Raw genomic sequence first — 72,089 nt, forward strand, 5'->3', positions numbered from 1 at the left:
CCGACAGAGTTGCGAGAGTTGAAGGTGCAGTTGAATGACTTACTAGATAAGGGCTTCATTAGGCCTAGCACTTCACCTTGGGGTGCACCAGTCCTATTCGTGCGGAAGAAAGACGGGTCGTTACGGATGTGTATCGACTATCGATAGTTGAATAAGTTTACTATAAAGAACAAGTATCCACTTCCAAGAATTGACGACCTGTTTGACAAACTCCAGGATGCCAAGTATTTCTCCAAGATTGATTTACATTCAGGGTATCATCAGGTGAGGGTTAAGTAGAAGGATATTCCAAAGACGGTCTTCCGGACAAGATATCTGCACTTTGAGTTCTTGGTGATGTCGTTCGGGTAACAAATGCCCCAGCAGATTTTATGGATCTTATGAATACTGTATTTAGGCCCTATCTTGATATGTTTGTGATTGTATTCATTGATGGCATTCTAGTGTATTCTCGTTCGGAGGCGAAACATGCGGGCCACTTGCGGATAGTATTACAGACGCTTCAGGATCGTAAGTTATATGCTAAGCTCTCCAAATGTGAATTTTGGCTGAACTCAGTAATGTTCCTTGGCCATGTGATATCTGACGAGGGTATTAGTGTCGACACTCAGAAGATCGATGTAGTAAAGAATTGGCTGAGACCTACAACCATCAGAAGTCCGCAGCTTCCTGGGGCTAGTAGGATATTATAGGCGGTTTGTAGAAGGGTTTTCCTCTATATCAGCACCATTGACTAAGTTAACACAGAAAGCTATCAAGTTCTAGTGGTCTGACACTTGTGAACGTAGTTTTTAGGAGCTGAAGAATCGATTGACATCCGCACCAGTGCTCACTCTCCCTGAAGGAACAAAAGGTTATGTGATATATTGTGATGCCTTAGGTATAGGTTTGGGGTGTGTATTGATGCAGCGTGGGAAGGTGATTGCTTATGCATCAAGACAATTGAAGAAGCATGAAAAGAATTATCCAACCCATGATTTGGAATTGGCTGCAGTAATATATGCTTTGAAGATATGGCGGCACTACTTATACGGCATCCATGTTGACATCTACACAGATCACAAGAGTTTACAATACATCTTCAAGCAGAAAGAGTTGAATTTGAGGCAGCGTAGGTGGCTTGAATTATTGAAAGACTACGACGTCGAGATATTGTATCATCCCGGTAAAGCCAATGTTGTGGCAGACGCTCTCAGCCGTAAATCAATGGGAAGCTTAGTACATATTGAGGCAGGTAGATGGGGGTTGACTAAAGAGCTTCATCAGCTAGCCAATATGAGAATCAGATTGTTAGACTCTGATGACGGAGGTGTTACTGTACAGAATACATCAGAATCATCTTTGGTAGCCGAGGTAAAAGCACGGCAATATGAAGATCCTATCTTAGTACGATTAAGAGAGAGCATTCAATAGTGTAAAAGTACGGCTTTTGAGATCGGAAGAGATGGGGCACTGAGATACCAGGGCCGATTATGTGTGCCTAATATGGCAGGGTTGCGAGAGAAGATTATGAATGAGATTAATCAATCCCGATATTCCATCCATCCCGGCTCAATAAAGATGTATCATGATGTCAAAGAGCAGTATTGGTGGGATAACATGAAAAAGTCTATTGCAAAATTTGTAGCTCAGTGTCCCAATTGTCAACAAATAAAGATAGAATATCAGAAACCCGGTGGATTGCTTCAGAATATAGAGATTCCGACCTGGAAGTGGGAGGTGATTAATATGGACTTCATTATTGTATTACCTCGCTCTTATCATAAGTTTGACTCCATCTGGGTGATAATTGATCGACTTACAAAATGTGCCCATTTTATGCCAGTTAAGACAACTTACACGGCTGAAGATTATGTGAAGTTGTATATCAAGGAGATTGTTAGGCTTCATGGTATGCCAGTATCTATTATATCAGACCGAGGAGCTCAATTTACGACTAACTTTTGGAGGTCTTTTCAAAAGGGTTTAGGCACACAAGTGAATCTCAGCAGTGCATTTCATCCACAGACTGACGGACAGGCTGAACGTACCATTCAGATACTGGAAGATATGCTACGAGCATGTGTTCTAGATTTTAAAAGGAATTGGGATGATCATCTTCCACTCATAGAATTCGCCTACAATAATAGCTACCATTCCAGTATTAAAATGGCCCCATACGAGGCACTATATGGGAGGAGATGTAGATCACCAGTTGGATGGTTCGAAGTGGGTGAAACAGAATTATATGGGCCTGATTTGATTCACCAAGCTATTGAGAAGGTGAAAGTGATACAGGAGCGATTGAGGACGGCACAAAGCAGGCAAAAATCTTATTCTAATGTCCGACGTCATGATCTGGAGTTTGAGGTTGGTGATTGGGTTTTCATGAGGATCTCACCAATGAAGGGTGTTATGTGTTTTGGGAAGAAAGGTAACTGAGTTCAAGGTATATCAGGCCGTATAAAATTCGTCGACGAATTGGACAGGTTGCTTATGAGTTAGAATTGCCATCCGAATTGGAATTTGTCCACCCGGTATTCCATGTATCTATGTTGAGGAAATGTATTGGAGACCCTTCTCAAGTCTTCCCTATCAAAGATGTCCAAGATACAAATGACCTATCATATAAAGAAGTGTCAGTGGCTATATTAGATTGACAAGTCCGCAAGCTGAGAACAAAAGATGTAGCTTCCGTCAAAGTATTGTGAAGGAACAAGAATATGGAAGAAATGACATGGGAAGCAGAAGAGGAGATGAAGTCTAAATACTCGTACCTATTCCAGAATGAAGATAACAAGGATGCTGGTGGAACACATGATATATTGGAAGGTGAAATGGCTATATAAGGTAAGCAATAACTTGAGAATACTCTTCCTTAATACAAAATGGTGATATGCAGATAATGTAAATATCCATAATGCTTTGTGTATCCTTGTGAGGCCATATGTTGGGCTTAATTGCTTGCAAGTTTTGCTAATGACCATTTTATAGGGAAAAATTAATCGGAAATTTCCGTTGGAATCCACGATGATTTGGACTCCCCATAGACCCTTACATTCGAGGACGAATGCTCCTAAGGGGGGGGGGGGTGTTACAACCCATATTCACGTATGTTAGCTCATGACATAAGGTAGTCAACGTAAATCCATGAATAGATTATCTTTAAGATGATAAGAAGTTAATCCTATTGGTATTAAATTATACAAAGGTGTATAAGGGTGGTTAACAAGTATTAGAAGTTAAACGAATCAAGGATGTTGTCAGCCTTATTTTCGGATAAACCTAGAGGTGCTTAATACACTCAAGAGGTAGTATTTTAAGGTATTTGAATCATATAATATTCGTACTATAAGTCTTGAAGTCAAACGAGTTATGAGACAAAAGTCGACAAAAGTTGTCACAACTTAGGTTCATAATTTTACTTAAACATTAGGTCAAATGTTACTAAGCTTTTCTCCCAATTTACTTAGAATTATGGGGTAAACTACCCACAAAATTGAAGATCTATGAGTCTAGTTTTCAATGCATTAAACCGTTTCGCGGAGTAGAGAGATATTCGCGTTTTCGTGAGACTGCGCCAAGCACCTCTCTATGGGGCCCACTTAGGCGGTTTAAGACATTTGGGTATATATATGATGCCTCCAACCCGTTTTAATCATTTTTTCACGATATTCAGACCTTAGAACCCTAGGAACACCCTCTCAATGTTCTCTCAAGATTCAAGACCCAAAAAAAGGGCAAACAACACAAATCAAGTGTCGGGAATCCCGTGGCGCTAGTAAGTTTCTTTTTCTTCTTGTTGTTGCTCATTTTTGTGTTGTTCCAGCTCATGTGGGAGGTTATTTTAAAAGGTTTATGTTCTGTAAATACTCCCTCAAGTTCTTAATATCAACCCTAGGAGATTTCAAGCCTTCTAAAGTGATTTTATTGCCGAAAAATACTAATTGATTGCTAGTTTCACTTTCTTGTTGTTGTGGCAGCATTGGAGGGATATTTCATGGAAAATTAAGGTCAAATTGGAGTTGTTCTTTCTGTATAAAGGTAAGGAACCTCTTAATCTATATGTATTTAAGATTATCCAAGTTGCGGCTAAGTCATTGAAGCTAGAACTTGTGGAATATATATCGAAAGGCTTGGTGGTAATGTTATCGGTTGGTGGACTGTTTTGGGAGGTTCAATATGCTTAACATTGATGTTGTTTGGGCTGTTTGGTGATTGTTTTCACTTGTGGAAGTCATATAAATAGGGGAGGTGCTGTCCGTTTCATCATAAAATAGGTTGTGGTTGGTACATAATAGTTACGACGCTTAAACGTTAACGATAGTGTCATTTCTCCTATTGTAGACTAAGGAGTCTTGACATTTTCATAGCTTGAGGTTGGGCAGTATTTACAAGGTATGTGAGGCTATCCCTTTCCTTCTTTTGCACCTCTCCGATTATACATAATGTAATGAACGAGCTTCCAAAGATACTCTACTCTTAGAAGCTAGCAGTACTTACATTATTTCCCCTCTTATGGAACGATTAATGTTGATGTTGCTTCTCTTATTCTTATATTATCAATGTTGTTGGTACTTCCTAATTCTTATAAGGTTCATAGTGAAGAGTTAGTCCTAATAACGTATACAGAGGATACCGACCTTACGTCACTCCGAAAGGTTTAGAACGTGATTCCATGAGTCGAGCATGCAGTATTATATATGTATCTATTTTACTCTACCGAGCCGCGCTATAGTCGGCCGGGTACGGCACCTATTGTGCAACCACTGATCAGTTGGGTTTTACCGAGCTCCACGTGGCCGGGTACGATTCTACCGAGCCTTATGATGGCCGGGTACGTTTTTATCGAGCCTATTACGGCCGGGTATGATATGATGATGATGATGCCCACAGAGGTGTATGTTTTAAAAGTTTATGCATATATACATATGTATCATGCATTGCATGTCATGCATTGATATATCAATCCCTAAAATAACCCCGACCATGTGTTCCTAGCGCTTATGTTCTTATATATATATACATGAAGCGCTAGTAACACAGGGTCGGGTTATTTTAGGGATTTATATACTTGTAAATTGATTCATCGACTTATAACCTACTCAGATGCATCATTGAATATTAAAAACAAAACGTCTCGATTTATCTCTCTCTCTCTCTCTCTCTCTATATATATATATATATATAACACGCTTCATTGTATAATTTTAACTACATATATAGCATGTAGAGTATATTTTAGTGTATTCATCTCTTGTATTACAAAAGTGTTAACGGATTACATTTATATTATTTAGATAGTAAATATAAAAGTGATTTTTAATTTTGACCAATGTTGACCTGAAAAGAGACCAACTTTGGTCACTAATTATCCAGAAATTAAAATTAGCGACCAAAGTTGGTCGCTAAATTTAAATCATATTTATTTATATTTTATAAAATATTTAAAATAATAATATAATTGTTAAACGTTAGAATTGGGTCCCAGATTAGCGACCAAAATTGGTCTCTATCTGCTTCCCCTTTCGTAAGTGACCAACTTTGGTCGCTAATTTTAAATTATATTTATTTATATTTTATTATTTTTTTAAAATAATAATATAATTATTAAAATTTTATAACTGGGTCCCACTTTAGCGACCAAAGTTGATCGCTAATTTCAATATTTCTTTGACCAAACAAGTCTGACCAGTTCGGTCAACATTTTGACCATATTATCGACCAAAAAGCGACCAAGGTGTATTTAGAATAATTATTTAATAATTTTCTCCAATTTGGCGACCAACTTTGGTCGCTTTTCTTGACATACCAATTTTGGTCGCAAATTGTTGGCCGCTTTTTTCTGGATTTCTAGTAGTGTTAGTATCATTTTCAATCCTTACAATATATATATATATATATATATATATATATATATATATATATATATATATATATATATATATATATATATCCACACGATCTCCAAATAAAGTACAACATATGGACATCTACTCTCTCCGTAAGCGTTTAAAAGTACGTGATGATTATAGCTACTTCCATTACTGAAATACTTACTCCACAACTGAAATACTTACTCCACAACTGAAATACATGCACTTCCAATAAAGAGTACTGGATGAACGTCGTAGATCTCTTTGTTTTAGCATTTCATCAACCTTTACAAAGTTATCAGTTAGTACAAGATGCAAAGAGAAATAGTATCTAAATAGACAAGAGATGCAATAATTAAATATGATGTATAGCAAACTCTAATGAAACCTTTTTATTGCTAACTTGCTGAAGTATATATACATCAGTGATGAGGGTCATCAGATTTTTTATTTTTCCCACCCCTTGATAATGAAGATGATAATAATTCATTGATGTTATGACCAGACCACCATCACCGTTCATTATCTTAACCAGATAAGCAATATCAATTGCTATCAAAAGTAAGACAATATCATGTGGCATAGACACAGTGCACACAGAAAATTTTTGTGAAACACATAACTATAGATACTTGTGAGCCAAAAAGTATGTCTAAAGATTCTGTAGAAATTCAAAAGTCACGTTGGATGATGATGATGATGATGATTTGAGTTTAAGTTATATATGATATTAGTATAAATTTTTTGTTACATTATCAAGTCATTCAAATAATATCAAGATGAATTACTTGCTATAATAATAGTTAGGTGACTTGATAGTAAAAAAAAATCTTAATAGTATATATATAACTTAAAACTCATCTTATTTTCACCACATTATAGCGACTTTCTGTTATTATATGATAATGAACAGAAATTTTAAAATATGGAACAAAAACTAAAATATCAAAAACAAGAAAAAGTAACGTGAAATTATAGATTGTCATCTGAAATAAATACTATCTACTATCTGACGTATTTCAAATTCTACATTGTAAACATCTTTCCTCATCTTGTCTTCCTAATACCCAGCAAAGGAGAAAGAGAAAGGCATTAGAGGGGAAGGGTTTAATATATTTGTTAGCTCTAGTTCTTTTTTGTTTTTTGCTGTATAAAATTTATAAGTCGGTCCTTTTATCATCAATAAGCCTAACCAAAAATCTATATTTTTATGAAAACAGAAACTAAGCCCCGTTTGGCCATAGATTTTGCCAAGTTTTTTTCAAAAAAAATTTGGCAAAACATGTTTGTTTATAAATTTTATCCATGTTCTCGCAAATTTTGAAAACGAAATTTCCAAATCCAAAAACTAGCTCTAGACATGTTTTTGGCCCAAAATATTACTGTTTGATCTTTTAACAATTTTAAAATTACCCCAAACTTTTGTATTTAAGAAAAAACTCACCACCTACTATGACCCAACTAATTTACCAGCTAATTAATGGCATTTTTTTTGGACAGATGTAACTTGTAATATTATTGCAGTTTGACGAATTATTGTGGCTAGTAATTGTGTTATTAGCTATTTTTATTAAAATATCAGGTTATGATTTTAGGATAGTGTATTATGTAATTCATTATAAAAATAACAATTTTGTGCCAAACTTATCTATGTTGAGGACTATGGTTTGTAATGATAATGAATGGCATCGATGAAGGTTCTGCATATAGAGGATTAGCAAGTTTGTTTGTTTGGTATTGTTGGGGTATTTTTTAATAATTTTTAGATCTTATCGGTAAGTCACCTTTCATTTTTTTTTTAAAAAAAAAAAAGTGAAATATGTTTTGAAAAATTATGTCCAAACAGATTTTTATCTTCAAACCTAACTTCCCCAAATCAAGTCTTTTAAAACAAATTTGAAAATCTATGGCCGAACGCTAGCTAAAAATCAGTTCGCTAGTTCAATTCAATATGTTCTGCCAGTTTTAGGAGTTCTTTTGACACCCCTAGAGAAGAGTATTGAAGTATATAAGGACGATAAATACTTATTCGGACCGAATGTTTATACTAAGTCAATGAGTGTAACATATGTTTTGCATAAAAACTTTCAAATACTTAACCATGATTCTTAAGGTTAATTTAGTTAGGTGCAAATATCTTTGGATTAGCTTTTGAATTTTGGGTTGTCTTATCTATTTCAAACAATAAACTCTTCAACCATTCTTGCTCGTGCTAGCCCCTAGAAATTTTTGGATTTCTTGAAATATGAGATTAAATGCCAAACTTTTATTTGTATTTTATTTTATATTGGTGTTGTTAGGAAATCTGCACCGCTGATGCTATGGAGGCCTTACTTCTAGTATGAGCTTTAATTCATATAGCTACTATGATAACAATTGGCTTCTCATGATAGCAAGGTCCTCGCCTTTATTATGAATATCCACATATGGTTTTGATTGCTATGATATTATTCTTTCAGGCAACCACCAGAATATTACATAATGATTTAAGGAGGGTCATAGATTATTCGACTTGTAGTCATCAATTAGGCTATATGATCTCTACTTGCGACATCTCTAACGGTTCAGTGGGGATAAGTATTTACTAATGCAGAGCGGTGTTTGCAACTACGCCATACAATATAATCTAACTGAAGGAGTGAAGAAAGTACTCATGAATATTGAGATTAGGGGTGTACAAAGGAAACCGACAAACCACACCAACCCGATAATCCGAGTTAAACCGGAAAAAAAAACCCGACTATGTTTTGGTTTGATTTGGTTTGGTGTTGGAAAAAAAACCGACCTTAATTGGTTTGGTTTGGTTTTAACTAAAGAAAGTCAAACCGAAACCAAACCAACCCGACATTACATATATGGAAATTTAAGATATATTTAACATATATAAATATACTTATTGTGATGTAATTTATAAATGTTTCTTAAAAAATTTCATAACTTTATCTTTTAAGGTATTATTTCAAGGTTGGACTTACAACTTTTGTATGCTCCAATAAGTTTTATAGCCATTAATATTAGTAAATTAAATAACGCCTAACAAAAATCCAAAACAAAACCAAATCAATACTAATGCTAACAAAAGACATTCAATTCAACATTACGAACGGGAATGTATTGAATATCTATTTTTTGTTTTGCAATAATTTAGATAAAAATGCATAACCTATTTTTATTTTTCTTTAGCATTTAGTCATGTAATTAATACTCCCTTATTAGTCTATTTAATTTATTTTAGCATGATTTAGTACTTTTAGATTATATTTAATTTTATTATGGCTTTTTAATTAGCAATATTTATATTATATAATTTTATTGTCTTTATTGTTGAATATTTTAGGATAATGCCATGATACATCTCATATTTTGTATTATTTTATTGGAAAATACTTTATATAGCTGTATCTTACTAGGATTAAAGAAATATTTTGAGCATACATTATATGTTTTGTTATACGAAGATTTTATCGGAAAAAAAATTCGAAAAAATCCGAATAACACGAAAGCCCGAGATTGAAAAACCCGAATTTATTGGTTTGGTTTGGACTTTAGATTTAATAACCCGACATAATTGATTTGGTTTGGTAATTGTAAAATCCGAACCAACCCGACCTATGTACACCCCTAATTGAGACAATGAGATCCCATATGTTTGGCTTATGCTTAAGTAAATTTGGTATACTAGTCTTTGGGATTCAGAATCCTCCGTTAATTATCCAAAGATGTACACAGTAAGATATTACTACTAGTTAAGCAAAAACAATTACTGCTAAAAGAAAGCACAGATTGCTGGAGTTAGCAGTGCAACAACAACAACCTAGTGAAATCCCACAAGTGAGGTCTGGAGAGGGTAGTGTATAAGCAGACCTTACTCCTACTCCGGAGGAGCAGAGAGGCTGTTTCCGAAGAGTTAAGCAATGCGAGGATGTTATATTTCGAGAACAGTAAGGCGCATAATAGTTGTCACCACATATGTCCTACTAAATTCTGCTCCCTTTGCAAATCACGAATTACGATCAGCATAATCCACAACAGTTCACAAACACTTTTCTAGCATAGTTTGGCTAAAGCTATCTTTCAAATTCAGGCAGTAAAACTAGCATGATGGCTATTCTGAAGCTGGATTTTAGACATCCACCCTAGAATGATAGTCTGTATACTACAGAACCAGATACCATTCCAATAACATATTACATTTCTCTGATGACTCAATGAAATTTTTGAAAAAATATGGCCAACTTATTTATGAGCTATCACACACCACAAAAGATCGAGTATCCAACGTGTAGTTGATGATCACATTTTCAACTCTTGAGTTGAATCTGAGACTTCCCAAAAATGCAGAGAAAAGGTTCCCTCTAAGAGAAGCTTATTTTTTTTCTTTGCATGCCTTTGACAGAAAGCAGTTAGTCTCTTGAGGCCATCTTCTAGAGTTGATAGTTCGCATGCAAAAGTTATCCTGAGCCAATTCTTGAGTCCTACAGTAACACCTGCGCCAAGCCTTATTGTCATATATCTATACAACAAAGAACAAAGAATCGAGTACATGCAGTAAATTCATAGCGCAAAAATTTGACATTCATATAACACGGTTACATTTATGGAGTCTAAATCAAATTTGACAAATGCCTGCCATTAATACGATTATACGAAATCTTTGATAGAGTTTGATGCTTTATAAGAGAGTTACTTGTTCATTTACCTGGTAAAATTATTAAAGACTCCTCCTTAGCAAGCTTGACACAGAAGTCCAGGTCATCTTCAATGTCTTCTAGAAGGTTCAAATGAAGTTTGACCTGCAAAGGGAAAGACCTTCATTAGATATTTCATTATTCCTTCTAATCCTAAGCTAACAGCTAATTAAGCTTCCATTTTTCTCTTACCATCACAGACATAGATCCTTCAGGTTTACTTGGGCAAGTGATGCAAGGTATATCCTTGATTTTGTCATAACAAATGTCTGCAGCTTGTCTTAGTATATTTACTATTTTAGAGAAGAAATCATCTTTTGTTTTCTGAAGGATCATAGGTATTGCTCCCTGTCAAAAAGAAACCAGATACCTCAGTAAAAGATATCGAAAATACATCTAAACTAATTAGTTCTTAAACAACTACGCCATTAGACCAAATGTGTGGCTAGAAGCAGAGGCGGAACCAGGATTTAAAGCTTATAGGTTCGGTTCTAAACTAACAACTGTTACATATTCAATGATTTTTTTGAAATAAATATAGGGTTTGAACCAAAACTATTGGGTTCGACTGAACCCATATGCAACATGTTGGCTCCGCCCATGGCTAGAAGGAATAACATGCATTAGATTTTTAAATGAAGGCAAGCAGAACAGAGTATTATAAACCTGAATAAGGGTTGCGGGGTCAGAAATTAGATTGAGATACCCCATAATAGAATCTATGACCTGCAAATAAGAAAACACTAAGTGAGAATATGCAGACATATGTGAAAATAGTACAGAATGACCATCTTTCAAAGAAGAGTAAGTACCCCATATTCTTTTAGTATGCCATTTGGATCATTTGTAACAAGCCAACCAAGTCGCCAACCAGGGACAATCCACCTCTTTGATATGGATCCAAGTGTAATAACAGGCGCAATCGATCCAAAGATTCCCATAGGTACAAATGGTTTACTTCCAAAAGTAAGATGATCATAAACTTCATCAGCAATAACTAAAATTCCAAGCTTCCTTGCCATCTCCGCCACCTGATAGAAATTAAACCACTTTGTTACATTCACAATGCTCAGAGTATCAATATATTACCAAATAAAAGTGATATGCATATATATACCTCCTTCAAGTGTTGGTATGTGTAGACATTGCCACAAGGATTTCCAGGATTAATAATGACCATAGCAACAGTATTTTCATCTGCCAAAGACTCAACTGCATTAAGGTCCACCTCCCACTTCTTTTCGGGGAGAAGATTAAAGTGACGCATTTCAAGATGATTATATGCAGCTCGCGCTTCATAATAAGGAAATCCAGGCCTTGGAAGTAGAATATTTGCATTCGGGCGAGCAAGAACATTCAAAATTATCTCAATTGCTTGAGTACATCCAATTGTCAGGTAAACATCATCAGGGGACAGCTTGTATGGAAGATCTTGAGATAAGTGTTCTGCTACAGCCCTTTTCAGAGAAAAAAGATTGATGAATAATTCTGAATTTGAAGAAAATTAATGATGTTTACAAGAATCTGTTAGTTATGTTCCTTTAGTTTGTTCACACAATGCTGATAGTTTTCTTGCCTAGGGGGGAGTTCTTAAGTGGACTAGCTCCATACTTGCCTCATAGCTTTGTGTGCCCAACAATGATAGAACATCCAATATGTTTCGCAAAACTTTTAAAATCAGCTTATTTTGAAAAATGTTTTTCTCAAATTTGTTTTTCAAAAAACCCCTTTTAGTAAAAAGCAGTTTGTGTCTGGTTAATCAATTCGAAAAATATTTTTGAGCAACAATTAGTATTTGGGCAATCTTTTAAAACATCTTTCTAAGTGTATTTTCTCAAAATTGCTTTTAAATAGATAATTTTTGGGGGGAAAACTACTTATTTCAACTTCTCAAAAACAGCTTTTGCTTCTAGTTAAAAGCACTTTTTTTCCTTCTAAATATTTGCCCAAACATATTAACTTTGAAAACAGTACTTTTAGCCGAAAAACAAAGCTTGGTCAAACAAGCTATTAGTAAGATGAATGGCTACAATCAATACATAGGGACTAGGGTGCTACAAAAGTCGATGACTCTCTCTCAAAAAGGAAGAAATTTAAAAATAGTCAGATTTACAAGTGGTCATTCAAAAATAGCAACACTTTCAAAAATAATTGAAATTTAGCCATTTTTCACGTAAAGACAAATCTGAACGAAAATACTGTTCAAAATCCGGAAAATACTCCAACATAATATATTGGAATTTCAGTATAATATACTGAAACTCCAATATAATATACTGGAGTTCCAGTATATTTATGCTAGAACTCCAGTATAATATACCGGTCCAACACAATATGCTGGAATTTCATACACAGTTGCTCCAATCTCCAGTATATTATGCTGGAACTTTCCGAATTTGGCTCCACAGGGACCAGCAGAATATAATGGACCACTGTATTCAGTGAAGGAATTAAAAGTATGTATAAACCGTAAGTAGTGTAACAATTAAAGCACAACTTTTTACTTAGAATGATTGTTTTTTTCTTTTTCTCATATACTTCGAACAGTGGCGAAGCCAGGAAATTCAATAAGAATGTTTAAATTTTAAACACCGTAGCTATGCAAGGGTGTTCAAAATCTGTTTCGAATGATTGCGTCAATGAGGAAAATGACAGTGTTGATGGATCAACTTCTTCGACACTCGCACGTGAACTAAAGCCTTCCGATAGTTTCTTAACCTTCAGTAACTATACGACGTCTTTTGCCCATTTTGCCAAACTTTAAGGAAGTTTTTTTGTTTACATAGATACTTAAAAGATTAAAATTAAGTTTGAATATAGTTAAGGGATTTTTTTGGGCCAAAATCTCATTAAAACGACTAGCACTACTAAAATAAGACATATACTCCCTTTGTTTCAATTTATATGAACTTATTTGATTGTTCGAAAAATTTAAGAAGGAAATGAATATTTTTAAAACTTACGGTCTTAATTATAATATTTTATGTGACTATATTGTTTTAAAATTTGTGGTCTTAAAATATCATAATATTTGTGTGCCTATAAAAAATTATCAATAAAAAATAAATAAAATTAATTAAACTATACTCCCTCCGGTTCAAAATAAGTGATTTTTTGGCTGTTTTCACACAGATTAAGAAATTCACCTTATAACATTAATTAGCAATGAAATTGACCATATTAACCTTTACTATCTTTTCACATAAAGACTCCTAACACATACTCTAACACTATTTACTCCAAGGATAATGTAGGAAAAAATAATTAATTCATTCTTAAAATTTGAGAAAAAATTACTTATTTTGGACCACAAAAAAAAAATAGATCACTTATTTTGGACCGGAGAAAGTATTGAAATAGAGAGTCATTATCTTATTGAACTAAAATAGATTCACATAAACAAAACTATAAGGTAATAAAAGTTACACTCAGTTATTGTGAATTTGTGACCATTAGCTAAAATAAGTAGTACTACAACCAGCTAGCGCCTGCATGGTGCAATGCCAAAAATACAAAAGTCTAACATGTAAAAGCAAACATGTAATTCAAGAAAAGTAAAAAACACCCCTACCTCTCTATAATAACAGTCTTTATCATTTATTATAAAAGTCAAATTTTCTCAAAATCGATATTTTATATTATATTATAATATATATCCTCTATAACAACACTTCACGGTAGTATCCAAAAAATATCGAAACAAATACAGTTATTATAGAAGGTTTTGACCGTACTCCGAAATGAGAAGTAGAATGTAGAAGGTACGTACCTTCTAGCAGAAAGGATGCCGACGGAGGACGAATAACCGTTGAACTTAGCAGAGCGAACGGAATCAAAAATAGCATCTTCAGCGACGGGAGTTGTTCGAAAGCAGGAGAAGGAAGAAGGGTCGCCGTGGGAGAGAGGGATAACGGGTCGGGTATCTGACGGGTCGACGCTCTGCATCAATGTATTACGAACCACTCTTATGGAGACACCCGACCCAGCCAACAACTTGTCGTTCTCTTTAAAATTCCATCTTGTTTTTGCACCGTTCTCCTTCATGTTTGCTCTCCTTCTCTACCTTCTTTCCCTCTCAATAAATATTTTAGAAGCAGATATATGGTCTGGAAGGAGGAAAAAAGTAGAGAATATATAATGCAAATGGATTCTATATATGTACTGCAAGCTAAGATATAGTACTTGTTACAGAAATATATATAAAGGCAGATTATAGAAAAGAGGTCGTTGGAGAAAAGAGCGCGTTCAAGCTGTGTGAATAGTTATTAATATATGCATTATGTAAATTATTTATATCACAACTTTTATGCTATAGTCCTCTTCAACATGCATGAATAGAAATGCTTTATGTTTATGCGTGAGGCTGCCTTTTTAGGCCCTTGGAAAAAGAGATGGATCATGCCTGATGCTCTCCTCCTCTGATCCTCCTCGACATTTTTGTCATTTTCCCGAGGTAGTTGTGGTGGGAGCATCAAATTGCTGTCTTGTTCAGTGGTATTAATCTTTTATTTTTGGTAAAGATGGGGTGCTTACATTACCTAAACAAAATTAGTATAAGGAGCATCAGTTGTTAATCACAGCTACTGATGTGGAAGCTGGTGGATTAGGAGCAAAAAAGGCGTGTATCATCAGGAGTAGGGTGGCAAAACTATCCGTTTCCATTTATTATATTTCTCTTATTAGTTCGTTCCCCAAAAAATAATACTCCACTAACTACAGCCTCCATTCACTTTTGGCAAGTTTTGATTTTTCACGCTCCTTAAAAAATAATAAATGAAGTGTATAATTTACTATGATACTCATCGAGGGTGTTCATAAAAACCCAAAAAACCGAACCAAACCAAAAACCAAACTAACAGACCAGAAAAACCGATACATTTTGATTTGGTTTGGTTTTGATTTTGAATTTTAAAAACCGATCAAATTTGGTTTGGTTTTGGTTTTAATAAGAAAAAAATCGAACCAAACCGACTATAGGAGTAGCTATTTCAAATTTATTATTACACCTATATATATATATATAATATATATATATATTGTTATACAAAGTTTCAAAAAATTTATGGTAAATGTTAATAGTTTGCACTTTTAATATAGTTTTTTACCTTTATATTCTAGTTTGATTGGTAGTTTTCTTTTGTTTAGTGTAAAAATCCATTTCGTGTTAAAAATAACATATTTTTAATTGAGTCCTTAAATTATTCATCACTAGTTGATTCAATTATCATCAATATATTTTGGTAAATAATAGATTTCTTAAAGGGCAATTGATTTGATAGTGTTACATTGAAAATGTGGTCGCCGGAATATGTGTTTGGTAGTGTATGTCTTATATTTAAGAAAAAAACGACATAAATCGAATCGAGAAAAACCGACTTAATTAGTTTGGTTTGGTTCTAATATTTGAAAAACCGACTTACTTGGTTTGGTTTCTTTTTAGGGAAAAATCGATCCAAACCGAACCATGAACACCCATAATATTTATATTAATTGATGTATATTAGATTTGAGAAAATGATTTGAAATGAGTAATAAATTAGATTTGGTATCTTAATTAATATAGTCCAACAAACAGTGCTCCATTGAGTTATGGACCGTAACTAATTAAATTAACATTCACCCACCTCAAGATCCTCACAAATTTAATTAGGATTCATTGAAATCGAGGGCACCATGTAATAAGACATTTAGTAAAAATACCCGAGCACAGAAGACTAAGCTTAATATATCTTTATTCATCGGATGAAATTAAATATTTGAATTCATCAGTATTATTATTCTTTAATCTTGTAGGTTAAACTCAAATCATGTTTGATTTCACATTGATAGCACAACGAGTACTTAAAAGCCTTACATTCAACAATCTGCAAGTAAAAAATTTCATCAAGCTCAAAACAGGAAACTTAGTGCAATATAGCCAGCAAAACAATCAATCAAGAAAAACTATTTAATTATGTATTTCATGATCTTAAAAGATATTGACAAACGGAATAAAGAAAGCAAGAAAGAAAAAGCATGGAGAAAAGGACCGAATAGAAAAGATTAAACAAAGAAGTACCGAAGAAGCCGATAGACCCAAAACAAATCATTGGAAGTACATAATGATTTCAGTTTTGAAGTGTTATTATTCAAGTGAAGTTATTATTTTATAAAAATCCTAAATTATTAAAAATAAATTAATAGTAAGTAGTAATTTAGTTCGATGTGAAATCTATTTTTAAAATATAAAAAAGTTGATCAATACTTTGGGGTTAAGTGCACAAATAATCGATCTTTGGGCTATTGTTTGAGCCATGCCCAAATTGATAAAATTTTGCAAGTCTATCCCGAAACAACTTCATACATACAGATCTAGAGGGTTGCAAAAGTTCGTATCTGAAATTGGTAGGCTATATATATGACTGAACTTCAGCCACAATGTGGCTGAAATGGTTATAGTGCCTGAAGGTGTTGGTTTATGTTTAGTCAACAATGGCATGCCAATTGGAAGAGTTGGTGGAAAGAGTTGGTGTGGATGCTAGGAGGAAGCTTCTTCCTTTGATGTCACCCATGACATCAAGAGGAGGTAGTTTGATGTCACCAATGACATCAAGAGGAGGTCTTTACCTCTATAAATAGATGCACTCCTTCATTTGTAGAAACCATCCCAAAAATAATACAACACATTGTAGTGAGTAGAGAGTTAAGAGAGAAATTCTCTTAAGTGTAATTGGGAACTCTCCCCTTCCTTTGTTAATATTAAAAAGGCAACTGTTCTCTGGTGGACGTAGGATTATTTTGATCCGAACCACGTTAAATCTTGTGTTCTTTCTTTTACGTTTCCGCTAACAATTGGTATCAGAGCAACAGGATTCTTTAACGATCCAAGGAGGAAGAACAAGCAAAGATGAGTTCCATGAAGTTTGAAATTGATAGATTCAGTGGACGCAACAACTTCAATATCTGGAAGATCCAGATGATGGCGTTACTACGGAGGGAAGGTTCAATCCATGCTATTGACGGAAAGTATCCTAAAGATATATCAGCTCCCGACAAGGAGAAGATTGAAGGGGATACATTGAGTGCAATCCAACTATCCCTTGCACCTAACGTGCTTTGTGAAGTGAGTACGGGTACCGAAGAGACGGCCAAACAGTTATAGGAAAAGCTAGAAGGGCTATACCAAGACCGATCAGTGACAACAAGGATGTTGTTACAACGGCGTCTTCACACATTTAAGATGGGGTCAGGTACTTCGTTACAAGATCATTTAGATGCGTTCAATAAACTTGTCATGGACTTACAGATTGCAGGAATTAAAAAGGGAGGAGGAGACGCTTGCATGTGCTTTGCTATTTTCATTGACTTCAGGATATCGTGATATTGAGAATTCAATGATGTATAGCAAGGAGCCTATCAAGCTTGAGCAAGTGCGGCAGGCACTTAACTCTAGTGATGTGCGGAGGCACATTGAAGGAGATAGAGATGACCAGGCAAGTGGGCTCTTTGTGAGAGGCCGGACTAGCCAACAGGGAAAGAGCAAATCAAAGCACAGATCAAAGTCTCGTGTGAACAAGAAGAATACAGAGTGTTGGGGTTGTGGCAAGAAGGGGCACTTTGAACGAGACTGCCCAATGTCAAAGTCCAAGGAAAAGGCGAGTGCATCCACAGTTGAACAGGTACATGATTTTGATAATGATTATGTACTAACAACATCGTGTAATAATAATAGTAGTTATGGAAACAAATGGGTGTTAGACTCTGCTTGCACTCTGCATATGACGTTCCGAAAAGACTGGTTTAGCAGCTATGAGAAAAGTGGAGGAACCGTAGTAATGGGCAATAATGCAACTTGTGCAATAGTTGGCATTGGCTCAGTTCGGGTTCGCTGCCATGATGGAGTCGTGAGGACTATTACACAAGTCCGTCATGTTCCTGATCTGAAGAAGAATTTGATCTCCCTGAGTACTCTGGATGAACAAGGCTACAGGTACATGAGCGAAGTAGGAACTATAAAGGTGACTAAAGGTTCTTTAGTCATGTTGAAAGGCAAGTTGGAGAATGGCCTTTACACATTGGCCGGAAGCACCATTGTTGGCTCTGCAAATGCATCTACAGTGTAGTTATCTAATGATGACAAGGCAAGACTATGGCACATGAGACTGGGTCATATGAGCGCACGTGGACTGGAGATGTTGAGCAATCGTAACCTTTTGGAAGGTGAGAAGATCAACACGCTTGACTTCTGTGAGCACTGCGTTCTAGGGAAGCAGAAGAAGGTCAGCTTCAGCACTGGCAAACACAAGACAAGAGGAGTGCTAGACTACATCCATTCAGATTTATGGGGTCCTTCTAAACTTCCATCGAAGGGCGGAAAGAGGTATCTTCTCATTTTTATTGATGATTTCTCACGAAAGGTTTGGGTGTATTTTTTGAAGGCAAAAAGTGATGCTTTTGAAGCATTTAAAGAGTGGAAGATTTTGGTTGAAAATCAAATGGAGCGGAAAATCAAGTATCTTCGCACAGACAATGGCTTGGAGTTTTGCAATGAAGAGTTTAATGAATTCTGCAAGGTTCATGGGATCTCAAGACATAGGACTGTCAGGCATACCCCACAGCAGAATGGAGTTGCCGAGAGAATGAACAGAACTCTTCTTGAAAAGGCTCGTTGTATGCTCCTACAAGCCAAAATGTCCAAAGTATTTTGGGCTGAAGCAGTTCACACTGCTGCTCATATTGTCAATCGATCTCCAGCATCGGCAATTGACTTTAAGACTCCGAATGAGGTATGGTCAGGTGAACCCTCTAACTATTCATACTTACGAGTATTTGGGTGTCCAGCTTATTATCACGTTAATGAAGGAAAGCTTGAACCAAGGGCTAAGAAGGCCATATTCGTAGGGTATGTGGATGGAGTAAAAGGGTACAAACTTTGGTGTTTGTCTTTACTCAAATTTATAGTTAGTAGAGATGTCACCTTTGATGAATCCTCTATACTTGATCCCCGTAAAGTTTCCGTGGAGTTTTCAGGAAACAAGAACGACGAGCAGGTGGAGCTTCCGGTGGAGCTTGCCAAGGAAAAGGATCAAGAGACTCAGGTTAAAGATGAGTCAGAAGATGTAGACCTTGAAGAACTTGCTGTCAATGAACCATACACAATTGCAAAGGGGAGGGAGAAGAGGCAAACACGAGAACCGGAACGCCTTATAGATCAAGCAAACTTGATTGCATATGCGTTCGTAGCTGCACAAGAAGAGATTAAGGATCTGGAGCCCTCCTCGTATATTGAAGCAACTTCTTGCAAGGATGTTGTACAATGGCGGTTAGCCATGACTGAAGAGATGGAGTCTCTTCACAAGAATCAGACATGGGTCTTAGTGAAAAGACAAAAGGGGAAGAGGACAGTTGGATGCAAGTGGGTCTACCGAAAGAAAGAGGGAATTCCTGAAGTGGAAGATGCTAGGTTCAAGGCGAGATTGGTTGCAAAAGGATTCAGTCAGAAGGAGGGAATTGACTACAATGAGATTTTCTCTCCAGTCGTGAAGCATAGCTCAATTCGCGTGCTACTAGCATTGGTTGCCCAATTTGACTTGGAGCTTCAACAGCTTGATGTCAAAACTGCTTTCTTACACGGTGATCTAGAAGAGACAATCTATATGGATCAGCCTGAAGGTTTCCTAGCTGAGGGAAAAGAAGATCACGTATGCCAACTAAAGAAGTCTTTGTATGGTTTGAAGCAATCCCCTAGACAGTGGTACAAGAGGTTTGATGCATTCATGACTACACATGAATTCTCAAGGAGTGCATTTGATAGTTGTGTGTATCACAAGAAGATGTCTGGTAACTCAATGATTTATTTACTGTTGTATGTTGATGATATGCTTATTGCTGCTAACAACATTACAGAGATAAATGCTTTGAAGAAACTGTTGAGTAAGGAATTTGACATGAAGGATTTAGGAGCTGCAAAGAAAATCCTTGGTATGGAGATTTCAAGAGAAGACGGTGTTGTACATCTTTCTCAGAAGAGGTATATTGAAAGGGTTCTCAAGAGATTCAATATGCATACGTGCAAGCCTGTAAGTACACCATTAGCTCCTCATTTTAAACTTTCAGAGTTACAAATGCCTCAGTCCGAGGATGAGGTGGAGCATATGTCAAAGATTCCTTATGCCAGTGCAGTTGGTAGCATTATGTATGCTATGGTATGCACACGTCCAGATATTGCTCAATCTGTAAGTGTGGTAAGTAGATACATGTCCAGCCCAGGAAAGAGGCATTGGGAAGCTGTCAAGTGGATATTGAGATATCTCAAAGGAGCTTCTGGTGTTGGTCTGACCTTTCGAAAAAGTGGTGGAGGTATTTCAATTCTCGGTTATGTAGATTCTGACTATGCAGGAGATCTTGACAGAAGAAGGTCCACAACTGGATACATCTTTACCCTCGTTGGCAGTGCCGTTAGTTGGAAGTCGACTCTGCAGTCGATTGCCGCTTTGTCTACGACAGAAGCAGAATACATGGCAGCAGCGGAGGCGGTGAAGGAAGCTATCTGGTTGAAAGGTTTAGTAGCGGAATTGAGTTTGGTTCAGCTGGAATCAACTCTTAGATGTGATAGTCAGAGTGCTATTCATCTAATGAAAAATCAGAGATTTCATGAGCGCACTAAACACATTGATGTCAGATTTCATTTTATTCGAGATGTTATTGATGAGGGAACTATCAAGGTCGTGAAGGTTATCACAGACGATAATGCTGCAGACATGTTGACCAAGATAGTCCCGCTCGCTAAGTTTGCACACTGCAAGGACTTGGCGGGGGTGTGCATCAACTGATGCAACTCCGAAGAGAACAGTTGCTAGGTGGAGGTGGTATGTTCAACAATGGTTTGATTCTTCTTGTTTCTTACAACGGGGTTGCCCAGTAAGCTTAGAAGTTTTGGCCAGAGTTGTTCACACGCTCGAAACGCAAACCAAGGTGGAGATTGAAAATGTTGGTTTATGTTTAGTCAACAATGGCATGCCAATTGGAAGAGTTGGTGGAAAGAGTTGGTGTGGATGCTAGGAGGAAGCTTCCTCCTTTGATGTCACCCATGACATCAAGAGGAGGTAGTTTGATGTCACCAATGACATCAAGAGGAGGTCTTTACCTCTATAAATAGATGCACTCCTTCACTTGTAGAAATCATCCCAAAATAATACAATACATTGTAGTGAGTAGAGAGTTAAGAGAGAAATTCTCTTAAGTGTAATTGGGAAATCTCCCCTTCCTTTGTTAATATTAAAAGGGCAATTGTTCTCTGGTGGACGTAGGATTATTTTGATCCGAACCACGTTAAATCTTGTGTTCTTTCTTTTACGTTTCCGCTAACAATTGGTATCAGAGCGACAGGATTCTTTAACGATCCAAGGAGAAAGAACAAGCAAATATGAGTTCCATGAAGTTTGAAATTGATAGATTCAATGGACGCAACAACTTCAATATCTGGAAGATCCAGATGATGGCGTTACTGCGGAGGGAAGGTTCAATCCATGCTATTGACGGAAAGTATCCTACGGATATATCAGCTCCCGACAAGGAGAAGATTGAAGGGGATGCATTGAGTGCAATCCAACTATCCCTTGCACCTAACGTGCTTTGTGAAGTGAGTACGGGTACCGAAGAGACGGCCAAACAGTTGTGGGAAAAGCTAGAAGGGCTATACCAAGACCGATCAGTGACAACAAGAATGTTGTTACAACGGCGTCTTCACACATTTAAGATGGGGCCAGGTACTTCGTTACAAGATCATTTAGATGCGTTTAATAAACTTGTCATGGACTTACAGATTGCAGGAATTAAAAGGGAGGAGGAGACGCTTGCATGTGCTTTGCTATTTTCATTGACTTCAGGATATCGTGATATTGAGAATTCAATGATGTATAGCAAGGAGCCTATCAAGCTTGAGCAAGTGCGGCAGGCACTTAACTCTAGTGATGTGCGGAGGCACATTGAAGGAGATAGAGATGACCAGGCAAGTGGCCTCTTTGTAAGAGGCCGGACTAGCCAACAGGGAAAGACCAAATCAAAGCACAGATCAAAGTCTCGTGTGAACACAGAGTGGATTGCCCGTAAGGCTTCAACTTAACATACACCCAATCTCCTACCTCAAAGGATGTGTTAGTGCATGATTTATCGGCTAAAGTTTTCATGCGATTTTGAGCTTTAAACAAATTATTCTTGAGTATTTGCAGCACTTCGTCTCGTTGCAGTAAGTAACTTTCCACCAATTCACTCGTAGTGCTACCCAAAATATATCGAGCAATGGTAGGTGGCTCACGACCATACAAAGCTTGAAAAGGGGTCATACCTGCAGAAGTCTGGTAGGAAGTGTTATACCAGAATTCAGCCCAAGGTAGCATAGTGACCCAGAGAGAAGGTACCTCGGCCACATAGCAACGTAAATATTGTTCCACACATTTGTTAAGAGCTTCCGACTGACCATCTGTTTGGGAATGATGGGCAGTGCTCATGACCAAAGTTGAACCTTGCAATCGATTTATCTCTAAAAAGAATGGAGGAACCTCGGATCCCGATCAGTCACAATGGTGCGAGGAGGTCCATAGAGCCTGATTATACCTACCACAAAAGCTTCAGCCACTGTATGAGACAAAAAAGTCGAAGGTAGGGGTATGAAGTGGTCGTACTTTGTAAGACAGGTGACCACAGTCATAATAGTTGTCTTCCCTTTGGAACTAGGCAAGAAAGTGATGAGGTCCATAGCAATATCTTCAACGACCTCATCCGAGATAGGCAGGGGTTGAATTAGACCTGCAGGGTGTAGATGTGAATCCTTCATCTGTTGGCATATGTGACAAGCAGCGACAAACGCCAAAAGAAATTAGAAGCCGGACGATGATAGGTGCGCGCGATCCCAGCATGACCACCAATAGATGTAGCATGGAACTCATAGATTGGTTTTTGGCGTAGAGCAGAATCTGAGGGAAGCACTAGTCGACCGTTGTAGAACAGTAGGCCTTCCTTGAAATGGTATCAGCATATGTCATATCTCCTTAATTGATTCACTACTTGTTGAACCACAATCAATTCGGTGTGGGTTTGATTTAAGTGCTTCAGATCTTGTTTAAGGTTAAAAGGTTGAACTGAAATAGCCGTTAAAGCAACCTCTAAATAGCGATACAAAGCATCAACTGCAGAGTTTTGTTTGCCAGGCATGTACAAAATAAAAAAGTCATAGCCGACCAGCTTAGTGAGCCACTTTAGTAGTTCAAGCAGGGGCGGATTTAGGGGGCGCAAGGGGGTTCACCCGAACCCCCTTCGCCGAAAAATTACACTGTATATATAAGGCAAAATCTGTTTTTTACCTCTATATATTAAGTTTTGAACCCCCTTAACACAATCCAAAAGTGTAGTTTAGTGGTCAAGGGGGTTCAAAATCTACATAAGGTCATGGGTTCAATTCCCTCTAGCTACAAAAAAAAAATTGAACCCCCTTCTTGGAGATTCTGCCTCCGCCACTGAGTTCAAGTGTTTGGATTGTTTGAGTGGTCAGGTTCCTTAAAAATTGCTGATCAGTATGGATGGTAAATTGGCTTCCCAGAAGATATTGTCTCCATTTACTCACTACTTGAGTAATAGCAAACATTTCCCGATGGTAAGTTGAAGCCGTCTGTACTTGGGGGCTTAGTTTTTTATTGAAGTACACAATGGGATGACCCCGTTGGGAAAGAATAGCACTAATTCCTTGCCCCGACGAATCAGTTTCGACTTGGAACTCTTGGCTAAAATCTGGTAATGTTAGAACAGGTGTAGATCCCTACTTGTCCTTAAGAGTATCAAAGGCTTGTTGTTTTTTCTCTCCCCATCGGAAAGAATCCTTGCGCAACAAATATGATAAGGGTCCACCTAATGTAGCATAATGATGAATGAAATGTCTGTAGTAGTCAGCTAGCCCCAAAAAGCTACAAATTCCTTGATTGAACGAGGTGGAGGCCATTATTAAAAAGCATTAATCTTCGATCATTGGGCTGAGATAATGTGCCCCAAATAATCAACAGAAGTTTGCCCAAACAAGCACTTAGAGCGCTGGGCTACTATATGGTGCTGACACAATAGATTCAATACTACAACTAAATGTTCCAAGTGAGCAGCCCAGGAAGGACTATAAACTAGGATGTCGTCGAAGTAAACCATCATAAAACGGCGCAAGAGGGGTCTAAATACCTCATTCATAGTGGCTTGGAACGTTAAGGGAGCATTAGTTAGCCCAAACGGCATTACCAGAAAATCATAATGTCCATCATGGGTCTGAAAAGCTATCTTAGCCATATCCTCGGGCCTGACTTTGATTTGATGGTATCCGGATAATAAATCCAGCTTAGAGAAATAATGAGCGCCATGTAGTTCGTCAAATAATTTGTCAATGGTTGGAATTGGGAAGCGATCACGGACTATAAGGGCATTCAAGGCCCGATAATCTACACAAAACCTCCATGTCCCATCCTTCTTTCGTACCAGTAGTACTAGAGAAGAGAAATGGCTCGTGTTAGGTCGTATCACTTCTTCTTGAAGCATATCCACAACAAGTTTCTCCATTACCTACTTCTGAAAATAGGGATTTACATTCAAAGGTTGAGCCCCGAGTGCCAGATGGATTTGATGATCCTGGTCACGCGAGGGATGAAGGACTGTGGGCCTCTGGAATATATATTCAAACTAACTCAAGAGAGCAATCAATTCTACAGCTGCTTCCCTTGTATCAATCACCTCCTCTATAACCATCTCTAGCCTAAAGAATGAATACTTGGCATAAGTGGCGGCCATTCTTCGTCGGCTATGCAACTGAATTGCTTGGGTATCCGTTGGACAATCTCCCTACCAAGTTGTTCGTGATCCATTCAATGTAAACCTAAAATCCCTGGGTGCATAATTTGTAAGTACCAGCCCCAAGATGGCCAACCATGCCACTCCCAGCACTATGTTGAATCCATGGAATGGCAAGATATATAAATCTTCCACTAGTGCACGCCCTTGGATCACCAGATTGGTTTGCCTCACCACTGCATTACTTGGAAGGGGCTGTCCACTACCCACCATGACCGAAAAAATAGGAACCGACTCAATATGAAGCTGGGGGTGCTTAGCGTCTCAAGGCTGGATAAACTTATATGTGCTTCCTCCGTCTACCAAGACCTGAACCGGAGTACCATTGACTTGGCGTGTAAATCTCAGAGTCGATGGCGAAATACCTCTAGTTAAGGCATGATAAGAAATTGATGAATGTTCTTGTAGTTCCAAACATTGCAGCTCCTCCACAATGAAATCATCAGAGGCAAAAGGTTCCGACAATTTAGGGTCAATATCAGGTTCATCAATGAGCAAGAGAAGCTGGGATGCAGTCTTACACTTATGTGTTGGTACAAATTTTTCCTCACAATAGAAACACAACCCACGCTCACGATGGCTACATCTGCATGAGATAGCCACTTAATAGGAGGACGATTTAATGTTTGGGAGGCAGTAGCATTAGTGGTGAGGGGGTGGAGGGATTTATATTGAGGAGAACTAAGTTAGGGGTTAGTAATAAGGGGGTTGTTCGAGCAAATATGGGTTGGCAGGTCCCTTTTTAGCTTGGATTCTACGCTCATGGATATGGGCCAAATCAAGGGTCTCTTCGTAAGTTTTGGGCCTACGAACTAACACAGAATTCTTAATATCCTCACGAAGCCCAAAAATAAAAATACGTACCATAAGAGCATCAATCATGTCGTCTTTATCATTTGGAAGGGTCTCAAACCGCTTCTGGAACTCAGATACAGTGGTGGTTTGGCGTAGCTTCACCAGCCGTCCCTTTGCCGATTCCAATCCTTTTTGTCGAACACAAATTTGGACCTTCGCTGCAAAGTGGTCCCAATCCACCATTTGTCTATTCTGAAAGATCCACCGATACCATTCAAGCGCCTCTCCATCGAGGTAAAAGGATGCAATGGTTATCTGCTCCGATTCTGATGTTTTGTAAAATTTAAAGTAGAGCTCCACCTAAAAAATCCATGCCTATGGATTCTTACAGCAAAACCGACCTATCTCTGGCCTGTGGCGATGAACCATCGCCGGAGTGACCTCCATAGTTGGATCTGGGTTTTTAAAGGCGGTCGTAGCAGTTCTCCCCATAACCTCCATCAACATCAAACGTATATCAGTAATGTCATTAGCGAACGAATTCGATGATTCCTAAACGGATTCTTCAATGAGAGACTTGAGTTTGTGGTCATCCATGGAAGACCTCTGGATGAAAGTACCAATAGAACAAATTCAGTAATGAAATAGTAACCAACACTCCCAAACTATATTAATAGGAACTTAGCTCAAACTTACAATTGTTGATAACCGAATTACTACTCAAAAGTATTAAATTACAATAAGAATTACTGGAAGTAGATAACTAGAGACAATAGAGAAGGAGATGGGGAACTAGAAGAAAAGAGGGAGAAAACAGAGAACACTCATATCGATATTTGCCTAACTCCTCAATACCCTTTTGCTTGTCACTTTATACTCTTTTGTCTAACCAACTTTGTCCTTATTCACGTGGCCACCACTTTTCCAAACGTAATCTCCAAGTCTTTTTGGAGGAATAATTCTTCTAAAACTCCTACGTGTCTTATCCATTTGACCATCCTTTGTGGCAGCTTTGTTGCCTTCCTAGTTAGCTATTTTAGTCACAATAATATTGTAATTTAAATGTGAAAATAGTATGGGCTAGTTACTTTTTGGACTGGTAGTCAAAAAATAGCCACTAATTTGCTAACACGCGGAAAGTTCCAACACAATATGCTGGATTATGTAGCTTCTGCGTATAAACATCCAGCATATTATATTGGAACTCCAGCACACGGAAAGTTCTAGCATAATATGTTAGATTATGGAACTCATGTGTGACACCCTAGGCAAATCTCACATCGACAAAATACGGGAGAGATGCTGGGTATATAAGTCGACAGACCTTAGACTCTAGTGACACCCTAGGCAAATCTCACATCGACAAAATACGGGAGAGATGCTGGGTATATAAGTAGACTGACCTTAGACTCTAGTGATGTATTTTAAAGTCATGCGGGCTAGGCCCCAAAGCGAAAAATATCACTAGTGGGTTGGGATGTTACATATGGTATAAGAGCTACTCCACGTGCAACCTTGAACGATGGTTGGGCAAACCTCAGTAAGGACGCTGAGTTCCTAAGGGGAGTGTATGTGACACCCTAGGCAAATCTCACATCGATAAAACACGAGAGAAATATTGGGTATATAAGTTGGCAAGCCTTAGAATCTAGTGACGCATTTTAAAGTCGTGCGAGCTATGCCCAAAACGAACAATATCGCTAGAGGGCTAGGGTATTACATATGGTATTAGAGCTATGCCGCGTGAAACCTTGAACGATGGTTGGGCAATCCTCAGCTAGGACGCTGAGTTCCTAAAGGGGAAGGGGATGTATGTGACACCCTAGGCAAATCTCACATCGACAAAACACGAAAACAATGTTGTGTGTATAAGTAGACATGCCTTAGACTCTAGTGACGCATTTTAAAGCCGTATACGGGCTAGGCCGCAAAACGGACAATATCACTAGTGGATTGGGCTGTTATATTCGGCATATAAACTTCCAGCATATTATGTTGGAACTCCAACATATTATGAAATTCCAACACATTATGCTGAAATCTCATATGTAAAAAATTTATGCTGGAATTTTTTCGGATTTTTATGGGTGTTTTTTGTTCAGATTTTATCTTTACATGAAAAAGTAGCTAAATTTTGATTACTTTTGTAATTGTGGCTATTTTTCAAGGGGGAATGTCAAAGTTACCCACAAAAATAAAACTAATTACCCTTATCTAGCCATTTGTTTTCCTACCCATCAAACTAATTACATTTCCTACCCATAATAGTTTTTACGGGGAATTTGTCTTTTTTCTTCAATTTTTTTTATTTCTATGCTTCTTTTCTTTTTTTTTTCTTTTGTCTTTTTTTTCTCTTTTTTTCTTGTTTTCTTCTTATTTTTTTCTTTTTTCTCTTTTATTCATTTATTTTTGCCCAGATTGTATTATTGTTATTTTTATCGTAATTTATTTCATACTCAAATTTGACTCCTTCTTTATTTTATTTATTATTTATTTTCTTTATTTCTTGTTCCTTTTCTAATTCTACGTGATTGTCATGCAAACCTTGATCTTCTTTCCTACGAATATTAGTATACACTCTACCATTAGCAATAACACTACCAGCTATGAAGCAAGAAAACATAATACGGCCACCAAATCTCCATATATACTAGTTAGAATAGAAATGATAATAAAATATTAGAAAATAAAATAAAAATATAAGTAGCATAAAAGATTTCTAGTACCATATAATACCAATATGGTATACATGTATGCCAACAGAGTATATGATTTCTCTAGAATATAGTATATCATTGCATTATATAGTATACTATAATAGTATATCATTGGACTGAACTGTATACCAAAATGGTATATAGTATATCATTTTGGTATACAATACAAATTCTTCTTCGTCAGTTCAACACAATAAATTATACATTATTGAATTAATCAAAATGGTATATAATATGTTATTTTGGTATACAATACAAATTCTTCTTCGTCAGTTCAACACAATAAATTATACATTATTGAATTAACCAAAATGGTATATAATATGTTATTTTGGTATACAGAGGATTGGTTTATTTCTTCAAAAAAAAGATTAGTACTATACTATTGTTGTTAATTATATACTCTTGAATTAATTTGTATACCAATAGAGTATACAATATACCATTTTGGTATACAGTATAAATCTGTCTTCTTTGCTTGTTCAACTCAATTTCAACCCAAAATTTAAAAATCTAGTCCAAAATCTCCACCAAATTGACTCAGAATATAGCCACTTCCTCCAACTAATATTCGAACATACCCAGTCAGAATCGGATCAAAATAACCACCACAAACCTAATTTATGAGTTTCAAGCTTCAAGGTCCTCCAATGGCAGACTAATGTTTGTCACAATTAAATCTTCAAAAAATCATCATTAACACCAAAACTTGCCACAAAGAGTGTTGGCAATTAAAATTTGTTATTACATACATAACCTCACAAATTTGTAGCAAACTGAAATCTTAGAAATTTTTATCCTTGTTTGATAGATCTTTCTTTTTTAGCTTTTTTTTGGCTGGGACAAATGATAAAGATAGGAGAGAGAGGTAGATAGATCATACATCTAATAAAAAATTGTAGGGATATTGGAAAAAGGAAAGAAAGAGAAAGAGCAGAGAAAATGATAAGAGAAGAAAGCAAAAAGGAGGAGAAAATTAGCTTTAACCAGAGCAAAACAGGAAGAAGGATTAATGGGGAATTACTTTTGGTTGCATAGGTACATACCAGTATTTTTGTTTGTGTATTGAACTTTGTTGCTTAAGGCAATGAAGGCACACATATTTCAAATCTCGGCTCCCCTCAAGGAAAAAGCGGGTTACTTAGCTGAAAGGGTGAACAAGGCCGAGCGCCTTCAAAGGTTGCTCCAGTCGCCTGAAGCCTTGTGGATTGATTGTGGGGGATTTAGGCGTGTCACGCCAACCATCTTCCAGTTCCTGGATAATCATTCCCGGATAATGCTTGCCGCAGGGGCTAACCCTATCTTCGCGCATACTTCCTTGGTTTGAAACCAAAATAAGAATATCAATATAAGGCCCAGATGTAACCTGTGCGGAGCAAGCCTATTTCTAGAATAGGTAATGGTGGGTAATTATTTTGGGTAGAATAGGTATATAGCATAATTTGCTCATTTTTCAATTACCAGTTATAAATCAAATGCGCAACGGATACAACCAAGACGAAATACAGAAATACAGAAAAATAAAATGCTTTTGCTAAGAGTCAAACTCAAGACCTCTACTAACTAAGCAGACGCTCTAACCAACTAAGCTACGAGAGGTTGTTGCTCTTTTATATCAATTCAATATAATTAATCTCTTGTTTTATAGATTTGTTATAAAATTCAAATACAGCTACGAATGGTAAATTTGCTAAAGGTATAGCTACGGATGATAAACATAGTATATATATTTGATGTATTGCGTAACGTGAATAAATTGAGGCCAGCAACGAGGATAAAGAAGAAATATTGTATGAGCCAACTATTTGCCTAGTAAAAGAATGGGCCAACACAGATGTGCATTAGAGCATGGCCCAACTTACCGTCTGAGGATGGAAGACAAAAGCAATGCGAAGAGTTGAAGAATTAGAAAAAATAAATATTAAATATGGTCGGCTATTTGGGAAATAATCCCGCAAATTTTTGGGAGCTTTACATTTCTAGCAGTGCGGCACTCCCCTCTTACAGCCGCCTAACCAATTAATTTGGGTTATAAATTCTAATCGAAAAAGAATAACATCTGCTAGAGGAGAAATCCCAAATCCAAACCTTCCTCTGCACTTTCTCTTTTTTCTCTCCCACAAAATGATACAAAGCCTCCAAGAAAATACCCATAGTCAATCATTTTCAAATAAACCAATCCATTGAAATAATACCGTTAGTAAGTAGTATAATAGCCCGTTTGGCCAAACTTCTAAAATCAGCTTATTTTGAGAAGTGTTTTTTTAAAATTACTTTTAAAAAAGTGCTTTTGTGAGAAGTAGTTTGTGTTTGGCTAATTAATTAGAAAAGCAGTAATTAATGTTTGGCCAAATTTTTGAAAACTGCTTCTAAGTGTATTTTTCTCAAAAGTGCTTCTCAGAAAAGCTATTTTTTTCTGTTTCTCCAAAACTTTCAGCTTCTCATCAAAAACACTTTTTTTTCTTTCAAAAGCTTGGCCAAACACCTTAATTTTTGGCCAAAAAAAAGTACTTTTAGCCAAAAAAAACACTTTTGACCCAAAAAAAAGTTTGGTCAAACAAGCTATAAGTGTTATAAAGTTCTTTAGGTGGCATCAGAATAAACGTGTTGGCACTTTTAACTCATTGATTTCTTTATCAAAATAAAATAGGAAAGAGCAAATGAGGTCAACGTTGAACTTTCGATAGCAATAAGTTCATGTTTTCTTCACTTTATATTGATTAAAACTACCATAGTTATAATTAGCAATTTAGCATTACATAGTGAAACGACTAGTTCATGTGGTAATAATTAGGATTTGTAGACAAATAACCGATCATATTCATTGTTTACTTTTTTAGCCATATACATTGATTATACACAATTACATATATATAATACATAAATTATGCACATATTATATCTTCACTAATTATGTTTAGTTTAAGCGGTTGGATGAACAACTATTTGGGTTAATTCTTCCTAATTGGCGTCGTCTTTTAGATGTCAAGGCCTACATTTGGATCGAGAGATGAATCCTCAAAGTTCAAGTCCAACCCAAAATTCCGACCGACGAGGGTTTACCAAACAGCCCATTAAATTAGTATAACTGCTAGAACCTCAAATTCTGTTCTAGAAATGCATTACGAAGTCTAGGAGAAAAAGAACTGAATCAAAAATTACTTCAACTTATGAAATCATTGAGCAAAGGAAAATCAATATTTGTTAACTTCAATGATTTATGGATTTTTAAACCGTGCTTAGTGTATTGATCAATGACCATTTGCTAACACAGAAGTGAAAGACCTAATGGCAAATTAGTAGCGCTTGCCAAACACCAGATATCTCATTCTTCTACTTGGATTCGCACAAATCAATAGAAAATGCTATTTGCTTTCAAAAGGTCAAATGTTTGATAATTCCATTATCTATGATTGAATTGCGAATTCTCGATATGAATCGGTTGCGATCCCTCAAATATTTGTGTTGATTGTAATGAATGGTTTTTATTGGAATTTTCTTTCTGAGTTTATGTATGGGTCAAAATCTACCCTAGAATATTTAACATAAGATAATACTAAAGAAAAAATTCTCGTTGGTCGAGGTGGACTAGGAAGTAGCGAGACTCATAGTCCAAAAGTCGATGAGAACTGAGGTCGAGATATCAATAATGGTCGAGGTCGAGCATCGTAGATGAAGTCGTAACGGCTAGTTTCCGAAATAGGATATTAAAGAGAATATTCTAGTGGATATTCTCTGCACTTATACAATTAAGGTGTACTAGGAATGTGTCTCATATACATAGGAAAAAAGACAATGATATGAGGCATGTGATATTCATTTCGTAAGAACAGACTTTGATAAAAAGATTCTCTGTCTCTCTCCCTCTTACTAAGATACAAACACTATCTTTTTACCAAGATTCGTGTCTACATTATTCCATATTTTTCCATCAGATACGAGAATAATTCGGACATTCAAGGATTTATCTGTCACTTATCATTGTCAGGAGGAACAATCATCTAGTTAATTCTTTATTGGGTGAATCATTCCTCGTATTTACTTAAATGTAATTTATTGTTATTCATTACTATTAAATGCTGCATTATTGCGCATACTTTTTGCAATAGTTATTGCAAATTGTTATCACTTTTCTACCAGATCTATTCAACGCTTGTTACACTTTCGGAAGTCACACCTAGAAATATTATTAGTAACTACGTTTAACCCATAATCATATAAGTTTAATTATTTGAACCAAGAGTTATAATTTTTTGTCAAACAATTTGGCGCCATCTGTGGGGATTTCTTAGTTAAGCTTTTAGTTTCTTCTAGATCTACAACTAGCTCGGGTCATTAAAGTAAAAAAAAAAGCAAAAACAAGATCTCCTTTCTTTGTACGCACAAATCCCAACAAGGTAGGTAACCGAGAAGGAAGGATGAGAATAATACGTGACCTCCCAACCAACCTCATGAACGTCTTCAACGAGAACTGTGAAATGGTAGACGAAGGCGCAATACCCAGTGCCTCCTCTAGGAGAGATGGGTCCCCGCCCCCTCACTGTAGCATCACAAAATCTCTTGGTAAAGGAGCCTTCACATCTATGGGGGAAAAGACGCCCCAGCTGTAAAAAAGCTCCTCGAAGCGTGGCTAACTGACACGCTAACCAGCATCCTCAACAAGCCCGCCCAGGATACGACTACAGAAAATGCAAGGACTTGCCATATACAACCAGCAGAAGAGCAGTGCAATCAACTCCCTCCTCCAATGACATGTATTACTCACAATGTCACTAATCGTGTAGTGACAACGCCCTCGCAGCCCTTTTGAAAAGGATAGAGCAAATGGAGAATGAGAACAAGGCACTCTGAGATCAAATGAAAGAACACGAGAAAAGGGTCAACAAAATACCGGGCGCCCCCAAGCTGTTGCTGAAGAGAGATGTCGGTTGGTTCGTCGAACAGCCGTACAGTGATGACACAGCCCCACATGCTATACCAAAAACCTTAAAATGCCGCCCTACCTCAGGATATATGATGTTACAACCGACCCTGAAGATTTTGTGACTTAGTACGTTACTGTTGTAAAAGGCAACGACCTCGCCAAAGAACAAGTGTCTTCCATTTTGCTGAAGAAGTTCGGCAAAACCCTCACGGGAGGGGCATTAACCTGGGATTCACAGCTACCAGCACACTCCATTGAAACTTTTGAAGAAATGGCCGACAAGTTTGTAACGGCCCACGCCGGAGCCAAAAAGGCCAAGGCAAGAGTGAATGACATATTTCTGTCAAACAATCTTTGGGAGAGGGACTGAGGGACTTTCTCACCTAGTTCAACCGAGTAAGGATGACTTTGCCAAACGTGTCCAGGGAATGGCGATCGTAGGGTTTCAGAATGAGCTGAGCAGGGATGGTTCAAGAGCAACAAGGAAACTGTTAAGTCGGTTGATGAAGTACCCCCAACCACTTGGGACGAAATCCACAATGCTTATTGTGCCGAAGTCCACGTAGAGGAGGACGACCTCAACGGGCCAACCCACCATCTAACCTCAGTGCAAGCGGAATCTAAGGATCGAAGGGGCAATGCTGGAAAAGATCACCTAATTCTGCGACCTAACAGGGAACGACACCAACTATATATGAGAACGACCGCCCCCTCCCTCCGCTACGAAGAAGGTCCATCCAAACCAAGGAGGGGAACTCATCGGAACGATAAAGGTATGCCCCTTATTAACTTCTCACAATTTTTGTGTCTTACCTACAGAGATAGTGTACATCCTAGAGAAGCTTGGACCTAAAGTGAAGTGGCCGCCAAAGATGAGATCATACCCTAATACCAGAAGGTCTGACGCCCTCTGTGAGTTCTACTAGGAATGAGGGCACAAGACGAAGGACTACATCGCCCAGGAAGTCGTGAATATGCTACGACAAGGACATCTTAAAGAGCTGCTAAGCGATAAGGGAAGAGCTAATTTCGCCAAAGGACGCGAACATCAAGGGCCACGCAAACCGTCCTCACTAACCCGTACCATCAATATGATCATCGGAGACGATGCCTCTATCAATAGCGTGAAGTTCATCACTACCCACAAGCTCAAGAGATCTATCATTCACGAACGGTACGACGAACTCGAAGAAAATATCACTTTCGATAAGTCGAATGCGAACGGTTTGGTTTTTCCTCATCATGACGCCCTCGTTATTACTCTACAAATTTTGGATACTGATGTTAAACGTATAATGATGGATGATGGAAGCGGCGCATACATTATTCATCCCCGAGTACTTACCCAAATGAAACTCGAGGATAAGATAGTGTCGCACTGCATCACGCTGACTAGTTTTAACATTGCAGTTGAACGAGGGCAGAAGGCATGAACTCGACAAAGTTGATGAACGAAGAGATATGGCCTATATAAGAATGATCGCCCAAAAACAGCAAGCAAAACGCTGTTATAACAAGAAAGCAAAGGTCAGGCCGCTCAAAGTTGTGGACTATATGTTGAAAGCTAAAACCCAAGCGAGCAAAGATCCTAGGAAAGGCAAGATGGGAACAAAATTGGGACGGTCCGTACAAAATCACAGCAAAAGCAAATAAAGGATCATTCCAACTAGAAATAATGGAAGGAAAGCTACTACCAAACAACCAGAATATCAGCCACCTCAAATACTTCAACTTCTAAAAGAAAGAGTGTCCCCAAATCGTACTTTTTTCCCCTCAATTGAGTTTTGTCCTAGTTGGGTTTTCTCAAGGAGGTTTTTAACGGGGCGACGAAGGGAACACTCCAAGTCGAAGTACGCGAAGGCAAGGCCTTGGTTACTATTTCATTGCTCGACCTCTGACTACTCTCCAGATCGACCAATGAAGGGACTAGATAAACTGGAACTGGGACTGGAATGTCAGCCAACACCCAAAATCTATAAATTTCTCCAAATATGTAACAAATGCAACAATGTCAAAGCAATAAACTTTACACTTACCGGCGCATTTCTCTTGAATTTGGGTTATGTTCGACCTCGCTCGAATTAACACCTATTGGCCCTGTGAGCACGTGATTTTTGCCCTATGAGAACTACTCCCAAAAATTCAAAATAAAATGGTTTTGTGTTGTTTGTGATTTATTTGTATTTTGTCTGTGCATGTTTATTTCTACTTTAATTAAGAAAAATACAAAAATATGTGTTGCATGTGCATTTAGGATTTAATTTTACACTTTAGGAATTAATTAAACAATCAAGTTTGTTTTACAAAATGGAAAAAATATATGTACTTTGCATTTTTGCATTTAATATCCGAATTGTGTGATTTTATGTTTATTTGATGTTTAATTTCGTGTGATAGCTATTTTAAGAGTTAATGTTTTAGTTAATTGTCAATTTTATAATTTAATTAGAATTTTTAGTTGGTAATTAGGAATTAAAAAGAAAATAGAAGAAAAAGAAGATACAAGAGAAGAAAATCAGACTGGGCCAATTTGAAAAGACAGTTCAGGCCCAGTCCAAATACCCTCTTACCCGATCCAACCCAACCAGTCTTGGAGGCGGGTGGAATGACGCTGTTCGGGCATGAAAAATCTGGGACGTTGATCTCACTCGATCGAACGGTCCAGTTAATCGCTAGATATATCCAAACGACGTCGTATATAGCCAATAGATCCAGGCCATTCATTTCATTTGATCCAACGCCTCAAAACAATTCCCACAACCAGACCCACTTTCCCCTGGATCGACCCCGCCCCAGTACTACTCCAAACGACACCGTTTCCTTTAAATGAATTGATCCAGGCTATTGATCGTGCTTGATCGACCGGCCAGGGTTAAACCACCCCCTTCGTATATAAGCCCAACCTCTCACCTCACACCCCCTAAGCCATACCCATGTTCATCGTCTCCTTCAAAGACAAACCAAACGACCCTCGAAACCCTAGCTGCCTTGAAACCCTTTCGCCTGAAAGCCGGCGGCAACAAAGCCGATGACCATGAAACCAACACCCCTAGAGCACTTAACCACCCTCTCCACAAATCTCTTACCCATTTTGCTCGAATCAGACTGTAGCTTCTCGAATCTTCAATCGAAGATTCAAGTAAAACTTGAAACCCACCCCAACCAGTCCCAAACTCACACCAAGGCACCCCCTAACCACCCTTGTTACGGATCTGTTAACCGTTTGCCTCGAATCAACCTCCAGCTTCTCGAATCTTCAATCGAAGATTCGAGCAGAACCTAAACCTACCCCAACCAGTCCCAAACTCATACCAGACATCTCCCTGACCTCCCTCGTCACCAAACCACCGTTGGTTTGGTTCGAATCAGACCAGAACCGTTCGAACCCCAAATCGAACCCCCAAGAACCCTAGAAAACCAAAGGTTGAAGTTTGTCCGAAGAAAAGGAATTTGGGTGTCCAGTGGACCTTATTCGAAGTGTTCTTAGTTGAGAACACTCGATTAAGGTCCGTTTGATCTCAAAAAGGTCCGAGTCAGAGTCCAAGTCAGGATCGTCTAGTCTCCGAGTTCCTGAGGTATTTTCCTTTTCCTGTTTGTTCCATTTTTGTGTTTGTTTATTCTGTTTACTTTGTTTAAGTGTAGCTTTATTGATTTTTCAATTTTTGTCGATTGACTCTGTCTTTCTTCATCAGACCTTTTATTTGGTCCAATTTTATCATTGCTTCTGTTTGTTGTCGATTGTTATATGTTATAATTTGTGTAATCGATTGAATAAGTGTCGTCGATTAGTCAGGTACGCTTGAATGTTAGATTAGCATGATAATAGTCTAATTTGTGGTTCATTCTTGTCTGTTTCCCTCCTGCCTCATTTGTGTTCTAAAGTTTGTATTAAAATGAGCTCGTTGGTATATTTGAATTTAGAACTGAGCCTGTTGGTATATTCAGTTCATTGAAATGGATTTATTGGTCATTTGTTATCCTGAATTACTAGCTGATTTGAATTGGTTATAGCTATTGTAGTATGTTGGATTCAGCTTAGTTAGTTGGTAGGTTTGAATAGGTTAGAGTTGAAAGGTTCAATGCAGAGTGAAAGAGATTGGGTAGGGCAGTAATTTCAGGGACTTTAGGAGGATATTTTGGGATTGAAAGATTTGAAATTAGTTCAGTTGAATGTCCTGACAATGGGGTATTAAAGTACCAATAAACTAATGAATTATTTAGTGATCAGGGGGAACAAGGTTTAATAGCATGGGAAGTTGATTAAATAAGTTAAGTTACCCATAACCTTGGATTAAAAAAAGAGAAAAACATGTAGTAGTGGCTGTCAGGGAATATCATGGGCAGAAATACTTTCCCAAGTTCTCCTTAGAGCTGGAAAATGGGCTGAGGTTTTGGGTTTAAATATAGAGATTAGTAGAGACATTAAGGGGGGATTTTTTGGAACGGGCAGGAAGGGTTGGAGTAAAAAACATATAGAAAAAGTCCAAAGATAGACATACAGAGAGAAAAATAGAAATTGAGAAAACCTACTATTGCATTAGTGCTCCTGAAGTCAAATTAGAATTCCAGTTGATGAGTTGCATATTTCTAGCTTGATTTCTGATTGTGAGAGTTTCAGAGGTTTCCTGGCTGGTTTTCTAGTGATTTTGGGTTTACTCAGGCTGGTTTTGAGTCAGTTCTGGTACACGGCTTTGCCTTTGATAGTTGCGAGCTGAAATATGAAAGGATTGAAGCATGAAATCTAAGTTATTTCAATTTCTATAACTGTATACTCAACATTCAACTTATTGATGTGGTTTAGATTTCTGTTTATGATGTATTAAGTGGGCTATTAAACTGCTAAGTATGAATGTGTCTAGTTGAATCATAAAATCGTGTATTCATGTGTACAAAACGTACAGGAATTTTAGTCGTTGAGCACCAGTTGTGATTAATTGGAAGAAGTTCACGTTAGCTTTAGTTAAATTCATGTCAACTATTTTCAAATCTGTTTAAAGAAAACTTATGTTATGAGATAGAATTCCCAGTAGCATTTGTCGTGTAGATCATAATCATAGGCGAGCAGGTGGTTTTAATTGGTGACTTTAAGCTGAGTCCCAACGCATTAATTTGCATGTAGGAAAGGTAATATCCAAATAACAAATAGGATTTTGAAATTGATAGTTTGTTTGCCTATAGAGCATTGAATAAAGCCATGATATCCCTGTACAGAGGCCCATAATGGACCGATTATCAAATTGAACTGAATCTATTTGAGTACTTAATCACGGTTCAGTGACATGCTAATTAATTAGGGCCTTTTCTTATTACTAGAGACAAAATATGATAGAAAAATGTAGTCACTTTAGGATCGTCCTTTTAAAATAAACGAGATGAGCCTCGCCAAATAAAACGCACGGACTGTGGGGCCCTCACAAACGTATGTATTAATTACTTAGAACTCGGGATCGGCCGCTTAGCAAACTTCACGGCCTTTTCCCAAAATAACCACGTGTTAGTCTCTTTAGGCGCGTACTTTAGATAACATTACCTTCTTAAACCCGGGTGCACATTTATGTGACCCAAATCCAAATCTCAACAGAGTTGAAATGTGTCAATAACCACGGGTGCATTGATGTGACGTGGTTCGAGCTGTATTTTCACGATGTTGCAATTCTCGGTAAAAGTAATAATAATAAAAGCGGTACACAGTTAAAATTTGCACACAGGTTCAACCTGTATTAAAATCAGATAAATAAGCCGAATATGACAGTTGAGCGACCGTGCTAAAACCACGGAACTCGAGAATGCCTAATACCTTCTCCCGGGTTAACATAATTCCTTACTTGGATTTCTGGTTCGCGGACTGTAATATAGAGTCAATCTTTTCCTCGATTCGGGATTCAACCGGTGACTTGGGACACCATAAATCTCCCAAGTGGCGACTCTGAATTAAATAATAAATCTCGTTTCAATTGTCCTTTAATTGGAAAAACTCCCCCTACGCCCCTGCGGGCGCAGGTGAAAAAGGAGGTGTGACAGGCCCTCAGCCATAATTAAAATTAGGTTATGTTCGACCTCGCTCGAACTAACACTTACTGGCCCCCGACCAAAGTTAAATTCAGGTTATGTTTCGATCTCGCTTGAACTAACACCTACCGACCCTCGGCCACAACTGAATTCAGGTTATGTTCGACCTTGCTCGAACTAACACCTATTTGCCCCCGGCCATAATTAAAATCAGGTTATATTCGATCTCGCTCGAACTAACACCTATTGGACCTCGGCCATGATTAAATTCATGCTATGGCTGACCTCACCCGAACTAACTCTTATTGACCCTCGGCCATGATTAAATTCAGGTTGTGTTCGACCTCGCCCGAACTAACACCTACCGACCCTCGGCCGTAATTAAACTCAAATATGTTCGACCTCGCTCGAACAAGAAATAGAAGCAAAAACACACAAGTATAGAAAGCAAACCACAGGAAAGGAAAAATAAGAAAAAACACACAAGTAAGAAAGCAAACCGTAGAAAAGGAAGAAGATGCAGAAAATAACCCGGACACTCCATTTCATACTTAACTTTTTTTTTTACAAAGGCTCGTGAAGACGCCGGCGAAAATACACAAACTTATAAAAGAAGAAGAAGAAGAAGAAGAAGAAGAAGAAGAAGAAAAGAAAAACTACTGGTCGCCGCTATAAGGATCTTCGACACCTCCACCACCCTGACCGCTGATGCCTGGGTCATCTCGATACCTTTCTTCATCATCACCTTCGCCCTCAGGGTATATAACATTATACCCGTTCTCTTCAAGCTGGTATATGCCCTCGTCCCCCTCATCATCACCAGCCTCAAGAGTGGCTAGATCATTCCACAACCGGCCCGAGCCTCGTGGGCCTTAACGCGAACATCAACAAGGGTGCCCATATAAACAGACCCCGCCTTATAAAAATCTCAAAACATGTCTATCTGAGCTTCAGCGAGAATCCATTCCTCATACAGGTCCCGAGGAACATTTGGGAAATCTGAAGTATGTGAGGAAGATGGTTGCGCAAGCAATTGAGCCTTTTCAACATCTAAAACGGCCACCCGGATATGGAGGAGGGAGTTCTCTTTCTCCAGCTCTCCGATCCTCTCCTCCAATCTATCCTCTTTTGCCTTCGCCGTAGATTGATCAATCTCCCGCTCAGCTCGGAAAGTCCTATTCATCAACTCTAACGTCTCCAATTTTCTCCGAACTTCCAAACGGGAAGACTCCGCCTTCTCAAGCTCGCTCTACTTCTGGTGACCTCGCCATGAAGAACCACCGTCTGTAGTCGGCATTCTTCTAATTTCCTGTACAGCTCAACTACCTGTGCCTGAAGGTCACCACGCTTGGCCTCTACGGCCCTGCTGACCTCGATCTCCTCCTCCCTACTCCTTAGTGTCCCATCGAGGACGATGCAATTTTCGATGAATCTCACTAGCTCGTCATCCTTCTCCTTCAGCTCCTCACGAAGGGCCTACAGATTGCCGCCCTCACCAAACCGGCTGCGGAACTCCTGGTACTTGCCACGATGCTCGAAATATTTATTTTTTAGCCTTACAAATATTTTCCTACACTTCTCCTCTTTTCGAGCGCTTTAAATCTCCAAAATCATAGTATGCAAAAAAAGGTAAGGTAAACATGAAGACGCCCCTATCAATAAAGGCAAAAAAGAAAAGGACAACACTATGCACTCACCCGGAGAGCGAAACCTTCTATGCTCCTCGATAAGGTGATCTCGTCTAGTTCTTTGAGGGTCTTACCCTTAATTTCGGAGAAAAGAGGGCCAAGGGTAGGGACCACGTCTTCCGTGTTCTTTGGCAAGTCTCGGTCCATAGGGATTGCAATGATCCTCGTAAACCCCTCTAATCTTATCTCAAACTGGGTAAAACCCTCCTCCATCATTTTCAGGTCGGCCGCATCAAAGTCAAACACCGAATCATCACCGCCATTAACAACACTTTTACCCCTCTCGTTGGCCGGTAAAGAAGCATCAGCGGTCGGTTGAGACGTCGATATCTCCTCTCCTCTCGAAGTCCCGAAGGCATCATCAATCAATCTCTCCACTTCGGCAACTACCGAAGGCATACCCATTTTGGCTCGATGTCATCTCGATAACTATAGTCACTATCTCGCACAAGGAGAAATCACCCGCCATTGAATCAACGGCCCAGGTGACCCTGCCACCAACATCTACAGACCTCCTCTTGCGAGGCATTAAGTCCCCCTCGCTCGAGATAGGCTCATCGTCTTCATCTATAAGATGATGTCAGGGAAAGGCTGAGGTTTCCATTGCCGTAGAAGGAACAGAACCAGGCGCGGCTGCAAAAGCGGTCGAGGTGTGAATAGAACTAGCCGCCGTCATAGGTGGGGCGGAAGCCGAAGGCTCAACTGCTTTTTTTTTTCGGAACGAAGGGTTAGGAGCCCTTTCCCTCCTCAAAAGCCCCCTGGTCGATCCTAGGAAAAACACAAGAAAAGGGAAAAAATCAGCAAGGTAAATAGAAAAGAAGGGAGCCAAGACTCCAATAAAATGAGTAACTTACCAGTCGAGAGGGGAGCCGGCCCAACTTCTTGAGGAAACCTGGTCATTCACGAATCCCTGTGATGTGAGGGAGGAGCTGACCGACCCAAACATAGATGTCCTCGACTAAAAAAGGAGGCGAGGTCTTGGTTGCGTAAGAAAAAAGCGAGAGGTCAGAATTAACAACTAAGCAAAATAAACCAAGTACCTATATGCAAGGGAATGAGGCGCTTATGAGTGCAATTCTAAGCTTCAGGGAAGCCGTCAACATTGGCCACCACAACCTCATTTCTAACGAAGAAAAAGTTGAGCCAGAACTGGCGGTTAGCCTTGTCATCCATCTTCACCACCGGCATATGCCTCCTCGGTGGCGGAGGTTCAGCATCGTCCCTCTATAAAAGCTGGGCCCGAATAGGTCCATCAGGTGTCGAAGTGTGATCTCAAACCCGGCTAACTCCGTGAACTTGGTAAGCATACTTATGATCTTGTAAACGTACGACGCGAGCTGATCAGGGCAAATAACGTAGAAGCGATAGAATTCCTCCGCCAGTGAGAGGAGAGGTAAAGTATAGCCGACGTGAAAGGGATAGGCTAGAATGCGCAATACCTAGGACAGTGGCACTACATCGTGTCCCACTCGGCAGGGATCAGCTTGACGTGATCGGGAAGGCAGTATTTTTCCTTAAGCTCTAACAAATCTGCCTCCTTCATCGCGGACTTAAAGGTTTCAGATTCGACCTCAGGCAATTTCTAGAAGTCAGACCTGACATCGGAGTTACGAGGAACTATCTCTTCCACAGCCGAGAAACTTCCATCCTCAATAGTAGCGGGAACGTTCTCCGCATGAGGAGGAAGATGAATAGCTAGAGAGACCGGGTCACTTCCCTTGCTGGGTCCAGAAGGTATGTTAGACATATTTTCAATAAAAAAGAGTAAGGTATCAAACAAGAGAGAATTAAAAACGATAATGATCGCTGGAACAGAAGGAAAAGATGCACAATAATGGAAGAGGAAGAAGAAGATATAGGGTTTTGGTGCAAGAATTTTATAAAGTTTGAAGTTATATCCTCCCCCCTATTTATAGGAATCCAAGTGTCATAACCAAGAAATTGGCACATCAATTCATGGCACCATAACCGAAGCGACAGATCCAATCATAAGATGCACCCGAAATAAAACGGCGCATCAGGAAAATGCGTCATAATGATGCATGACATCACCTTGATTCATGGACAGCACAACTCCAAAATTCACGGCTCACGAAGGGCGACGTCGCCAGCTCGCCCCTATCATCACGACTCGATCAACTCACCCAATCATTTGACTGTAATGAATGGAATCAGCTCATTAAGCCCACCTGAGGCCGGCCTCAATAAGCGGAGGGACTAACTGTATGGGTCAAAATCTACCCTAGAATATTTAAGATAAGATAACACTAAAGAAAGAATTCTCGTTGGTCGAGGTGGATCAAGAAGCAACGAGACTCATAGTTGAAGAGTCGACGAGAATTGAGGTCGAGATGTCAATAATGATTGAGGTCGAGTATCGTAGATGAAGTTGTAACGACTAATTTTCGAAATAAGATATTAAAGAGAATATTCTAGTGGATATTCTCCGCACTTGTACTATTAGGGTTTACTAGGAATGTGTATCATATAAATAAAAAAAGAGACAATGATATGAAGCATGTGATATTCATTTTGTAAGAATAGACTTTGATAAAAAGAATATCTCTCCCTCTCTCTCTCTCTTGCTAAGATACAAACACTACCTTTTTACCAAGATTCGTGTGATCAGATCCGAGAATAATTCGAACATTCAAAGATTTATGTGTCATTAATCATTATCAGGAGGAACAATCATCTAGTCCATCCTTTATTGGGTGAATCACTTCTCCTATTTTCTTAAATGCCATTTATTACTATTCATTACTATTACATGTTGCATTATTGTACATACTTTTTGGTATAGTTATCAAATTGTTATCACTTTTCTACCAGATGTATTCAACGTTTGTCACACTTTCGGAAGTCACATCTAGAAATATTTTTTTTGGTAAATAGCTTTTTTATTAACCAAAAAAGTATCATTTACAGACTCCAGGCAAACAGCCGACCTCTTGCACTCCTATTTACATCTTACAGCCCCTAGTTTAGCTATACTAACTATAGGAAATCAAGAAAATGTTCATCTATCTCACGAAGGGTATGAACTCAGCAGACTCAAAGGCTTGCACCATTTACTAAGGTTTTGTCCTCTAATGTGAATATGTACTGATATTTCTCTACTGACTCTATCTTCATCATAGGTGCTCTTCTGGAACCGTAGCAGATTCCTCTCCCTCCATATGACATAGACTGTCATCGCATATGCACAGCTGGTGATAGCTCCCAGTCCACTCTTCCTCTTGGCAGTATTGCATAGCCATTGCAATTCATGTTTGGCATCACCTCTGTTCCTGATATGCCCATGCCAGGTCAGTAATCTCAGCCATAATGAACCTGTAACAGGGCATTCAAAGAATAGATGTGCATGAGTTTCAATGCCACCATGATAGAAAACACAAGCCATATGATCTTGTATGCCTATCATCTGCAGTCAATCCACTGTTGCCAGCCTGTTTTGCACTGTAAACCATAGGATAAATTTCACTCGTGGAGGGATGTTTTACTGCAGGTAAGGCTTTTCCAGGGGACTTTGGGGTGAGGAGGAATCAAGTGTAGGTACATCTTTTTAATAGAGAAAGAACCATCCACGTTCTGCATTGTTTCTAACGTTACAAGTAAGTCACCTTGTACCACAACCTGTTGTATAACCATATCTCGAGTTTCCATAATCTTCCTAACTACCCAAGATGTTGTCTTAGGTATAGGGCATGAGTCAAGAGTTTGTTTCTTGATGTAGTAGCTATGTACCTACTTTATCTAGAGGTAGTTCTTTTTCTATGTAATTGACCATAACTACTTTATTATTGCAGCCTTATTCTATATACATAAATTCAGGACATTCAAGCCTCCAGCTGCTTGAGGTAAACATACTTTGTCCCAAGACACCAGTGCTTTCTTTGATAGATTTATCATTCCAGTTCATAAGAAGTTCTACATAGACTTTCAATAGCTTTCATTACCTTCTTTGGTATCACAAAGATCTGTGCCCAGTAAATTTGTATTCCAAATATTACAAATTTTATCAACTGAGGTCTGCCTGCATAAGAGAAGAGATTGGCAGACCAACACTTCATCCTTGCAGTAATCTTTTTAATAAGAAACAGACATTGAACCACTGAAAGTTTTTTAGATGACAATAGAACCTCCAAATATTTGAAAGATAGATCACCCAAGGAATATTCCAAGAGTTGCACTATGTCTTGTTTAATGTTCTCTGTCACACCGACTATGTAAATGGAGCTTATGGTAGCATTAGCCTGTAGACCTGAAGCTTGTGAGAATGCTTGAAAAACACCGTTCAATAGCTTAACAAACTCTTTATCTGCTCTACAGAACATAAGCAAGTCATCAGCAAAGCAACTATGAGTGACTCCCAGTTTCCTACACTTTGGATGAAAATTAAAATCACCATTTGTAATCAATTGATTCACCTAGAAATATTATTATTAACTAGGTTTAACCCATAATCATATAAATTTAATTATTTGAATCAAGAGCTATATTTTTTGGTCAAACAGTTTACAAATGTTATAATTTGTAAGTTAAATTAACATTTTATTTGGTCTGTTCAATTGAATACTTTTATTAGGGGTGTTCATAAAAACCCGAAAAATCGAACCAAACCGAAAACCAAACTAAACTGACCAAAAAACCGATACTTTTTAGGTTTGGTTTGGTTTTGGTTTTAAATTTTAAAAACCGATCAAATTTGGTTTGGTTTTGGTTTTAATCAAAAAAATAACAGAAAAAACCGATTATAAAAGTAGCTATTTAAATTTATTATTACACCTATATATATGTATATTTTTATATAAAGTTTTTAAAATTTTATAGTACATCTTAATCACTTGTATTTTTAGTCTAGTTCTTTGCTATTATAATAATTTAATTCTTTGCTTTTACATTCTAATTTGATTGGTAGTTTTCTTTTGCTAAATACAAGAATTTATTTCATATAAAAATAATCGATTTTTAATTGAGTACTTAAATTATTCATCACTATTTGATTCAATTATTATCAATATATCTTGGTAAATGATAGATTTCTCAAAGAGCAATTGATCTGATAGTTTTACATTGATAATGTAGTCGTCGGAATATGCGTTTGGTAGTGTATCTCTCATATTTAAGAAAAAATCGATAAATAACCGAAAAACCCGAAAAACCGACAAAAACTGACAAAAACCGAATCGATAAAAAACCGACTTAATTGGTTTGGTTTGGTTCTAATATTTGAAAAACCGACTTATTTGATTTGATTTCTTTTGAGAAAAAAATCGATTCAAACCGAACCACGAATACCCCAAACTTTTATAATTAATCGCATTAGGAGATCTTTTCTTCTTAGGTAGAGGTAGAAAATGTCTAGTGAAGTGCAAGCATAATAACACTCGGTCACAATGGCAGGCGAAAATACTAAAATGCATATGCAATAGCTGTTAAATGAAAAAACATGAGTTTACTTGGTCAAGCGCTTCACAGGAACAAAATGAAAGCACGGCCAAGGTGGGCCTTGATTTGATAAAATAGACGCGTAGAGCGCGGAAAATGGACGCGTGTCTGCTGAAGATAGTGGGGTTTGCGGTGATCTGTCGGTATTAAAATCTGATGGTATAAGCGAATAGATAGACTCGTTTCCGAGCCAAAGACGGCTAATTTTCATTAATATAGGAAACAATAATAAACTATTACTACTACTAATATAATACTTTGAAATACAACAAGTGTGCAGTACTCTACGGATCTCAATATGGGTCACTCTATCAGGACAACAACATAGTCGGCGGCTATTGGTAAGTGAAATGTGCCGTAGCCGTATTTGTTTTCTACTATTAGACGCTTTCTTTTTGAATTGGTCATCATCTATTCCCAATTAGAAATCCCTTTTACTCATTGCTCTTTGGCGTTTGCCACCCACGCTCCAATAATTCTCCCCTGATTCATTATCTGAAGTTCCCCCCCCCACCCCCCTTTTATTTCTTTACATATTAAATCTCAAATATAGTTTAGTTTATTTATTAAAAAAATAAGAGAAGCTTCTTGAAAATAAGAGATTACCACAAGTGTGATTGGTTACTGAAATGGATAAAAAGCATGAAAGATTAGACTCTAAATTTTAGTAATTAAAAAATAAAAATATTAAGTTATATTTTTTATCTACTTAAGATTTCATTTATAAAGCTATTTAAAATATATATTGGTGAAAAGTAATAAGTATAAAAGAAATATACTCAATATATTCCTATAGGTGGGATACGTGAAAAATAATAAGTAATCAAAATATTAATTGATTTGAGTATTAAACAATAAAGGGCAACACAAATTAATCACTCCAGAAATATAAAGATTTGATGGACAAATACACTTTGTTTAACTTTGATTTGCTTATTATCTGTAAAATAAAATCTAAAACTAACGAAATTTAGTAGTACAAAATTGGTTACGTGTCCATGACAAGAATAAACAAGTAGAAGAAACCTCATTCCTAAACAAAACACGGCCGTCTAATATCAAAAATCCAAAGCCAATCAACATCTCTAAACCGCTTTTGTCTACGTAAACGCCCGCGTGCCACGTAACTCCCTACACATTTCTCAATTATTACTCTCTCCACACACCTCTCTTCTTATATTGCTTGGGCGGCGCTTTCTCACCTCCAGTCAAACCCCTCGTTGACCACGCTCCCCCTACCCCACCTCTCCTTTTAATCTCTCTTCCTTCCTCTATTATATAACTAACTCTTACCTATCCTTTGTTCCTCACTCTGTTTTTCACATAGAATATTAAGCAGTGTTGTGTATTTTCTTTTGACAAAATGGCTGTCAAAAATAAGGTTAGTAATGGTGATCTGAAAGGAGGAAATGTGAAAACAAATGGAGTTAAGGAGGTTCACTACAGAGGTGTAAGGAAGAGGCCATGGGGTCGGTATGCAGCTGAAATCCGTGACCCGGGTAAGAAGAGTCGGGTCTGGTTGGGTACTTTTGACACGGCGGAAGAGGCGGCTAAGGCGTACGACACTGCCGCTCGAGAGTTTCGTGGACCCAAAGCTAAAACTAACTTCCCTTTACCGTCGGAGAATCAGAGTACCAGTCACAGCAGCACCATGGAGTCCTCTAGCGGAGAGACTGGCATTCACGCGCCGCCTCATGCGCCGCTCGAGCTGGATCTCACGCGCCGACTTGGCTCCGTAGCTGCTGATGGCGGTGACAACTGTCGTCGTTCTGGTGAAGTTGGGTACCCGATTTTCCACCAACAGCCGACGGTGGCGGTTCTCCCTAACGGCCAGCCGGTTTTGCTCTTTGATTCTTTGTGGCGGCCGGGAGTTGTTAACAGGCCTCAGCCTTACCATGTAATGCCGATGGCGATGGGGTTTAACGGCGTTAACGCCGGAGTGGATCCTACTGTGTCAGACTCGTCCTCTGTAGTGGAAGAGAACCAATATGATGGGAAAAGAGGAATTGATCTTGATCTTAACCTTGCTCCACCTACGGAATTTTGATGATGACGATAATAAATTTGGTAGAGAGAAGAGTGAGACAGAGACTAATGGTTGAATTTTGTGTATACGTTAAAAGAACTGTTCGTTTTTTGCAGCTGAGGGGTTTGTTATGATGTTCTCTTGCTGTTTCTACTATTTGTTAACTCTAATCCTTGTTTAGGCATTCTGATTTAATGAGAAAATTAGTGTTTTCTCCTTGGATTGTCTAATTTTCAGCTAATCTAATGTTAGTAGCATATTTTCCCCTATTATTTGGGAGTTGAGTATATTATATTGCATTATCTATCCCAGTACTTTAGATCTTGTTTTAATTATTATTAAAGAAAGGGAAACAATGATGGATAATGTTCGACTATACTGCAGTTTTTTCAACTCTCCAGGCTTTTCAATGTATATTTGGGCGAACTTCTAGTGGTCTAACAAACCTTAAATCGTACAAGTACTCGGGCTATTTTCCTAATGGTTTTATTTTGTACTACTTAATTATTGAGAGAAATATCATAATAGTTGTCGGCCAAATCGATCCCAAATTTAGAAAGCATTAACAATCCTAGTCTAACTGGAAAAATCATTTCAACTTCGTACCAGATTCATTTTTCGGTTGCAATGCCAAAGTAGATAGTAGTTATTATTATCTTTTTTTTCAGTCAAAGATACTACTGTTTAACCAAAAATCTGAATCCTAAAAGAAAAATTCGGGTTACTGATAATCAGGAGACAAAAAATAAAATACTTTTGAGAACAATGGTAGAGGATAAATAGATAAGTATTTCAGTGTATTCTCAATAGTATCTCGTGTCCTTACAAATGATGATACTTCTTTCTTTTATAGATCATTCTAGGTAAAGGAATAAAGCATCAGTTTTAATGACATAATCATGAGCAATAAATGACATTAAATAAGTCGTTATACAATCATTCCTATTAAATACCAACTTTATAACGTATCAGACATTTAATAATGAATTTGGACTCCTTTCTGTCATCTGATCCTTGCTTTCAATGCCTTCTAATCCGTTGGCTGCAAATAATTTAAATTGGTACGAGACTCGTATCTATACGTCGTCTCGTGCTTATTTAAATTCTTCTTCCCGTGGCTGTTTTCACCGTGCCTCTTAGTCAATTGCTGTTCTTTGACCATTCAACTAATCCACGTGTCATGCCACATCATTTTTAATATAAATTCAGTTTTTTTCCCAATACAGATAGTCCCCCCACTTTCCATTTTTTTATCAATTAAATAATTGGGAAGTGGATCTTCATGTAAAAAGAACTTTTGCCACAATTAATGCTCATGACAGTACTAACGTCTCAGCAGTCTTTTCCATTTAATGCTCTGTCCATGTGTCATTTTATAATTGATTCCGCTATTCATTCCTTTCTTCGAGACTTCTTCATTCTCACTATTTACGAAGTGATAGCTGCCTTTATTATAGGCTTTTCATCATTATACTTAAAAAGTTGACGGTTCCCATTTTACACATAACTTTGTCTTCCTTTGTCTTCTTCACTAATCTTCGACACATACCTTCTTCTTGACAATGTCTTCTTCAAACCCTAACCGTAAAAAAGTTCCAATTCTAGATCAGTTCCCCAACGCCCCTATTAGACACAGAAGAGGCGGAGGAAGTAGGCCTCGAACAGGGTTAGAATCTACGCGAGGTGGTTCCTCTGGTTCTTCTTCAAGGAGTTTTGTTCCAAAAGCCCCTTCTTCTAAGAGTAAGGGAAATTCTTGATACTTCTCAAGAACCCTCAGTTGATGATATAGTTCCCAGTGATTTGTCTTTTGAAAGTGACAAAACGTCTCTTCAAAAACAAATTAAAAATTTAGAAAGAGCCGATACTTACCCAACATTAGTAACCGAGCTTACAATCCCCACTATAAGAAGAGATTGTAATTGGAAGGATAGTCTTCGAATGTCAATTCCTTCCCCAAATCAAAGAATTTCTTCTTTTAGAAATGGGTATTCTTCTGTTTACACTTACCCCTTCACTTTGGGTTTTAATCCTCCGATTGACCCAGTTATTCTCGATTTTTGTCGTTTCTTTACCATTTGTTTGGCCCAAATTGGTCCATTGGTGTGGAGAACAGTGGCTTGTTTGAGATATTTATCATCCAAGGCCAATGTCAATTTCACCTTTTCTCATCTCATTCATCTATACCATCCCAACTTAATACGCCATGGGGTTTTCACCTTAACTGCAAGGAGCAAAAAAGTTTTGGTAAACCCTGAGGATGACAAAGATCGTGGATGGTATATCCGTTACGTTGCTGTCCGTACAGTGGATTTGATTGGTGAAACAAATATTCCCTTTCCTGAGAAGTGGAATTTTGAATGTAAGTTTTCTCTTATTTACCGTACCTACTTTTGAGAATTTCAAAAGAATGTTGTTTTTTAACCTCGTCCCTTCTTGGTTTTTTGTAGCAACCATGGGAGATGTGGAACCTATTCCCAACTTTCGTGGTTGGGTAGACTCACTTTTGAAAATTGCTACTAGGGAGCAAAGAACTTGGAAATCAATTTCTTCCTTACATGGCTGGAAAGTCAAAACACACGGTATCCCCTCTTTTACAAAATTTTGTTTTACATGTTAAACACTTTTTCCTCAACTTTAATCATGTATATCCACTCTTTAATCAGGATTTGGCATTAGAGGAATGACAGCTGAAGTAGCTATGGCCATTCGCATGTCTGCGAATGCTGCTCTGGATTTAGATAAGGCTCGAGCCTTGTTGCCTAAAAGAAAAGCTACAAAGGAAAGTTCTGAAGAAGAAGAGGAGGGTACCTCCCTAATTACCAGGCCAAGGGCCAGGAGACGAATAGTCATTGATGATGAAATTGAAAACACTCCTGCTCGTACCTCCGCCACCGAGCCTGTTTTGATTCAATCTGATGAGGATGCCGAACCAAGAGATAATAATGAATCAATTCAGCACCTTTTTGACAGTGGTTTCGAGAGTGGCGAGCTCGGACCTGTTTTTGACGAAGCTCCTCTTTCCTCACTTGTTCCCATTTCCTCCATTCCTCTGCCTACCGTAAGTGTTTCTTTACCAGCTTTAACACCTTCCATTTGTTTGCCAATTTCTACTGCTCCTATATCTATTCCCTTGGCTACTTCAACCGCACCTGCTTCTGCTCCGGTGTTGGTTTCGACATCTTTTCCCTCCATTCCTTCTATTCCCTCCGCTGCTCGTCTTCCCTCTGTTCATCATACAGAGACAGGTTCTAGCAGCGGAAATATGTCAATGAGAAGTGTTACTTTGGAAGTTCCTGCCAATCATAGCCTCCTGAGGAAGACTGGCAGAGCCGATGTTTGGCTTGAACCTCTCATTGGTGATATCGAGAAGAAGAAGATGGAGAGCCATAGCTGCTTAACTTTGATGAACGACGTAGTTCATTCTACTTTGAAGGTATTTCAACCAACAAGTTTTTTTCTCTTTTTTTTTAAAATTATCTTCAATTTCTCATTTCCATGACTTACCTCTGTAGGCTAACCTTATTAGCACGGAATTAATGAGAAGAATTTCCTCACTGGAAAGAAAAGCTCGTGAGTCTGAGAAGTCTGTCCACGAGGCTGAGGAAATTGCTAGGGGTGCCCAACTTGAAGCAACCAACTGGAAGGAGCAGTTCGAAAATGCTCAAGGGGCTATAGAAGAGTTGCAAGAAAATAAAAACCTCCTAGAGCTGCAAAACCGTGGTTTAACTTCTGAGCTGGCAACAGTCAAAGCTTCTTCAAGCTAATTGAAAAGAGATAAAGAGCTTTTGGAATGCTCTTTATCAAAACAATTATCCAGAGCTAGTGAAGAAGTTAGAGAGCTGAAGGCACTTTTGGCTAAAAAGGAAGAATATGCAGGAAAGTTAGTGCAAAACTTAACTCAAGCTCAGGCTGACTTACAGACTTCTTCTGTCGAGATTCAAACCTTGAAGAGTTCTCATTCTTCTCTTGAAGCTTCCCTTGATTCCCATTTAGCTGAAAATCAAATTTTAAAAAACGATCTTGCTATGTGGGAAAAGGAATATGGACTTCTAGAGGAAAATTTCAACATAGAAGTGAGTTGGGCTTTTCTGAATTCTCGTCGTGATGCTTTGATGGAAGCTTCTCAAGAGGGTTTTGACTTGTAGTCTGAACTGGCTAAAGTCATAGACACCATCGAGAAAAGCCAACAGTCTACTGATACTCCTTCTCCTGCCCTTGAAGTTCCTGAAAATGTTGTTATTCCAGCTTCAGAGGGTGAAACTTCTACAACCCAGTCTATGGAAGTTGAAACTTCCGTGACAATCCCCTCAAGCTCAGCTGAAACCGTTCTTGTTGCTGCTTCTTCAGAAGTTGCCACCGTGCCTGTGGCTGAAAGTGAAATTCATATTGCAACTTCTGATGTACTAAGCCCTTCAATTGAATGATGATTTTATCCCTTAGTTTTTAAGGGATTTTTTGGTGAAAGTCCCCAGTTATCATAATGGGGCAATTGTATAAACTTTTATTGACTAAGTTTCTACTTAGTTTTTTTTTTTAATTAGATCAAGAAGTTTGTTAAACTTCAATGTGTTCTACTCTTGCCTTTTATTTACTTATTTAGGACTTATAGAATAGTTTAGCATTTTTATCCTTTGAAAATGCTTTATGATTCTCCCATGACTTATTGACATGAGGCTTATAAAAGAAGGCCCTTTTATTTTATCGACACTTAATGAAGAAGACATCTCGACTTCATAATGGTGTTAAAATACGATGAAAGTAATAGGGAAACACACGTTTTGTATGAAACAACTTTGGCAAGTTTTCATTCATAAACTTTTAACAAGTGTTTGACTGTTACATGTATTACAATACATCTACAACTTTTCTCGTAACTGTTTTTCTTGTAACAGATTTGTAAATAACATAAACTAAACAAGGTTTTTTTTATAACCTGTTTCAGTACATAGTCATGACCCTATCTTTACATGTTAAGAAGGGTTTGATAGGTGACTTTGTTTATGAGTTTGAGAGATGACTCTGTTGTTCTCATGAATGCTGAAGACTTCGTAACTTCTTCTCAACACTTGCTTCAATTTGGCCGACTTTTATTCGATACTCGTATCTGTTTCTTTGCACCTATCTGTGTATAATATGTAGTCCCCCAAGTGTTTGAGCAGTGAAGTATGAAGCCTCGAACACTTGTTTATTTCTTTTTACTTTGGCCCTTTTCCTGAAACAGAAAGATATACGGGACTCGACTATGTGATTATAGATGAAGACTGCCTAACTCGTGTGTATTTCCATCAGATTAATTGTAACCCTGGGCTAGGAATTTATGCATACTCCATTTTGCCTTGCAGGTTGTGACTCATCATTTGGCACGAGTTAGGATATTTAGCCTAGCATCTAAAATCGTTAGTAAAATATTAAAAAATCAAGAGAAGAATTTTTACATGATGATACCTGACCGTAGGTACTTTCTTAAAAGTAATATCTTTTTAAGTGGACAGCATTCCAATGTGAGGGTAAAACTTTACCATCCATTGTTTCCAACTGGTATGCTCCTTTTCCCGCAATGCCACGAACTTTGTATGGTCCTTCCCATGTTGGACTTAGCTTTCCTGAGTTAACAGCTTTTGTAGATTGGAAAACCTTTTTAAGCACAAAATCCCCAATTTTGAAAAATCTGAGGCGTGCTTTCCTGTTGTAATATCGTTCTATTACTTGCTTTTGTGCTGCCATCCTTATCAAAGCAGCCTCTCTTCTTCCTTCAAGTAAATCTGGGCTAACCCGCATCTCTTCATTATTAGATTCCTCCGTTGCCTGATCGTACCGTATGCTTGGCTCACCTATTTCAACTGGTATTAAGGCTTCCGTACCATAAACCATCGAAAATGGTGTTTCTCCAATGCCTGTTTTGGTCGTTGTACGATAAGCCCATAATACTCCGGGTAACACCTCAGGCCAATTACCTTTTGAATCTTGTAACCTCTTTTTCAAGTTATTGATAATAACTTTGTTAGTTGATTCCGCTTGTCCATTTCCCACTGGATGGTATGGTGTAGATGTTATTCTTTTGATCTGCCAACTTTGAAAAAATTCTGTAACTTGTGCTCCAATGAATTGTGGTCCATTGTCACATACGATCTCCTTTGGTACTCCAAAGCGGCATATTATATTGCGCCATATGAAGTCTTTAACTTCTTTTTCTCGTACCTGTTTAAATGCCCCTGCTTCTACCCATTTAGTGAAATAATCTGTAAGTACGAGTAGAAATTTTACCTGACCTTTCGCTTGTGGAAGTGGACCTACGATATCCATTCCCCATTTCATAAAAGGCCAAGGGACTAAAACAGTATGTAGTAACTCAACTGGTCTGTGCATATTATTGCCGTACCTTTGACATTTATCACATTTGGACACGAAAATGGTTGCCTCTTCTTCCATCTTAGGCCAATAATATCCTGTGCGAATTAACGTTCTTACCAGTGACCGTCCTCCTGCGTGATTCCCACAATGTCCTTCATGTACTTCTCTCATGACATATTCGGTTTGAGAAGGGCCGAGACACCTTGCTAGTGGTCCGCCGAACATCTTTCGATAAAGATTACCTTGATATAAACAATATCGTGCAGCTCTTTTGCAAAGCGCGAAAGCCTTTTCTTTGTCATTAGGCACGGTTCCGTGCTGTAAAAAGGCAACAATTTCATTTCTCCAATCCCATGTTAGATGATTAAAATTTACCTCGTTTTTGTCAAGTTCGAGAATGGAATGAAATAGATGTATGACTGAAGCATCTGTATTGTTTGCCACGTCTGCTGCGGATGCAAGGTTTGCTAAAGCATCTGCATCTGCATTCTCATCTCTTGGGACTTGCACTACTTTCCAAGTTTGGAATTGCTTTACTAACTCCCGTACCTTTGCGAGGTATTCTTGCATTCGTGACTCTCTGGCTGTGTAAGTCCCCAGCATCTGATTAACCACGAGTTGAGAATCACTCTTGATTATAATCTGTGTTATGCCGAGTTCTCGTGCCAATTCTAAACCTGCAATTACAGCTTCATATTCTGCTTCATTGTTAGTTATAGAATGACATTTTATAGCCTGTCTAATGGTCTCACCCGCAGGTGGTACGAGGACTATTCCTAAGCCTGCCCCTTTTACATTAGATGAACCGTCAGTGTATAAAACCCAAGTCCCCGGGTTCGCACCATTAAAAACTAATAATTCTTTTTCTGCTTCTAAATGCATCCCCTGGCTAAAATCAGCCACGAAATCAGCTAGTACTTGAGACTTTATAGCGGTCCTGGGTTGATAAATAACTTCATATTCACTTAGTTCTATAGCCCATTTTGCTAATCTTCCTGAAAGTTCATGTTTATGCAAAATGTTTCGAAGCGGAAAAGCAGTAACTACAACAATGGGATGACATTGAAAATAAGGTCTTAACTTTCTAGATGCCATGACCAAAGCTAATGCTAATTTTTCTAGCTGTGGGTATCGTGTCTCAGCTTCCAATAAGGACTTACTTACGTAATAAATAGGAGATTGTTTACCTTGGTCCTCGCGGACTAAAACAGCACTTACCGCGACTTCAGATACGGCCAGATAAATAAGAAGTTTTTCCCCTACCTTCGGTTTTGCCAACAACGGTGGTTTTGACAAATAAGTTTTCAAATTTCTAAGGGCTTGCTGACAATCTTCATTCCATTCAAAATGATCTTGCTTTTTAAGTGCAGAGAAAAACTTAAAACACCTTTCTGAGGATTTGGAAATAAATCTCCCCAAAGCTGCAATTCTTCCCGTTAATCGTTGTACTTCCTTTTTATTAGTAAGGATATCCGGGATTTCTTCTATTGCTTTGATCTGAGAAGGATTCACCTCAATACCACGGTTAGAAACAAGAAAACCCAAAAACTTACCTGATGCAACTCCAAATGCACATTTTTCTGGGTTGAGTTTCATATTAAATTTTCGCAAAATTTCAAAAGTAATAGATAGATGAGAAATATGATCATGAGATTGCTGGGTTTTGACGAGCATATCGTCTATATATACCTCCATTGTTTTCCCTAAATGTTCTTGGAACATTTTGGTGACCAACCTTTGATAGGTTGCCCCAGCATTTTTGAGACCAAAGGGCATTACTTTATAACAATAAGTCCCCCTGTCTGTGATGAAAGAAGTTTTTTCTTCATCACCAGGATCCATTTTGATTTGATTATATCCTGAGTATGCATCTAAAAAACTTAAAAGTTCATGACCTGCGGTCGCATCAATTAGTTGATCTATATGTGGTAAGGGAAAGGAATCTTTTGGACATGCTTTATTTAAATCAGTATAATCTACACAAACACGCCGCTTACCATTTTTCTTGGGTACAACCACCGTATTAGCTAACCAAGCTGGATATTTTACCTCACGGATTGATCCGATTTTTAATAATTTTTGGACTTCATCCTGAATCACCTGGTTCTTGAAAGCACCTTGTTTCCGTTTCTTTTGCTTTACTGGTGTGAAAGAAGGGTCCTCGTTGAGTTTGTGAGTCATCACATTTGGAGGTATCCCTGTCATATCAGCGTGGGACCAAGCAAAGCAATCTAAGTTAGCTTTTAAAAATTCGATTATCATACCTCGCATGTTCGTGTCTAAATTAGCCCCGATATAAACCTTCCGTTCAGGCTGTTGATCAAATAACGTCACTACATCAAGCTCTTCAATCGTTGTTTTGATGCTTTCGTTCTCTTCAGGTTCTTGAATTGTGTCAGGCCTTGAGTCCAAATCTGTTTTCTCTTGTTCAGTTGAAGTTTGATCTCTTTTACTTTCAACTGTTTCCTGTAATTGCTATTTTGCTTTATTTACGGCGCTCGTACTTGTTACAGCGTTGACATTTCTGGCCATCTGCTGATCCCCACGTATTTGACAAACTCCCCATGGTGATGGGAATTTGATAACTTGATGCAGGGTTGATGGGACAACATCCATATCGTGTATCCATGGCCTTCCCATGATCATATTGTAGGCCATTTCCATATCAACTACCTGAAATTTAGTTTCCTTCACAACACCCATAGCAAAAGTTGTTAGTATTACCTCACCTTTTGTTACTACACTTGAGTTGTCGAAACCTGACAAGGTGTGCGCCTTGGGTAACATCTTGTCTTCAGTTTGCATTTCCTGCAGTACCCTTAGTAATATAATATTTACAGAACTTCCTGGATCAATCAAAACTCGCTTTACATTAGTATCATATACAAGTAAAGATATTACCAGTGCATCATTATGTGGAGTTGTCACTCCTTCGTTATCTGCGTCATCGAACGAAATGCTTTCATTGTCAAGGACCTGCCGCACCCGTTTTCCGTGTGTAATTGTTACCTTAGAAACCTTGTTTGAAGCTGTGTAAGTTATGCCATGAATATCTTCTCCCCCGCTTATGACATTCACTGTCCTTTTGGGTGAAGGAGGTTGTGGTGGTTCTTGTCTGTTCTTCATATAAGCTTGTTTTCCTTTCTCACTAAATAACTCAGTGAGATATCCTTGCTTTAATAGATGATCTACTTCACTTTGCAGGAATCTGCATTCTGAAGTTTTGTGCCCGTGATCGTTGTGAAATTTGCACCAATGGTACGGATTGCGTCTACTTGGGTTTGACCGCATTTCTTTCGGCCACCGTACCTTATCTCCCATGCTTCTTAAAACAGCTACGAGCTCTAAGGTAGAGACGTTGAAATTATATCCACCAAATCGTGCCTTTAAACTCCGGTCATCATCACGTGATTCTTGTCTATTCCTATCATTCCTGAACTTTGTAGAAGAGCTAGAATCCTGGTTCCTTGACTTTTGATCGTATTGTTGGTTATCTTGCTTCGACCGTGGGTCCTTTCCTGCGGGTCCCATATATGGATCGTACCTATTTTTACCTGATCTTTTTTCGGAATCTGACCTTCGGGTACCGCCCCTTTCTTCATGATGGAGCTTAGGTACGGTATCTTCTTCGATTCGCAGCTTCGTGCTATACCTATTGTAAACATCATTCCATGTGGTTGCAGGAAATTCTCGAAGACTTTCTTTGAGTCGTCTCGTGGCTTCAGAACTTTTGTCATTTAAATTACTTGCAAAAGCTATAGCAGCCCAATTGTCAGGCACACGAGGTAGAGTCATTCTTTCACGTTGGAACCTATCAACGAAGTTTCTAAGCAACTCTGAATCCCCTTGTTTGATTTTGAAGATATCTTCCATCCTTTTTCTCAACTTTTTGTGCTCCCGAATGTGCTTTAATAAAAGAATCTGCAAGCTCAGCAAAAGAATTAATAGAATTTTCAGATAAAAGAGAATACCAGGTTAATGCACCCTTGGTGAGTGTTTCTCCAAATTTCTTGACCAATACTGATTCAATTTCTTGTTTGGTCAAGTCGTTGCCTTTCACGCCAGTTGTAAATGCAGTCACGTGGTCACGTGGGTCTGTAGTACCATCATATTTCGGGATGTAAGGCATTTTGAATTTTTTCGGAATTGGAAGGGGAGCAGCACTAGGCTTCCATGGTTGTTGTGAGTATTTGTCCATGTCTACTCCTTTTATTATTGGTGGAACTCCAGGGATTTGCTCTATTCGCTCATTTTGTTCCTTCAGCTGTTTCTGCAAGGTTAGTACTAAATTTTGCAAATATGAATTATTTAAATTACCTGGTCCCCCTTCTTGTGGTTCACTGGGGGTTGCTCCGTTTCCAGAATTATCAAGACCAGAACGGGGGTTCTCCAATGTATTATTATTAGGAGTCGGCGTAGGTGGCGCAGCAGGCAATCGACTAACAAGTGCCTGAAGAGCTTTGCCGACTTGTGCATCGATTAGCTTTTGCAAAGCTTCAGTTGTAACTCCTTCAAAATGTTCAGATTGCTCTTGTTGATCAGCACGGGATTCAGTAACAGGAGTGCCTTCACGAGATTGACGTGGTGAATTTAAAGGAGAGGGAACCACGGTATCTTGATTTTGATGTATTTGATTTTCATGGCTTCCCAATGTGTTGTTACTGTTGTTGTCGACGTTATTGTTTGACATGGTGACAATAATAGATAAGATATAGCTTAAAAGGAAAGATTATCAGATTCCCGGTAACGGAACCAATTTATTTAACCAAAAATCTAAATCCTTGGTCAAAACTAAAAGAAAAATTCGGGTTACTGATAATCAGGAGACAAAAAATAAAATACTTTTGAGAACAATGGTAGAGGGTAAATAGATAAGTATTTCAGTGTATTCTCAATAGTATCTCGTGTCCTTACAAATGATGATACTTCTTCCTTTTATAGATCATTCTAGGTAAATGAATAAAGCATCAGTTTTAATGACATAATCATGAGCAATAAATGACATTAAATAAGTCGTTATACAATCATTCATATTAAATACCAACTTTATAACGTATCAGACATTTAATAATGAATTTGGACTCCTTTCTGTCATCTGATCCTTGCTTTCAATGCCTTCTAATCCGTTGGTTGCAAATAATTTAAATTGGTACGAGACTCGTATCTATACGTCGTCTCGTGCTTATTTAAATTCTTCTTCCCGTGGCTGTTTTCACCGTGCCTCTTAGTCAATTGCTGTTCTTTGACCATTCAACTAATCCACGTGTCATGCCACATCATTTTTAATATAAATTCAGTTTTTTTCCCAATACAACTACCTCCGTTCCAATTTACATGTTCCAATCTATGTAAGCGTGTTTAATTGGACACGAAATTTAAAAAAAATAAAGATTTTTGGAATTTGTGGTCCTAAACAAAGCAAAAAGGGGCCAGAGTATTTGTGTGGTTATAAAAGTTTCTCATTAATGGTAGAATTGTAAGTTTAAGCTAAATTATTGCCAAATTTAGAAAGAGACTATTCTTTTTGGAACGGACAAAAAGAAAATAGGTTCAGAAAAGGGAGTAGTAGTTATTAGAGTTAATTAAAAATATGTTATGTCCAAGAACGGATTTGATAGTCTTAATAACAGGTGTCCATTCTGAACCGTGAAGCAGGCAACAATAATACTAAAAAAAGGAGGCTTGAACATGAACAGATAATGAATTTTATGAAACTATGAGGCGGTTAAACTCATTTTAGTGAAACTATTGTTGATAGAATATGTTGTATACTATGTGAGACGGCCAATTAATCTGAAACACATGTTAATTAAGACGATAAAATGGAGTATTAAAGAAACTTTACCAGTCGAGTTTTGTGAATTATTTTGCCCCTAACAAATCTAACAAGTCACCGACGGGGTAGACAGGAAGCTTAAGGCAGACAGTATATGCCCCATTGGTAGTAGGTAACAAAGCAATAATACGAATTCCGTGTGGAAAGGGTACATGTCGTGTCTAAGGTGGACGGCACGTGTACTGTTCCTGCCGTCCAAACATTATTTATTTAAGTAATATTTTTTGTCCTAATTTAATTGTTGATTTTGTGCTTAAGATTTTAAGATTAAATTTATTAATTTTTTTCAATTATACATGCAATATTTAAAAAATTAATAGTTCTTTTCAATGCTACTTATTCTCAAAAAATATTTAATTGAGGTAATTGAGTAAACTATATCTTATATTTTTCTAATCCATATTTGAAAAAACTAAGAGCCTGTTTGGAAAGCCACCTTGCAAATGGATTTGTGTGTAATTGAGTATAATTACACAGTTTGACATGTTTGTTTGGCCAAGTAATTACTTGATCAACATGGAATTTGGTGTAATTAGAGGTGTAATTACACTCTCCAATTCTCAAGGGGGGAGGAGGTGAGAATTGGTGGTAATTACACTGTGTAATTACAAGGTTGCTTTAGTTTCTTTCCTTTTTGTTTTTATTTTAATTTATTTTCTTTATAACTTTTTGTTTGTATTATTTTAATTTTATAATTTTATTTTACTATTTAATTTCTTTTAAAATTTTAAAATATATTTTTCTTTATACATTATTTATCTTTTGTTTCTCTATCTTTACTTCTTGTGATTCCATGTAATTGCTTATATTTTATTTTTATTTTTTGAAACTACACCTCCTAATATTAGAAATAATGAGTCATTAACAAACTTGGCATATAATGAGTGATGCAATTAAAATAAAATTTCATTGTTGAATGTGGTTATAAATTTGTCATGTTTCCTAATCATAAGTTACACTGGAACTTACTATTATTATGTCGGAATTTGACATATGTTAAACTATTTTATTTTATTTTTTGAATTTTGAAATTGTGTTATATTCATGGTTCTAATTTACTTGTTTTAGTAGTATTGGCTCACATTGCATGTTGTTTATTGTTAGTTAGAATTAATAGATTAGTTTTGTGAAATATTTGACTAATGTTATGACATTATATTTATAAATTAATTTATTTTATCAAACATGAATTTCATGATGTTCTTACAAAATGTATATTTTTAATTTTTGTAAGTATCTAAACTAAATATTATTAATTTAAAAAATATATATAAATTATTTTTACAATATTAGTTATAAATATATGGTTACTAAATTAATGTATATTCACGAAAAAATATACATCTTAAATACCAAATATAATATCATTTATACATACAAAATTTATAGGCATATATTTATTATATTAACTTTTAAGTTATGATAATTACTTAATTTAAAATTTAATTTAACTGTGTAATTACACTTGTGCAATCAAACATTAAATATGTAATTACCCTGTAATTACACTATGACAAATAAACAGGTCATCGTAATTACACAACTGTATAATTACTAGGCTGTGTAATTACTACCCTAGTAATTACACCAATTCCAATTACAGGGTGGCTTTCCAAACTAGGGGTGGACATATATCGGGTAAAATCGATAACCCGAACCGTTAATTATTTATTGGGTTATCGGTATTGGGTTAATGATTCGGTAACAGTTTAGAATTTTTTCATTATTGGGTTATCGATTCGGGCTCGGTTTGGCAATTTTGTTATTGGGTTAACTGATAACCTTTAAGTATATACATACTACTTTTCCCCTAAGTATATACAACTAGGTCTTCATTCTTTCCCTATTCTTTCTCAGCCTCAGCCCGTCAGCCGCATTCTTCAGAGTTCAGACTTCACCCTCTTCACTTCACTCTTCAGCCGCATTCTTCAACTTCATCTTCATTCTTCGTGTAAGTTTTTAGTTGCTTTATCTTCATCTTCAGTTGCCTACTTGCCTTCATCTTCATCTTTAGTTGATTCAATCTTCGTGTTGTTTTTGAGAGAATCGTTTATTTTTGTCTGTTGATTCACTTCACTATTATGTTGACTCATTCACTATTGAATTTTTGTGGGAATCGTTTATTTATCTGTTTTATGCAATTATTTGTTTCGCTAAAATGACTTGAGGTCTGATTTTAGTTCTGCATAGTTTTTATCTCCAGCTTTTTCCTCTACTCTAACTGTTCTGTTCTGTCACTTTTTTTTCTTCGTTTGTTTTTGTCCTATTTGTTGGTGTCAAATTTGTCAAACCCCAATCTTGGGAGGTGTAACCGGCACCCGATGCCCGAAGGCCCTAGCGAACCAACCATGAGGTATGATCTGAAATGTAATAATATACAGGCAGAAGAGCCCAACACGACACACACACACACACATACACACACACACACACACACACATATATATATATATATATATATATATATATGACCTAGGCCAACAAGGCTGCAACAACAGTATAACAACTATCCAGAAGGCCAATAGGGCCATACAATATATATATATATATATATATATATATATATATATATATATATATATATGCAATGACCGCTAGTCTGCAAGCCTATAAAGACAATCTCAATAGGCCGGGACAAGGCCCCCGACATGCCCAAAACTACACATATACACCTGTAATAGTATTTATGGACTCAAAATTAGCAACTCCGAAGAAGTGGAGTGCGACACCCAACACTGATCCAGGGGGTCCTACTGAGGAGGCACGCCGCCCTGTCTATCCGAACCTGTGGGCATGAACACAGCGCATAAAAAGGCGTCAGTATGAAATATGTACTGAATATGTAGGGCAACAAGTGTAACATGAAAAATGTAATTAACAAGAGAAGAGATATAGAGACAATCTGAATTCTGAAACTAGCCTCGATAGGAAACTAAAATTCAACATAAATATAAATGTATGCTCGTAGAATCGTCGCTCACTATCGCTACTTATAATATATCACATTATATAATAATAAATCCCTCTGTAGGGCTATAATATCCATAACATACCCGACCATAATAAAAGCTCGGTAGAATCGTACCCGGCCACGTGAAGCTCGGTAATTCCAACTGATCAGTGGTTACACAATAGGTGTCATACCTGACTGACTATAGTGCAGCTCGGTAATGAAAGTAAATACATACTTATATAAGTGCAATGCCAAACTAACCTTAAAAGACGTATTCTAAGAAGAGTCGAAGTGGCCTATCATCATTATTCTCCGACTATCATGGTTGTCGCTAAAGTATTTAATTTTCAACTACAAGCCAACAAGTACTAAGAACTTGAGAGTTATGTATTATGAGTACCTTTGAAGTAATTGTTACTTTTCAGCGATCATTGTCACACCTCCTTTTTCCGCACCAGAGAGGGTGCAAGGGAGTTTTTCCAATTAAAGGACAATCGAAATGGGATTGGTTTATTAATTTTAGAGTCGCCACTTGGGAGATTTAGGGTGTCCCAAGTCACCAATTTTAATCCCGAATCGAGGAAAAGAATGACTCCATATTACAGTCTGCGCACCAGAAATCCAGATAAGGAATTCTGTTAACCCGGGAGAAGGTGTTAGGCATTCCCGAGTTCCGTGGTTCTAGCACGGTCGCTCAACTGTCATATTCGGCTTATTTATCTGATTTTAAATACCATTATGAACCAATGTGCCAATTTTAACTTTTTACCGCTTTATTGTTATTATTTCAAAAGGATGTGAACATCGCTTAAAACATGTCCTTGGACTGCGTCACATGAAATGCACCCACAATCTGGAACATATTTTATTTGATGTTTTGGGATTTGGATCTGGGTCGCATGAAATGCACACCCCAAGTTTTAAGAAAGTAGATTATTAAACACGCACCTAAAGAGACTATCGTGTTATTATTTTAGGAAGGGCCGTGAAATTTGCTAAACGGCCCGTCCCGGAATCTAAGTATTTAATATATACATTTAGAGGGCCCCGCAGCTTCTACATTTTTGTTTGTCGAGGCTCGTCTCATTTTTATTTTAAAGGATAAACCTATAATGACTATATTTCCTATTAAGTTCGTCTCTAAAATAAAAGAAAATCTCTTAATTATTTACATGCTTGCAGATTATTTACAGCAGGATCCGAAATGCTTTTACAGAATAAGGAAACATGACCATGCATACGGACAGCTGATCGAACATTATGGGCCCAAATCCAGCTCATGCGGGATGGGCCAGACCTGGGCCACTGTTTATCCGAGGCGGGTCTGTTTGGTCTGTTTTGACCTGGGCTCGACCTTCATAAGGTTGAGGGGCGCGGACTTGTGCTAATTGTTATAAGGGTGTGGCTTGATAATTATAACGAGGCAGTTTATCAAAAGAGAATGAAAATTAACTAAGGCGGATAGTTTTATTCTTTGACATGCATTAAAAGAGAATGCTAATTACAAAACACAACTAATTTCCAAGACATAGCCTAGTATACTGCCAATCCTTTTGTCTGTTAACCTAACCAACATATGATATTAAACCATACTACATTTTTTGTATTCACTATATGAAAGGACCAACTCCAATACCCAAACAAGATTGTAAACCATTACACACTACATAATCATCTATATAGCAACTACATGTGGACATAGATGTCTTCAAATCTTCCCTTTTGTATTCATGCTCGACTTTCAAATTACATGGACAGTATTAGTTGTGTACCTGGTATAGAGGAACAAAAGAAGAAGGAAAAGGATCAGCTGAATAGTACACAGCAAACAACAGCACAACAGATTCACAGCAACAACACAGCAACAACGACCAGCCAACAATGATGAAGCTCAGCAAGGAGTCGAGCAACAAATAAACAATCCCAGAAAAACAGAGTAGGAAATAACAGCCCAGAATGTTGAATGTAACAGCAACAGAAATCCAATGACCACAAGAAAGCTTGGCAAACGACAGAAAAGCAAAAACCACGAAGACAACCTGATCAAACTGGACTCTTACACAGTTTCTTCTAGACAATACTCATTCACAATGTTCTGAAATTTATTCCTGTTTTTCCTTTTCAGTTTTCTTACTCACAGAATCTCTCAAGACTCAAAAAAATGAACCCCTTTTCTAATGGAAGGTCTGCCTCTTTTATAGCCTAACCTTAACACTTTACAGTCTGTTTTACAACTCAAAATTGCCCCCCCTTCGTTGTTTTTCCACTCACTTCTTTTAAATAAACAAAACTCCCATCAAATCCCTGACAGCCCCTCTCTCTTTTGTTGTTAAAATGTACTGATCACTTGTTTATTTAACCAAAGTATGGGCAGTAGGAATATAATCTGACAGCACATGCTGTCCAATTATTTTAATTCCTTAAAGCTAACCATACACATGCTGCCCACGGTCTAAACCAAATGGCATCGTGTTTTAAAATCAAAGTCTGAATCTGCCATTATAACCTTTCCCCTAGATGTTTTTTAATTCGATTTGAACAAAATCAATAGGCAATACAATTCAGTTCCTAATGGGACTCAAATACGATCACAGCAGAAATAAGCAATACGAATCAAGTTGTTACCATTAACGATTGAAACTAATTGACGACATATATCGACTCGACTATATTAATCGTAACACATAACAATCAATCGTTCATATAAACAACACGTATAGAGTCCCGAATGACCTCAGACAAATTTGTTCAAACACTGGGAACTTATATGAATTAAACTCGTTTGACGATTAATCTAATTGATGAACACGTATATCACAGGGTATATTCAGAACACAAACAAAAGACAATTGACCAAATAAAAAGGCCTTCAACAGATATGGAAGAAATCCGAATGAAAAATAACAAAATGACAAACAAACACAACGAAATATGCTGACAACTTAATTAGAACTAAAACAAAAGAAAGGAAAACTTACCAAAAGAGTTTGAAATCAAAATGACCCAAATCTGACTCAACTTCGAACTCTTGAGGCCGAACAAACTTTAATCAGGGTGTTCTCACGTGAGAACACCTTGATTAAGGTCTATTAGACCTCAAACCCTTGTCAAGACCGGCCGGATTCCCCAGGTGCATGTGTTTCAAGTTCTGGATTTTCAGATCTGGATTTTTAGGAGTTGTGGGTAGATTCGGACCAAACCAAGCTTGGTTTGGTCACGAGGAAGGTCAGGGGAGTGTCTGGTATGAAGATGGGGTGGTTTGGCATAGATCGAGTTTTGTCTCGAATCTTCAAATCCAGATTCGAGACGATAGGAGGTGATTCGAGGTTCGTGGTTAGTGGATTCGTGTTCAGGGTGGTTGGATGCTTTAGGGGTGTGAAGGGGGTGGTCACCGGCGTTCGTGCCGCCGGCTTTAATGGCGAGGGAGACTAGGGCGGCTTGCTAGGGTTTTGGGGTTCCAGTGTTTGAGCTTGGGGACGATGACAGGGGGGTTCGGATAGGGGGCGTAGGGTGAAGGGTCGAGTTTATATATGGGGAGTCTGATTGGATCTGAGCCGTTAGATCAGATGATCTCAACGGCTTGGATCTGAGGATGAGACATGAGACGGGGTCGTTTGGTAGTTAAACGGGGTCGTTTGGTTTAAGTGAGGGGTTGGGTCAGGCTGGTTATTTGGGTCGGGTTTGAACATGGGTCGCTGAAAGAGGTCCTGAACCGTTGGATCGGCTGGGACGGACGGCTCAGATTGATTTGCCTGAAACGACGTCGTTTCAGGAGGTGCCTGGTCTGGACTGGGTTGAGTGCTGGTTTGGGCCTGTTTTTGTTTCATTTATTTTGGGCCCAACCGATTTTCTTCCCTTTTTGTTTTTCTAGTTTCATTTTTCTTTTAAAACAAAAAATAAAATAATAGACAATAAAATAATGAAATTAAAACTAAACAACAATGGAACATTTTAACACAATTATCACCAAATATTCAAGTAAGTTAACTAAAAGCCTAGAACGAACGATGCACACATATGTATATATATATATATATGCACATATATATATATATATATTTTTGAATTTTCTTTTACTGACACATATTTTTGTATTTTTGTTTGATAATGACTAGATGCAAAATGGACAGACCCACAAATGACTAATAACACATGTCACGGAAAAAAAATCGAAAAATTGTACAGCGAAATCATCCGTCACTATTTTTATTTTTTGTTTTCCTTTTGGAGTGATTGCTCGTGAAACAAAAATCACGTGCTTACAGCTGCCCCTCTTTGCACGAAGACACTAAGGGTTTTCGCGCAAAGATAAAGCGAGCGATTTTTGCCTGTCCGAATACTCCGTGTGAAGCATTTTTGAAAAGGATTTGACCGAACCTTCGCTTCAGAGGTTTCCTACATATCCTGGGCTGAACAGGAATCAGGTCAATGTAGTTTGGGAAATTTTTGGTAGCTAGGACTACCGTGTGACTGTAGTGTTTGCTGTTGTTGCGCGCTGTTGTATGCTGCTCTAGGATGCTACTGCTCAACCGATCTCCCTGTTACATTGCTCTAAAAAGAAAAACAAGAAGCTAAGCTAGAGTGTGAGATCTCATATATCTTCAACTTGTTCTTGTTGTCTTGCTTTCTTGTCGGCTGACGCTTTCCTCTGACGCCTTTATTTTGTGAACTTGGAGATGATGCTGGTCCTTCACCTTTTCTGAATGTCAGTTCTCATCACTTTGCTTGATTTGCTGGGAACATGGCTTTCTTCCTTAAATCTTTCAATGGTTTCTTCAGCGGTATGGTTTTTCATCAGAATTGTTATGTTGGGCATGCCATAATGTTTCCGAACTGCTTCTTCTGAGACGCGTTCTTCCTTCCTTTTGAATGTGCGCTTGCTTTGGCAGACTTCTGCTTCTTGGCGCTGGGGATTTTATTGTTTTTCCTGCTTGGGGCTCTCTGTTGTAACCTTCCGTCTTCAGGTGGGGCTACTGATTCCAAACTCTAGAGCTAAAAGTGTTCCCGCATTATACTGGTGGGCGACCTAGAACTTAAAAGTATTCCCGCATTATACTGGTGGGCGACCTAGAACTTAAAAGTATTCCCGCATTATACTGGTGGGCGACCTAGAACTTAAAAGTATTCCCGCATTATACTGGTGGGCGACCTAGAACTTAAATGTATTCCCGCATTATACTGGTGGGCGACCTAGAACTTAAATGTATTCCCGCATTATACTGGTGGGCGACCTAGAACTTAAATGTATTCCCGCATTATACTAGTGGGCGACCTAGAACTTAAAAGTATTCCCGCATTATACTGGTGGGCGACCTAGAACTTAAATGTATTCCCGCATTATACTGGTGGGCGACCTAGAACTTAAATGTATTCCCGCATTATACTGGTGGGCGACCTAGAACTTAAATGTATTCCCGCATTATACTGGTGGGCGACCTAGAACTTAAAATGTATTCCCGCATTATACTGGTGGGCGACCTAGAACTTAAATGTATTCCCGCATTATACTGGTGGGCGACCTAGAACTTAAAGTATTCCCGCATTATACTGGTGGGCGACCTAGAACTTAAAAGTATTCCCGCATTATACTGGTGGGCGACCTAGAACCTAAAAGTATTCCCGCATTATACTGGTGGGCGACCTAGAACCTAAAAGTATTCCCGCATTATACTGGTGGGCGACCTAGAACTTAAATGTATTCCCGCATTATACTGGTGGGCGACCTAGAACTTAAATGTATTCCCGCATTATACTGGTGGGCGACCTAGAACTTAAAAGTATTCCCGCATTATACTGGTGGGCGACCTAGAACTTAAAAGTATTCCCGCATTATACTGGTGGGCGACCTAGAACTTAAAAGTATTGAAATTGCTTCCCCGTTTTTCGAGAAAATTTTCGACAATCGGCAGAAAATTTTCTGCCCCGATTTTTTGTGACTTCCATGGCGTTGCATCTTGCTGCCATCATCAATTCTTTGCTCTCATGCAACAGACAAAAGGATTTAGTCAGTTTTAATCGTGGTGGTAGAGGGTGCCTTTCTGGCGAGCCATTTTTCTCTCTTCCCCTTCTCTTGCTCTTTGTCCCCATAATTGGTTGGCGGGCAAAGTTGCCTGTTGGGGGTCTCTAGCCTGCTGGGGATTGGTTTTCAATTTATCCCCTTTTCTGCTTTCTCTTTAAGCATATTCTGTGGGAGTCTGCTTCTACCTCCCGAAACCACTCCCTTTTGGAGCTTACTTCTTCCAAAATTTCCGGGCACAATCCCTGCATTGCCTGGGACCGGCCTTTAAGACTGTTTGTATTATCCTGCATTGGATGAATTCCCCTTCGATTTCTGGTAGTAAGCTTTGAAAAATCCTTTCAAGACACATTTAGGAAAAGAAATAAAAGCTAGAAAAAGGAGAAAATCTTTCTGAAAGAATATTTTGGTGGGAGAAGAAACTCAAAAGAACTTATCTGGAGGATACGACTGGTCCCCGTGATCATGGCGTGTACCATAGATTCCCGACCCAGTCTATTTGTATCAATCGCTTTGCCCGATGGTCCGACTTGCTGGGGATGATAAAGGAGTGTCCGTTTCGGATGTTGTAGCTTTTGCTGATCTGTCTTGTCGCCTCATAGTGCCCTTCGAGGGGTTTTCACTGATGAGACTCTCTCGTTTCTCTCATCTCCCGGCGCCTTATGGTGCCTGTGAAGGTTTTCACCAATAAGACTCTCTCATTTCATATCCCTCATCTTACATCGCCTCTTGGTGCCTTGTGAAGGTTTTCACCGATAAGACTCTCTCATTTTATTTCTTTCGGGAAATCGAGGTGTTGTAGATACGTCCCTCCTTTCTGGAGATTCCCTTGACCATCAACTTATTTCCAGTCTTACGATCCTCTTCTTTGCTTGGGATCAGTGTATTATCCTCGGCCTTATTCGCCGGACTTGGCATCTCTCGAACATTGATCGGGAGGTCTTTGGAGGTTGATGTTGGTTTTGGTGTGGGTTTGAAGAAAGGCTATAAAAATGAAAACAATTTGAAGGGTGATGTGCTACAACTTTTGGAATCAAACCTTTGTTGGAACTTAAAACATAACCTCTGCCCCAGTTTTCTTGCTTGGGGAATTTATCTTTTATGCTTATGTTGAGCTATGTGCGTTACGCACATTGTGCCTATTATGCACACTATGTACATTATGCATCCTATATTTTCTATGATGCATACTATGACCGAGCCGTGAGGCGCCTACATATCCTCTTTGAGGAATCAGGTCAAACGTAGTTCCCACGGTTTTATATTCCTTGATTTTTCTTTTCTTTCTTTTCATTTTCTTTTCTTTTCTTTTCCCTTTTCTTTTCCTTTCTTTTCTTCTCTTTTCTTTTCATATCTTTCCCATTAGTGATTCCAAAAGAGGGGTATGAAAGAATAACTTAAGGCTCAAAAGGGGGAAGCAAGGGTTAAACAGTGTTTGGGTATAAGAAAGAATTGCCTCCGTCATCTCATTATTCAACAAATGCCAAATACAAACAAATAAACCAAAAATTGCCATAATTAAAGAAATTACGCATAATATCTCTTGACTGCATCTGAATTGATAGCCATGTCGACACATCTACCTTCGACATCTGTCAAACACAAAGCACCGTTGGACAATATTCTGGTCACGATATAAGGCCCTTGCCAATTTGGGGCGAATTTGCCCTTTGCCTCGACCTGATGTGGGAGGATCTTCTTCAATACTTGCTGCCCTACTTCAAACTTCCTGGGGCGCACCTTCTTATTATACGCTCTTGCCATTCTCTTTTGGTACAGCTGACCATGGCACACTGCTGCCAATCTTTTCTCATCTATCAGGCTCAACTGTTCCAATCGAGCCTTGACCCATTCATCATCATCAATCTCGGCTTCAGCGACAATTCGGAGGGACGGAATTTCGACCTCCGCTGGTATCATG

General features: G+C 38.0%; 2 protein-coding genes across 2 annotated transcripts; one reads left to right on the forward strand and one right to left on the reverse strand.

Annotated features, from left to right (window-relative positions):
• Positions 1 to 9,827: 9,827 nt before the first annotated feature.
• On the reverse strand, positions 9,828 to 14,787 carry LOC104241947 (probable aminotransferase TAT2). The gene is made up of 7 exons (XM_009796918.2): positions 14,313 to 14,787; positions 11,661 to 12,000; positions 11,356 to 11,574; positions 11,210 to 11,269; positions 10,736 to 10,891; positions 10,555 to 10,648; positions 9,828 to 10,342 (listed from the first exon to the last, which is right to left on the reverse strand). The coding sequence occupies exons 1-7, from the start codon at positions 14,585 to 14,587 to the stop codon at positions 10,149 to 10,151; spliced, it is 1,338 nt and encodes a 445-aa protein (XP_009795220.1). The 5' UTR covers positions 14,588 to 14,787; the 3' UTR covers positions 9,828 to 10,148.
• A 33,389-nt stretch (positions 14,788 to 48,176) lies between these two features.
• LOC104222902 (ethylene-responsive transcription factor 4) lies at positions 48,177 to 49,299 on the forward strand. The gene has a single exon (XM_009774223.2). The coding sequence runs from the start codon at positions 48,350 to 48,352 to the stop codon at positions 49,031 to 49,033; it is 684 nt and encodes a 227-aa protein (XP_009772525.1). The 5' UTR covers positions 48,177 to 48,349; the 3' UTR covers positions 49,034 to 49,299.
• Positions 49,300 to 72,089: the final 22,790 nt, after the last annotated feature.

Source organism: Nicotiana sylvestris, chromosome 7 (genome assembly GCF_000393655.2).
Source record: "Nicotiana sylvestris chromosome 7, ASM39365v2, whole genome shotgun sequence".
In the NCBI taxonomy this organism is placed as follows: Eukaryota; Viridiplantae; Streptophyta; class Magnoliopsida; order Solanales; family Solanaceae; genus Nicotiana; species Nicotiana sylvestris.

Coding starts and splice junctions, on each gene's coding strand:
- LOC104222902 (XM_009774223.2), top strand. CDS start 48,350: ATGGCTGTCAAAAATAAGGTTAGTAATGGTGATCTGAAAGGAGGAAAT.
- LOC104241947 (XM_009796918.2), bottom strand. CDS start 14,587: ATGAAGGAGAACGGTGCAAAAACAAGATGGAATTTTAAAGAGAACGAC. Junction 11,575..11,660: donor CATACCAACACTTGAAGGAG/GTATATATATGC, acceptor AATTTCTATCAG/GTGGCGGAGATGGCAAGGAA. Junction 10,343..10,554: donor GTCTTTAATAATTTTACCAG/GTAAATGAACAA, acceptor GGCTTGGCGCAG/GTGTTACTGTAGGACTCAAG.